At 55.2% G+C, this 71689-nt stretch overlaps 1 pseudogene; it reads right to left on the reverse strand.

Moving 5' to 3' along the window:
* Window positions 1-18613: 18613 nt before the first annotated feature.
* Window positions 18614-54330, reverse strand: LOC118625071 (annotated as a pseudogene).
* Between the last annotated feature and the right edge of the window lie 17359 nt (window positions 54331-71689).

Below are 71689 nucleotides of genomic sequence, written 5' to 3' on the forward strand. Positions count from 1 at the left end.
TTTCCCGGCCTTTACCCCCGAAGCCACTTCAATGAGGTGTCGCTGTTCAAACTGTGGTCACTACAGCACCGGTGCCGGCCGGGACCCCTCCCCAGACCCGCTGACTGAGAATCTGAGATAACGGGGTTTCTGCGCGACGCGTATTCACTTTTGAGAACGGTTTTCAAGGATTTCAAACCAGTGACCTGGGTGGGCTGTGAAACCAAATTAGACCGGAGGCCTCCCTGCCCATCTGGAAATGCGTCTTCATCTTTGAGCACCCTGCTCAGACGCTCGTGGGGGAAACCGCCCAGATGTCACCCCCTTTGGCCGTCAGGGATGATTATTCCCTCTGCCCACCTGCCCCCGGGTCTCCGTCCCGTCGCGACATTTATCACACGGCAGCTCATCGGGTCACTTGCCCGTCTCACCCACCAGATGGGTCGGCCAGACTGACGCCTTTGAGACGAGAGAGGGAGGCTTATTTATCTTTGCTCCCCAATCTGTTCACACACTGAACGGGCACGTGGTGTACGCGGTGAGCCCCCGTGTATCCCAAACTTCTCAAGGCAAGTCCCCCCCTCCCCTCCACGTTTCTTCCTCCCCTCCCTCTCTCCTCCCCACCACCTCCCTCCCTTCTCCCCCCTCCTTCCTTCTAATGAAAATGTAGAAACCCAAGAAATATTTCCTTATGTGGCCGAGCTGCCAACATGACTTTGGTGCCACCATGATGACGTAGCAAATACGTTCAGAATGGACAAGAAGATTCCCCAGGTGGCGTGGGAAGGGAGGGCAGTGGAGAGGCCATGAGTGTCCGTGGCCAGCGGGGTTTCCTGACCTCTCCCAGATGATGAGGAGGGTGGCCACTCCCATCCACTCTTTTATTTTTATTTTTTTTCTTTATTGATTTTGGAGAGAGAGGAAGGGAGAGGGAGAGAGAGATAGAAACGTCGATGAGAGAACATCGATTGGCCGCCCCCTGCACGCCCCCCCACAGGGGATCTGGCTCACAACCTGGGCATGTGCCCTGACCGGGAATCAAACCGGTGACCTCTTGGTGCAGGGTCGATGCTCAACCACTGAGCCACATCGGCCGGGCCTCTGCTCACACTGTGGCCCCTAAGTAGATCGGGCATGAGCTTCCTGAGGACACGGCCTCTGCCTCAGACACCGGTATATTCTTGGCACGTGACCTAGCGCCCAGCTCGGAAGACACGCACGGAGAGGCCGTCGGCGTGAGACACTGGTCACATGGTCCAGCTCCAGTCCATTCTCCGTGTGCCCTCGAGCAACCCCCGGACCTGCCATACAGATGCAATGTCTGGGACATGGGGGGTGAGGTCAAAGGGGCTCCTGCGTACCTCTGGGCCCACACATCACAGGCAGCACCACGGATCGGGTCCGCATTGTGACGTCGTCGATTCATCAGCCAGGTCGCCTGCTGGATTCACAGAACCGGTAGGATGTTGACGTTCTGCGAACTGAAGAGTGAGGACGGTGACGGACCACTGTGGTCCTTGCGGCTCGGGTTTGTCACGGTGGCTCCATACCTGCAAAAGGACGATTTCACTGCTCGGTGGACTCCAATGTGCAGAACGAACTAACACGCTCATCAGAGACAGACTCACACACAGAGCAGGCTGGCAGCTGTGGGGAGGGGGCTGAGGGGGTGGACGGATTGGACGAAAACGAAATAAATAAAGATCTCATTAACCACATCATTCAACAGTGCAGGGGAGATACATGTTTTCAGCTCTTTTTTTTTTTTTTTTATCCTCACCCAAGGACACCTTTCCATCCTCTGTTCAGGTAGAGTGGGGGGGGGGAGAGGAAGAGAGAGAGAGAGAAACATCGATGTGAAAGGGACACATCGAGTGGCCGCCACCCGCACAACCAACCAGGGTCGGGGACAAACTGCAACCGAGGCACACGCCCCTAGCGGGAACCGAACCCGGGTCTCTCAGGACTGCAGGCCGACGCTCCAACCGCTGAGCCAAACCGGCCAGGGCATGTTTTCAGCTCTTAAAAATGTCCCCCCCAAAGCCTTTTCTAATGAATCCAATTCATCATATAACAACCTGCTTTCTAGTCTGGCAGGTGTGGCTCAGTGGTCGAGAGTTGACCCATGCACTTAGGGGTCACCAGTTTGATTCCTGGTCAGGGCACATGCCCAGGTTGTGGGCCTGATCCCCAGTTGGGGTCATGCAGGAGGCGGCCAATCGATGTTCTCGCTCATCGATGTTTCTCTCTCTCTTCCTCTCCTTTCCTCTCTCTCTAAAATCAATAAAGGGAAAAAAAAAAAAAATGAGCACGAACAACCTGCTTTCTAGCCCAAAAGGTGCCCAAACCTGGGGATGCCACAAAATTAGCTCGGGAGGTTTTTTCCTCTTTTCTTCTTTAAATACAGTGCTGTGCGAGGTGTCAGTGAGCATGTACATCTGTGTGTGTCACGAATCCCAAAGCATGTCCCTTTCTGGTTGGCTCATCCCTGAGCCAGGGCGCGTGGTGGAGAGTGGACCGCGCCAGACGCCAGCCCCTGTCGGTCTCCGGGGCGGGCCCTCGTGCGGTGTGCGGACGTAGCTGTCCGTGACCCCTGTTCGCCAACACATCCTGCCTCGGGGGGTTGGAGGAGCGGTGAGGGATCGTGTTAGCCAGGTCCCCGGGTGAGTCCAGAGTCCAGACCATCGCGGTATCGCATTTACTCAGCAGTCCTGTCGACGGTGTAGCTGCTGGACCGTTGTGACCGCCCCTAGCTGCTCCGGCACATGGGAGAACACGGGGGTGGCTTTCGGTTGCAGGTGTCACAGCAAAACTCACTCCTATGCTGTACCAAGTACCTGCCGAGTCACCGCTGGCCCGAGAGGCTCCAGGGCGGCTCCCCCTGGACCCAGACTGTGACAGGGACTAGCCGGGCTCGGTGGGCAGCTGTCTCAGCGCGGTGCCCCGGGCAGCAGCCCCCTCGGCCCGGCCAGCATGGCTCCGGCAGTGCCCAGCTTTGCCCCGTCTCGGCGCCTGGCGATGGGCGAGGTGCGGCCTCGGGAGCAGAGACCCTCCCTACACAGGACCCTGTACGGGCTCTCTGCCGTCATGGGTGTTGCCTTTACAAGAAAGTTCCATGAACACCCCACCCGAGGCCTGCTCTCTGGCAGCAGAATGCCGGCGAGCTGAGCCCCGCGCCCCGCCCATCCCCCCAGCTCCGGCTGCGTGGACCGCGGACCGCAAAGGCTCCGGCGGAGTCAGCAGGAGCGAGCACCGGGGCCTGTCTGCAGCAGGAGGAAATGGAGGGGAGAGGCCTGCGTGCGCTTCGCTGCCCTTTGGGAGAGAGCCAGCTGCTGTGGGTCCATGGCTAGGAACAGGCGCCCGGCCGCAGGGACCGCAGGTGCGGCCCGGCCCCCTCCCAGCCTCCTCCTGCCGGCTCCGTCCCCTCATCTCCATTCCACCCGGGAGAGCGTCTGCAAGTTGCCATGATTAATGTTTTCAGATCTAAGGGTCTCGCATCACTTCCCTACGAAGGATGCTTCCAACACGCTTTGGGAAGGGATTTTTACTGCGTGGATAGTTTTTGCAGGTCCATTTACATTCATTTGCTTCAAAAGGTGCAGCAACATTTACTAAATACTGGCTGCTCTTTAGCCCCGTGTTGGTGTCCCTGACCCCCTCCCTCCTCAGGTACCTGAGCTGGTGACACCGCTTCCGGACCCGGTCCCCGGCCTCCTCCTCCCTGCTCTATGCAGTCGGCTCAGGAGTTCTCAGCGGACCCCCCCCCCCCAGCTCACCCCTTTGCCCTTCTCGCTTGTCATCCGGTCACCTCGTCACAACATCTCCCTGCTGCTCCTTCTGCCACCACGCTGCCTCCTGGGGGCAGCTTTCTGTTGGTCTCTCTCCAGAGTCAAAGCAAACACGCTGGTCTCGGGCAGCCAGTGCCCAGAAACCGGGCATGGGGACAACACGGCCATCACACCCTCTCCTCCAGAGACAACCGGGTTGTCTGCCTCCCCCCCCGCCCATCAGCTCCTTCGCCCTGGCAGCACGTTTAAGAGCTTACCCCGCCCTGGCCGGTGTGGCTCAGCGGTTAGAGCATCAGCCCCGGGTTCGGTTCCCGCTAAGGGCACGTACCTTGGTTGTGGTTTGTCCCCGGCCCCAGTTGGGGTCGTGTGGGTGGCAGCCAGGATGTGTCTCTCTCTCTCTCTTCCCCCTTCTCTCCCTCCCGCTCTACCTGAAGATAAATGCAAAAGTGTCCTTGGGTGAGGATAAAAAAAATTAATTAATAATTTATAAAAAGAGCTTATGCCAAAGGGCTTCTCCAGGTGTGTCTTTGGGTGTGCCCTCAGTTTACCCGATGTCCCCCTGCACCCCAGCTGCCCTCGGTTCTCTCCGCCACTGCTCCGTCCAGCCCCCTGGGCTGCCACCTCCTTCCGCCTCTTCCAGCGACGTCCTCTGACTGGACTGTCCTCTCCACGGAATGTCACAGGAAGGGTCCCCTGGACCCTGCGCCGAGTCGCATGTCCCTCAGGAGCCCTGTCCCCAGTTCCCTGTCCGCCCAGCTCGCCACCTCTCCAGGGAGCACGCTCGTCACCTCTCAGGGCAAGGACGATGATGAGACGCTGTGACTGTGGACGGTGTGGTCACGCGGTTCTTAGCAGAACCGTCTTTCTCGCACAAATACATCTTACGCTATTGCAACACAAGGAACACGGAGTAGCCACCAGGTCCGGTGGGAAAGCCTCGCGTGCCTCCCAGCGGGGAGTGGCCGCTGTTTAATGTCACCACAAGGACGAAAGAAGCACCAGTCCCTTAGCCCTAAAGCTACATGCAGAGTTATGCTGGGACGCCCTTAGCGTCCGTCATTCATCCCAGGGAGGCCGTGAAACCGGAGAACGACCCCTGTAGCCCCCAGAACCCGGTTCCATATCACCCCTCGATACCAACAGAAGGACCCGGGGCTCCTTGAAAGATGACTAAGTCCACATCCGGGGCAGGAAACGTAGGTGACGAGCCCCGGGCATTCTGTAGGTGCACAGAGGAAGGAGGTACACAAACCCCAAACCCACTCCAAGGGCTCAGGAGCCAACTGGAAAGCCCCCCGCAGGGCTGGGACAGTTCAGGCAGCCCCACGGGTCCACCCGGGGCCCCCCGCGCCGTGGCTTCCTCGTTCGAACAGCGTTGGTAACAGCAACGAAGAGCACGCTCTCCCGCGAGCTGGGGTGTCCCACGAGCTGGGGAGTCCCGCACACTTGCCGAGCCCTCCACAGCACAGGGAAGGGCCATCCTTACCCTCTGAGACGACATGGAGGGACCTGGAGAGGATTATGCTGAGCGAAATCAGAGAAAGACAAGTATCACATGATCTCACTCATTGAGAACAAAATGAACATAATGAACAAAATAAGCTGATGATCAAAATAGGTCCAGAGACATGGAAGCAGGAACAGACTGACTACCCTCAGAGGGAGGGGGCTGGGGTGGGGGCCAGGAAGAGATAAACCAAAGAACTTATATGCATATTTGCAGAACCAGTAGTCACACACAAGTGTGGGGTAAGCAGGAGGGGGGTCAGGTCAGGGAGGAGGGGTCAATGGAGGAAAAGCGGGGGACATCTGTAACACTTTCAACAATAAAAAAATAGAGAGAGAATGCAATATGCACCGCGCCCTGCCCGACTGGCCCCAGGTAAGTGTCCGCATCCATCTCGCCACCACTGACTGTTATTTCAAAGGCAAAATCATGTTAAACCAGCGGTTCTCAACCTGTGGGTCGCGACCCCTTTGGGGGTCGAATGACCCTTTCATAGGGGTCACGTAAGACCATCGGAAAACACATATTTCCTTTTTTTTATTATTATTATCCTCACCCGAGGACAATTTTCCATTTTTGTTCAGGTAGAGTGGGAGAGAGAGAGAGGAACAGAGAGACAGAGAGAGAGAGAAACATCGATGTGAAAGGGACACATCAAGTGGCTGCCACCCGCACGACCAACCAGGGCCGGGGACAAACTGCAACCGAGGTACGTGCCCTTAGCAGGAACCGAACCCGGGTCTCTCTGGACCGCAGGCCGACACTCTAACTGCTGAGCCACACCGGCCAGGGCAGAAAACACATATTTCTTAGGAACCGAGACACGGCTCCTCTATCGTCTGCAGGCGGGTCCGCCCACGTACCCCACGTACAGATGCACCCACACGTAGATGCGCCCACATACAGCACGAGGACCTGCATTAAAGGGTCGCGGCATGAGGAAGGTTGAGAACCGCTAAACCCACTGCAAGGAACCTTCACTTCCAGGAGGATGGTGGGGAGCGGGAGCGGGGACAGAGCCGGACAGCCTGTCCCCAGCAAGGGGCTGGGAAGCCTTCTTCACTCCAGGGTGAATTGGCAGGACCACGGGGAACCGCGTGGAAAGTTCTGCCCCCTGAGAGACGACCTCTCTGCGGAAGCCAGAGGCCGGGGCAGACACCGGTCAGGAAGAATCTGCGTTTGGCTCTCTGGTCGGCCTGACACCAAAAGTCAAGACACTCACCCGGAAATGGGGATTTTCGGCTTCTGTCAACAAGTCGATGACCAGAACTGAGTGTTCTCCAGCCCAGTGGCTCCGGTCACTCTGCCCGGCCCTGAGCACTGGGGTTCCGACCCCCCAGCCCAGCTCCCTGGCCTCAGGAGGGAGCATCTCCCGGACCCAGGCACCCTGCGCAAGCACAGGATCTTTCTGGAAACACCTTCTCGGTGTTCTCCCAGAAGACATGGCTCCTGCCTACTTCTCGGCGGCGAGGTGATAGCAGCGAACAGGCCTGGGACACGTTTCTAGCACACGGAGCGGAGGCAGATATTAAATTCACACCGGGAGGAAAAATCAAGTTCGTTATTGAAGGAAATCAAATCAGTAAACCTGACATGAACTTGAACAGCCTTATACGCTCACAGAGGAAATGAACAGAGATTTAAAAGATGAGAAAAATAAGATAACAGAGGCACAGGATGAATAAAGGGCATCCAACCCGTGAATGAAACCCACTCTCGATAAGGACACCCTGGAAATGAGTATGACGCCATTGTCAAAGGAATCAGACAGAACTTTCCTGACCCGGACCCGGCCTGGTCCGCAGGGGGAGGGAGGACTCGTGGTTCCTGGGCAACATGAACAAAAGACATGGGTGCCGAGACGATGCTGCTTTTTTTTTTTTAAATTTATTTCAGAAACAACCGAGGTTCTTCGAACTTACCTGCAAAGAAATGAATGTCACCTGGCCAGTGTGGCTCAGCGGTTGAGCGTCGACCCTGTACCAAGAGGTGGCCGGTTTGATTCCCGGTCAGGGCACATGCCCAGGTTGTGGGCCAAATTCCCAGTGGGGGGCGTGCAGGAGGCGGCCAGTCGATGTTCTCGCTCATCGATGTTTCTCTCTCTCTCTTTCCTTCTCCCTTCCTCTCTCTTTAAAAGAGAAAAAGAAGTAAATGTCAGGCAGGCTGCCCTAAGATTTCTCCTCTGCTTCCTTGACCGCCGAGGGCCAATGGAGACCTGTGGGTAGAGCTGAAGCTAAGAGAGCGTGGGCCGGGACCAAGGCCATGAGCAGACACGCCCACGTTAGATGGTCAGCGTGCCAGGGGTGGGGGCAGGGGTGGCAGCTCATTAACATGCCACTACCTTGTCCTCATGTCCTGCACCCGGGATGCAGTTCCAAAGGCAAGATTCAGGAGCCTTGAGAGAGGCCCGGCTTCCCCACCGATGGCCTGACCTCCACCTTTGACTGGTGTCAGATCTAAGGACACCTGTCCACAGGCTCGGCACAGTCCTTGGGATAGAAACACACCCGCCAGACCTGTGTCCCTGAGCAGACACCAGTTCCTAGGAGCGCCGTGGGGGTGAGCTTGCTGGTACGTTATACGAACCAGACACTGGGTGGGGGAGGGTTCTGGGGACACCCCACTGGCCATGACGGAACGCCAACCTCTGCAAACACCAGGGAACAGGCTCAGTGGAGACCTACACTTACACCCATCCAGGCCCCACCAACCCAAAGTGTTCTGCCCACCAGAGCCCCTTTCCAGGGTCTAAAGCACTGCTTTTGAACCCCAGCTCCATCCGGGGGCCCCAGTGTCTTTTGGCCGCTATTGTACAGGATCCTGGGGACCAGCAAGTCTGCAGAGCACCTGCTGGGTATCCCATCCCTGTGCCCACCCGTGGACAGCCCGCCTTCCACCTGCCCTTCCCAACCCCAGGAACAGGTCATCCCTGGGCACGGGAGGAGGCTCAGGACCTTCGGACCTGTCCATGAGGCGACGTTTAACCGCCAGACCCTGAAACTGGGCCATCACCAAAACCCCACCAGTGCAGTGAGACTTCCGGAGTCTGCCCTGTTGGACTCTGCCTGGCGGTCACCTCGGTGTCTGCGGGACTCCCCTGACTCAGCACCACCTGCCCGCGTGCACCCCCCCTGCTTTCGGGGGCACTCTGTGATGCTGTTTCCTGCCCCGAGACGTCCAGGTCCTGGTTGTGTTTCGGAGGTAGAGAAAGCCGTTTGGGGTTTGATATCATCCCGCACAGCCGGTCTGTTTCCACCACCGGCTTCCCGAGTGTACCCTTCACTGGGAATTGATCGACGTCCCGGCAGCAACAATGTTAAAGAACCAAGAGGCCCGTCAAACGTGAGCCAGACTGAGCTGAGTTCTTTCTCGTCTGACGTCACCTGGACGGTGTGTTTCCCGCTTTCTTTGCGAAAAGAACTGGAATTCGGGGCAAGAGCCAGGCTTTCGGTGTCTTTGTTAGAAAGGTCGCTTCTAACGGACTCGGGTCTATCCTGACAGTGGACGCTCAGGGCCAACACACTGTGTGTCATTTAATAAGGGAACTTCTGCTCTTTAATGAAGCCAAAACCATGACAGACACCATCTGAAGCACAGTTCTGTCCCCAGAAATGCTAATGACAAAACAGTCTGCATGGCAACCACTTGAGAAAAACAGCCTGTGCCTCTGGCCCATCCTTTGTCTCTGTTAAAGGAAAGAGATGTGTCTCCCGGCCGGTGTGGCTCAGTGGTTGCGCGTCGTCCCTTGGACGGAGAGGGACTGGCCATGGACTGAGAGGTCCTAGTTCGAGTCCCCATTAGGGCACATGCCAGGGTTCCAGGCTCGATGCCCAGTGTGGGCCATGCGGGAGGCAGCTGATCGAGGTGTCTCTCTCACATGGGTGTTCCTATCTCTCTCCCTTCCTCTCTTTCTAATGAATAATAAATAAATAAATATATTGCTCTCCAAGAGAAGTGCAGCCTCTGAGCAAAATTTGGCACCCCCTTCTCCCCAAACCAGCACGATCTGTGTTCTGTGGGTGTGTGAAGGGCCCTTGCACACATGTCTGCGTCCTAAGCAGAGCAGGGCTGCCACGTCCCCCACCGTCTTCCCAGCCGCACCCGCTCCTGAGTCAGCAGCTCTCCCGTGGCCTCCTACAGCAGCCTGCCTGAGCTTGAGGGTCTGTTTTCCTGTAGTGACGGGGCTGCCGTAGCCGGTGGCTCCATCTCTGCCGTCCCAGAGGCACGACCTGACCGGCCGTCTCCCATCTCCGAGGGTATGAGGCCCGTCCACTGGATTCCACATGATGTCAGGGCCAGGACATGTTTAGAAATGCCATGCTTGCCTGCCTTCCTGGCTGTCGTGAGATACCGTGTAGCTTCCAGTTGGATTAGCGAAGCACTCCAGTTCTCTTCTTCCGAAAGATTTCTGTTTAAATTTAAATTTTATCTTCCTGCCCTGGCCGGTGTGGCACAGCAGTTAGAGCCTCGGCCTGAGGTCCAGAGAGACTTGGGTTCGGTTCCCGCTAAGGGCACGTACCTCGGTTGCAGTTTGTCCCCGGCCCTGGTTGGGTCATGTGGATGGCAGCCACTCGATGTGTCCCTTTCATGTCGATGTTTCTCTCTCTCTCTTCCTCCCTCCCTCCCACTCTGTCTGAACAAAAAATGGAAAAATGTCCTCGGGCGAGGATTAAAAATAAATAAATAAATAAATAAATAAATTTTATCTTCCTGAAAAAGAAAGCTGTAAAAGAAGAAAATGTATGCAGTATGCTATCAACCATTTGTCTTTTAAATATCTACACTAGAAGTGATTTTAAAATTTTAAGAATTAAAAAAATGTTTTTTCCTTTATTGATTTTTAGAGAGCGAGAAGGGAGAGAGAGATAGAAACATCAGTGAGAGAGAACATCAATTGGCCGCCTCCTACATGTGCCTGGGCATGTGCCCTGACCAGGAATCAAACCGGCGACCTCTTAGTGCATGGGGCGACACTCAACCACTGAGCCACACCCGCTGGACAAATTATAAGAATTTTAAAATGAAATTGCATAAAGCTATCATGGACATATTTCATATCGGTACATCTCAGACTAAGTTCTCCAAGTTTTCTCAAGCAGCCTGTGACTGGTTGCAGTCCTACGGATTAGACGTGCAGTCAGCCAATCAGTCGGGACAGCGGTCTGCACGGGTGTGGGGCGGTGGTAGGAGGAGATGGTAGGCGGTCGTCCTCATTATTACTCTTGAAACCTCGGTCCTGTTCAAACTTGTGAGCATGCTCTGATTTTGTTATAATAATGAATGAGAAAAAGAAAAAAAAATGAATGGATACACATGTATAAATAAGAATAATTTAAAGTATATCTAGCTCGCCCGGCCGGTGTGGCTCAGTGGTTGAGCATTGACCCATGCACCAAGAGGTCGCCAGTTCGATTCCCGGTCAGGGCACATGCCCAGGTTGTGGGCCCGATCCCCAGTGGGGGGCGTGCTGGAGATGGCCAATCGGTGTTCTCTCTCATCTATGTTTCCATCTCCCTCTCCCCCTTCCTTCCTCTCTCACTGCAATATTAATAAAGAAAAACAAAGTATAGCTAGCTCAAAGTGCTCAGAAACATGATACTAGAATTAAACAGCAGCCACTACACACCCTCATCCTCTGCTCTTGCAGAATTCTCTTCCTCTGTGTGGTGCCTGCTCACTCCCTAAAAACACCTGGGACTCGCCCACTAAGTCCCCGTCTGTCCGGGGTCCAAGCAGTGGCTCAGGCGGGCACAGTTGGCGGGGGCACAAATGGGCCTTCGGGTGCTTTCAAAATCTGAGACTCTGGATCCGATTTTCACTCTACTGACAAATTCAGACCTGCCCTCCGGGCCCCGAACATAACAGATCAATGTCAAGACAAATTAAACACACAAGGCCTTTTATAAACACTGTCTCTGCGTAAGACGAGCCTGGATTTGAGCTCTGCTATGCCAATTCCATTAAGGAGATCCTCTGAGGACAGACGTCGTGGTGGGGATGGTTAACGATGAACAATATTTTTACAGGCGTGTCAAAGAGATACAAATACAATGTGTACATTAAAATCAGGGACATCTTAACTTTGCCCATATTGATACGCCGTCACCATCATCTTTCCTTGAATTGCTTCTTTTAGATCCTGACAATGATGGTGTCCCTTCGGACCAGTTCTGACCTGAAAAATGCCTTAGTTCAGTGGGGCGGGTGTGTTTCAGCAGCTGACAAACACTCACACAAACACCCCGGAACACGCTGTTACTGTCCAGAGGTCCCGTTCAGCCTCGTGCTGAGGAAGGAGCTCCTTGGGGTTCTGAATCGTTGCGTGTATCATGTGGAATTCAGGTTGTCTGTCGGCCAGCTTTGCTAGAGTTTCAGGGGATGTAGGGTTTGAAAGTCAATCTAAATATTTTAAAGTGAATTGTGTAATGGAGGCGGGGGGGAGGAAGCTCAACACAATAAAATGTTCAGGGTGGGCATGGTGCGTGCTCTCTTTCCAAAAGTCAAAGGATACTTGCAGGAGCCTGGCTCCCGGGAAACCTGAGCGCACCTGCCGCCCGCAGGTGTGTGATGAAGTCACGGCTACCCCACAGGTGGCGCGGTCCCGCCCACGACAGGTGTTTTCATATTATTTAGGAACTTAAGAGAGTTTCTGTGATGCAGCCGCCCTAAGGCAATAGATGTACTTTATGGTTTTCATAAAACAACAGCTCATGAATAAACAATGGGTCTCATGCAAAACCCCTCAGCCTAGAGAAGCACGTGCAGAAAAAGCAACTCCCTCCAACGTTCAGTCTGTCAGCCAGGAGCTTGAAATGCTGCCTTCTGTTGTTTTAGAAGCAACTCAACTATAAAACCCCAAGAAGAGTGAAAACCAGGGTCCTTAAGACTTTATTACATTTAGCTTTATATCCTAGCTCTAGAAATCATTTTTTTTCTCTCTCTCTCCACACACACGTACATGCACACACACATGCACACACGCACACACGCAGAGACCTAGCCTCTCCCGCATAACCAGCAACCCCGAGGCCGCAGGAGACAGCAGCCCGGACCTGACTGATGGTCCCAGGTCAGGACCTCCGCAGGCCAAGGATCACGTCTGGACCTCGGTGCAGTTTCAGCGCCTGTGCCCTCAGGCGGACGACACCCTGGCTACTTTCCCACGAAACCAGACAGAGGAGCCCGGGGTCAGACCTCAGAGCTGCCCTCCGACCTGAGGAAGGATCCACCACCCACCTGGCCTCCGGCAGTCAGCTCCCTGCTCCACCCCGAACCCCTAACTCCGGTGCCTGTGATCCTGCCCTGGACACGCGGTGCCCTGCTCGCCACGGGGGCTCGGCCTTCAGAGCACCAGCGTCCCGGCTCCTGGGCGGCCCCAGGCCCGAGAACGCGGCCGGCGTCTCTCCGCTGCCCGGGGCCAGTGCTCGGCCTGCAGCGCCGGGGGCGGCCCTCTCTGTCTATAACCAGGGAAGGAAAACAATTAGTAGGTGGTAAAGTAATAACTGAGACGAAATGATGATAAACGGGGGTTTTCCAGGCTCGTCCTTCATTCTGGTTTCCCACGTGGACCTACAGCCAGTGGCTCCGCGGGTCTGTGGGCTGGACAAGGCCCCACCTGCACGGTCTGTTGGCTCCCGTCCTGAGAGTCCAGAGGCTCCTGGACGGGCCTCGCCCTCAGCTGCGGACAGCTGTTCCGAAGCCCTTCGGAGCCTGTGGTCAGAAGGCCACGGGGCCGGGCCCAGAACCCCACGTGGGCCTACACTCGAGCCCTACCTTTGTCTCCGGGCAGCTGCTTCTGCCGTGTCCTCCCGCGGATAAGCAGGGGCACGGTTCTTCTCGCGAGACCTCTGCAGCCTTCGGAACGTACAACTAGGATGCCCGGTAAGGTTGTGTGCGTTATTATTATTGTTTAAAGCTAGGATGAAAATGGTTCGTTTCACGATTTGAGATCAACTTTCTACCACACATTTCTTAAGAAGCAGAAACACGTTACCCTAGATCCACCCTCGTGCTGAAGCGTACCTGTTGGCTCAGAACCCTGAAGACCTCACACTTCCCAGTCCAGGGGATCTAAGTGTCTTGAGGGAGAGGTCACGTCCCAGCAACATTCCATCAGGGGTGTCCTGGAGCCCGAGTTCGGAGAGCGCACTGTGAAACTCTCCGGGATTTGGGGGGCCCATTGTTAAATATAGCCATTATTATACGTGAGATGCTATCAACTTACAATTAAATACGTTCTATTAAGGGCAAAGGTTACAAATATTCGAACTCATCCGAGCCTAGCTATTTCACTGCAGGTGAATTATCTCTGCTTGCCGGTTGGTTTGGCCTCTTGTACCGAAGATGGAAATGTACTGTAGAACAATGTGCTACTCGCCGTGTGGTCGCTCACGGTGACTGACGAGCAGGCAGACGGACGGCTTTGAGCCCCATCTCGTCCATCGAACGTCCAGGGCTGACAGTCCCCACGGCTGGACCGGCCAGGAATGAAGCCATACACACAGCCGGGCCCCGAGGCACAGTGTCGTTTCCAGCCCTGCATTCGATGACGTCGGGTTGGTAGGGTTAAATCAACCTCGTTGGGAATATTTACACCACAGTCATCAGCAAAGGCTACAAACCAGAGCTTTCTGTTTTTCTTCTAAAGATCCAGTGTTAAATGTTTACACACCACTGTTCCCCAACCACAGCGTAAGAGCTACAATGTAACGGACAAGTGCATGTTCCGAGGCCAGATTTCCAGGCGGGCGGGGGCTGGCCCTCAGCTTCCAGGGCTGACTGACGAGCAGGCACACGGACGGCTTTGAGCCCCATCTCGTCCATCGAACGTCCAGGGCTGACAGTCCGCACGGCTGGACCAGCCAGGAATGAAGCCAGACACACAGCCGGGCCCCGAGACCCAGTGCACTGTTCTGCACAACTGCTTATTCAAAGCCCAGGTTGGCAAACACTTAACAGCCTCTGAAACTTAACAAGTAAAAGGTTTTTTTGCAGAGGTCCGATGCATTAAGCAGAGGCCCCTGACAAAGTGGGGAGGGGGCGAGCCCACCAGCACCGGCTTCACACCTCCCTTCTCAGGACCACAAGGGCAACTCCCTGGCTTCGGGGTGCATAGCTGGGAGCCTTCCTCACAAAGAGTCACAGCCAAGAACAGATGCTTGTGGGTGTGAAAGCCCACAGGGCAGCCTCGCTTCCACCCACACCGGCAGTGTTCCCCAGACACTGTTGACCAAGGCGGCTGGTTTCACGCGATAACCCAAGTGAGGATCCAAGTGAGGATCCGTGGCTAACAGAAAGAAGGATTTTCTTTCATGACTTCTAGGCCCAGCGAGCAGCCTGCTCCCCACACTGACAGCAGGGCAGAAGCTCCCAGAGGTCCACTCTGACCCTGAGCACAGCTTCTTCCGGTGCAACAACCCCGGAGAGAACATGGAGGTGGCTAAGTCTTGGCGATTTCTTGGTCAGTGTGTAGCCAGCACCTTGTGAGAAAGTCCCAGCCTCACCAGTCACCCCAGTAGATACGTGAGGTCACAGGAAGCTTTCCTTGGGGCTTCTCGGAAAGGGCCCTGGATTCTCAGGTGAGCCCGCAGGTCTGCCGCTGCCGTGAGGCCGACCGCAGGTGTCTGCGGGGGGAATCACCGCGTACGTGTGTGGACATGTCCACGCTCCTGGCCGTCCCCACTAACGGCACGTGCTTGGCTACTCTGTGTGCTTCGTGGGTTTTCTCAGCACTGTAGGAGTCTCATTCTGTACCCTTAAAGCTACAGAGTCACAGTGTACCCTGCCCTCATAGTTGACATGTGTGCACAGATTAGAGGGACATACTTTCCCTCTAATCCGCATGCATTCCAGCACGCGGAGTTGACGGCAGCCACACGCTTCGCAGATGTGTTCATCCCCTTCGGAAAGCCTGGCCTCCTTGGGCCACATCTGTGTTTCTCAGTGAGCAGTGTGTGTTCCGCGGCTGCTTGAGGCTCTGGTCCCGCCTCTTCATAAACATGTCCCCAGCCCGGCCAGTGGGCTCAGTGGTTGAGCATCGACCCTGCACCAGGAGGTCGTAGGATTGATTCACAGTCAGGGCATATGCCCAGGTTGTAGGCCCAGTCCCCAGTGGGGGGCGTGCAGGAGGCGGCCAATCGATGTTCTCTCTCATCAACGTTTCTCTCTCTCTCTTCCTCTCCCTTCCTCTCTCTCTAAAATCAGTAAAGAAAAAAATTAAAAATAAAAAAACCCAGAGGAATTCTTTCTGAATTCATAATGGGGAAGTTGGTGACACATGACTGAGCCTTCACCCACACTGTCTCTCTCACCCCACCAGTTCATCTTAGTCCCAGTCCCGGCTGGCACAGCGAGATGGGAGAATAGGAATTAGGGGTGAACAGGTTGTTGGTGAGAGAGGGGACCCAGCCTCCATGGATGGGGACATCTTCTGTTTTTTTCTAATTTTTTTTCTTTATTGATTTTAGAGAGAGAGGAAGAGAGAGAGATAGAAATGTTGATGACAGAGAACACTGATTGGCTGCCTCCTGCGTGCCCCCCACTGGGGATCATGCCTACAACCTGGGCATGTGTCCTGACCGGCCATCAAACCGGCGACCTCTTGGTGCAGGGTCGATGCTCAACCACTGAGCCACACCAGCCAGGCAAATTTCTCTGGTTTTATACATTGATCTCTCATGAGTTGAGATAACATGTGTCACTTTACCCTATAGGCTCACTTTTGAGAGTTTGTTGAGGCAAACTCGGCATTTATTTCTTCCTCTCTTTACAGGCAGAGTAGTTGTCTGAAAATGTAGACTTTTGGGAGAGGAGAAAGCACCACGTAGACCTAGAATCCCAATCTGAGTTCTCTATTGCAGTAATACCAGAAAACCCTGAACTGAGCCACTGAGCCAGGCACAGACACGGCCACCAGCAGCATGGGCCAGTGTCCCTCGGGGATTGGCCCCCGGGTAGGTGGGGAAGTGCCCCCGAATCAAACCGTCCCCCTCATTCCCTTCACAGACACATCTAGTTCCAGCAGAAACTGAACCATGAAAACATCTCATCCCCGAGGACAGGACCATGCAAACAAGGCAAATCCAAACAAAGAGAACCTGTTCGCCTTGCCTTCAACACCCAGGACTGTTTATGGAGCCCTCATCGTTCATGACATCTCTGCGTGAGCATTTCCCCGGAGGCTGCTGTGCTGACTCACAAACCCCCACTGAGGAGCAGAGAGGTCGCCTCCTGTTTCCCATCCCGGTTCCGCCTCCTGCCGGGGGACGGCCCATGGGCGACCCCGGCGCTGAGAACTCTGCCCAGTTTCCCCTGGAAAATCCAAGCCGACTTCACGGGACGCCGACGAGAGAGCGGGGCGTCATCGCGTCCGGGCGTTCTGACTGCTGCGGGTCACGTCTGCGGCGAGGGGCCCATGAGCCCTCGTTGTCTTGGAGACGCCGCCCCTCTCCTTGCCTCTGTCACTGCATGCCTGGGACATACCGGTCTCGGATAAATTCGCGGGAATGTGCTGTTGGAAATTACTTTAAATCCTCTCAAAATAACGCGCCGATTTGACACGTTTACCAGTTCTGAGCAGTAACTCTGGTCGCTGGTTCAGAAATGCCAAGTTGTGGGACATGGCCACTTACAGACGGGGTGGGGCTGGGTGAATCATCGACTGAAGAAGGAAAACAGGTGGACGATATAAGATGGGTCGTAGGATGGACAGTGCGACATTTGTCACCACAAGTCCACAGACGCTGTCTCCTTGTTACAGCTCTCTCAGTAAAGGGTCCACACTCCTCTTCCCCCTCCTCTCCTGCTATTGCCTCTGCTCACGCTTATTACCGATACAGTCTCCTGGTTCAGCTGAACCCAATTTAGAAGAAACAATAACAACAGTTGTTATTTATTGAGTATACAGACAACTGCACCACTATGACTTCGTTCATTCCTCAAAGCAACTCTGCGGGGATAGAGAACCCAGGCACGGCGGCGGTGGCTCCCAGCCCTTGGGTGATGGAGTCCCCCACGTGTCCATCACAGCCAGAGGGCACGTTCACGCCCCGGCCACGCCCGGACGGCTTCGGTGTGGAGCTCAGAGGAAGGGCTCAGGGAGTTTTACTTTTTCCTGGATGTCTAGTCTTTAAGGAAAAACGGGAGGTCCTACTCAGCTGAGAATAAGGGAAGACACAGCACTGAGTGGATGAGCAGTTTGAACGAGTTCATCTACTCCAGTCCTGGAGAGACACGGGGCATGTGCTCAGTGAGGAACTGCGGACGGCTCCCGCGAAAGCTGGAGGGGTCGGGCGGTGGAGCGGGCAGAATCGGTGGAAGGAGACAGGGGGTCTCAGTGGCGGCATGAGGGCTAAATTCCAGTGTTACTCGTCTGTAAAGTGGGACCGTAACCACAGACCTGGTTACTGCTCCCCGAGTGTGGCCGTCTGAATGCCTTGGCTGCTTTGACGAAAGCGACCCTCCGGCGGTCATTCATTCCACGCTCTCAGATGTCCTTATGTCCACTGAGGACCCACCGGGCCGGGCGTCATGGACACAGTGAGTTTGTCAGAATGGTCTCCTGAGAGACGACCTCAGTGAGCTAGAAACAGTTGCGTCGTTCGTTTTAGACCCTTCGGGCAATTCCCCGCTGGTAAGCGTCCCATGTCACACTCTGTTTCAATGTGAGGTATGTATGTGTGTATGTATGTGACAAATAGGTCTGCGTACCGACTGTGTGTTAGGCATCAGCACGTAGAGTCGCCACGGGCTCCTGCTCCCGCCGACCTTACCGGCATTTGTCCCCAACGTGCGACTGCCCTCACCTCTGGAACTGAGCCTCTGCCCCGTGCCAGGGCAAACAGGGAAGTTACCGAAGTCCGGTAACCTAGGAAACAGGGCGAGGACAAGCTTAGGGGAAGAGAATGCTCTGGAGGCGGACTCCAGGCGTGGCCTCAGAAGGCAGGGTCTCCTTCCCCGGGGGTGAGGAGGCGGCTGGCCGCAGACAGGCTGGGGACCGGGAGCGCTTTGAAGCCATGCTTCCCGAGCTGGGTGACTGTGTCTGCTGAGACACCAGCTGACATGCGCAGCTCGTCCAATACGAGGGGTGAGGGGTGGGTCCCTGTCTCACCCACCACCTCTGGTCAATGCAGGCTGGCCACTACCCCGGGGCCAGAAGGCTCAGACCGGTTGTGCGCTGGAGGTGGGGGTGGGGTGTCTGCAGGTGCAGGCTTCTGGGGGTGGGAGTCAGAAGGGCAGGGAGGGGTGCAGCATCAGCCTGGCAGGCGGGGGGGCCGGGTCTAAGGCTCTGCTGTCGTCATCTTGAAATTCTTCGTATTTGGGGGAGGGCAGTTTTATAACTTTATTCGACAATGAGCAGTGAGTTCTCATCCACACGAACTGTTTGTAGATTTTTTTAAAGTGGCGACAGGTACGTAGGTGACCCCCATATACAGCTCGTTTGGCGACTCTTCACTCTCGTCATGTTTCCTGGACAACCGCACCCGGATACGGCGAGGGGCGGTCCTCGTTCCTTTGGCCCAGACGGCTTCGTGGAGCCTGGTGTCAGTGGGCACATCCGAGGGCCCACTCCTCCGTGGCAAGTTCCTGATCTCTCTGAGTGCCCGAGGGGCGCGCTCCTTGAGACCCACTCCGTGGGCGTGCTTGTGAACGCTGATGGCCACGACCTCGTGGATGGCAGGGCGGCCCCGCTGCTTCTCGCCACCCTTGGTGGGAGCCACGAACCGTGGGAGAGGGAAATGAGCTTCTTCACATTTGCGACGAGGGACCCAGATTGTCAGTACGCAGCCCTTCTGGAATAGGCATCACAGTGAGCGTGCGAGGGGTCTGGACCTGGGCTCGTCAAGGTTGATGAAGAAGGGGCACCCCTCACCCCGCTGGCACACGCACCAGGAACTGCACGAGCCGTTGGGGGTGAGGGGGCGGGGCGGGGCAGCCCCCGGGGCTCCGAGCTGAGCTGGGCAGCGGGAACCGGGAAACCTTGATTCAACACTCACATCGGACATCAGAGCCCTGTGTCTGTTGGAGTCTGTCCCAAGCCAATTCTTGGATGCTTGTTACTCAGAACAGAATTTCCTGTTGTTCGTGTTTTAAAAATGAATCTGAAACAAATCATGAAATGAAAGGAATTTATTTTGGCCTGGAAAGTGGGCAGAATCCCAACAGGAAGAGGGGGTTCGGGGCGGATCAAATGTGCAATCAAGGGCACAGGAGCCAATGGCTCGAATCAACGAGCGAGGACCAAAAAATATCCACATTTGGCTGGAGAGAGGTCCAGGGGGGAGGAAAATAGTCACGTCAGAGAGGCAGCTTGCGGCCAGCCTGGGGAGGTCTGGCAGGTGGAGCTGAGGAGCTTGAATCCCTTCCTTCAAGGAGCAAGACAGAGGCTGCTGCCCACCTCTGCGCCGTCTCTCCCTTCGGCCTTAGCAGGGCGATGCAGACCCTTTGGGTAGCTTCGCATCTCACGCAAACACCCCACTCCCAGCTCCGACGGGGCTGCGGCCTGAGCAGTAAGCGGGAGGCAGGTGTCGGGTGGGGTTACTGAGGGGACAGTTCTTCCCTGAGGGGGCACCTCCCACCCTCCTGCCTGTCCTCTTCCTATTGCTCGTATTCAGATGTGACGCCTGCAGCTGTGCCGTAAGGTAACCCTGAGACTGGAAGCCATACGGGGAAAGTGGCGGACGGGAGACTCTTGAAAGGTCCTTTTAGCATCGAGAATGACTGTGGAACACGTTACGGGCAACGCTACTGTGAGCCGTGGGAAGCCGTTGAGCATTTCAGAACAGAGAGAATCCCTGATTTGAGTTCTAGGGGACGCACAGGTGTTTGAGGGAACTGGGAAGCAGGACGGCGAGGTAGGCAGGTTGGAGGGGAGGTCAAAGTTGGGGTGGTTTGAGTCAGAAAAGAGGAGAAACATTTGTAAGACAAAGTGAGCAGACGAACAGTTGTATGGGTTGGATAAGGAGGGAGGTGATCGAGCCCTGTTGGCAGGAGGTGGAGGCAGGGAAAGACCTCACTGGAAAGTGGGTTTGGGGAGGCTCCAGAGCTCTGTGTTAATGAGTGTGTGTCCATGGGAGACCAAGCAGAACTCTCCAGAAGAGAACCAGAGACACAGAGCTAGAGGGTGGGGAAATATTAGCTTTGGATTTGAGGTCACCTATTTAGAGGTGATTTTTGTAGACTGAGTGGGACTTAGAAAAATATGCTGACTCCGCATTATGAAAGGACTGTTGTCGCGTGGAGCCCTATTGTCTCTCGGGGTCAAACTCACCGTATTTCACCCAGCCTTGTGATGCTGGGGTTGGACCCTATCAACATGTCCCCTTCCAGCTGCTGGGATTTAACCTCCATCAGAAGAGGATGCTGGAGGGACCCTTGGGCCACAGCAGCAGAAAATCCGTCCCTTCTGGTTCCTGTTCTGGTTCTCATTACGCATCTGGGACCCCAGCAGCCTGTGCAGAGCTACTCCAGGTGTGGAGCTACTCCTGCAGGCCAGGCCTTCCCTCCCAGGGCCACTTCCAAAGAGCAGCAGCAGGGTGACCTCGGGCCAGTTCCCTGCAGGTGGCGAGCTCTGTGTTCCGGTGGTAGCCACGCCCCATCCAGGAGGTCTGATGCAGGCGGGAGCTACTCCTGCCCACCTGCTTCCTCGGAACCCCTGAGAATCCTCCATCATGCCTTCCAGCAGTTAACCACCTTCTGTTGATGAAAAATTCATTGCATTTTTCCTGTTCACTTGAAGAGTGTGGTTTCTGTCTCCGGGCTGGACTGTAACTGCTGCCCACATGGTAAACAGATTAACCTGTTTCTGACTGACTGTTCACTGTTTAGCTACACCTGTAAGTAAAGAATAAGAATGAAAATACTGAGAACGTTGAACGGTTCGAGCCACAGAGGTTAGAACAGACTGAATTACAATGATTGTCCTGCCCCTGACAGCCACCGGGTTGGAAGGCTAGAGAGCAGGTCAAGCACCACCTGGATGCTTGGACAAAAGGAAGGTCACGCCTCACCTGGACAGTCTGCTTTCATGGTGCATTCTGATCTTCTTCTTGCCTCCACTAATAATTGCCTCTCGATGTTACCACTAGCCTCTCCAAGGTGTGATTATAATCTGTGGTTATAAAGCCCTGGACGCAATGTCAGAAGGACATACTCACTTAGTGTTGACCGAAGGGGTTCTCCTAGGGACATTTCAAATGGCCTGGTGACATTCCACCTCACAAAGATTCTACACAAGTAGAATCTGGGTGAGTGACGCAGTGTCAGTCTGGGAAGAATTCTTCCATGTCGGATAGGTCGTCAGTGAGGAGCTCACACCAGCCTAGTCCTTCCTGGGCACGGAAGTGTCCACAACGCAGACAGAACGTGCCACTCCTGAAATCCTGCCTGCTGGTGTGCCAGGGCCTCTGCATTTCCTTCCCAGCTGCTGCCTTGCAGGGTTCCACCATTCGACCATTCGACATTCCACCATTCGACCATTCGACATTCCACTATTCCACCATTCTACATTCCACCATTCCACCATTCGACATTCCACCATTCCACCATTCGACATTCCACCATTCCACCATTCGACATTCCACCATTCCACCATACCACCATTCGACATTCCACCATTCGACATTCCACCATTTCACCATTCGACATTCCACCATTCAACATTCCACCATTCCACCATTCGACATTCCACCATTCCACCATTCGACATTCCACCATTCCACCATTCGACATTCCACCATTCAACATTCCACCATTCCACCATTCCACCATTCCACCATTTGACATTCGACCATTTGACATTCTACCATTCCACCATTCGACATTCCACCATTTGACATTCCACCATTTGACATTTCACCATTCCACCATTCCACCATTCGACATTCCACCATTCCACCATTTGACATTCGACCATTTGACATTCTACCATTCCACCATTCGACATTCCACCATTCCACCATTCGACATTCCATCATTCCACCATTCGACATTCCACCATTCCACCATTCCACCATTTCACCATTTGACATTCCACCATTCCACCATTCGACATTCCACCATTCGACATTCCACCATTCCACCATTTGACATTCGACCATTTGACATTCTACCATTCCACCATTCGACATTCCACCATTTGACATTCCACCATTTGACATTTCACCATTCCACCATTCCACCATTCGACATTCCACCATTCCACCATTTGACATTCGACCATTTGACATTCTACCATTCCACCATTCGACATTCCACCATTCCACCATTCGACATTCCACCATTCGACATTCCATCATTCCACCATTCGACATTCCACCATTCCACCATTCCACCATTTCACCATTTGACATTCCACCATTCCACCATTCGACATTCCACCATTCGACATTCCACCATTCCACCATTTCACCATTTGACATTCCACCATTCCACCATTCGACATTCCACCATTCGACATTCCACCATTCCACCATTCGACATTCCACCATTCCACCATTCGACATTCCACCATTCCACCATTCCACCATTTCACCATTTGACATTCCACCATTCCACCATTCGACATTCCACCATTCGACATTCCACCATTCCACCATTCGACATTCCACCATTTGACATTCCACCATTTGACATTTCACCATTCCACCATTCCACCATTCGACATTCCACCATTCCACCATTTGACATTCGACCATTTGACATTCTACCATTCCACCATTCGACATTCCACCATTCCACCATTCGACATTCCACCATTCGACATTCCACCATTCCACCATTCGACATTCCACCATTTGACATTCCACCATTTGACATTTCACCATTCCACCATTCCACCATTCGACATTCCACCATTCCACCATTTGACATTCGACCATTTGACATTCTACCATTCCACCATTCGACATTCCACCATTCCACCATTCGACATTCCACCATTCGACATTCCATCATTCCACCATTCGACATTCCACCATTCCACCATTCCACCATTTCACCATTTGACATTCCACCATTCCACCATTCGACATTCCACCATTCGACATTCCACCATTCCACCATTCCACCATTCGACATTCCACCATTCCACCATTTGTACTGTTCAGGGACAGATGATTCATATAGTCGGCCCTTGTGTATCGCGGTCAATCCGTTCCAGCCTCGACCGCAGTAAATGAATTTCCGCGAAGTCGGGTTCTTTATTTATACACAGTCGTCCCTGCCACTTTGCGCTTCGATTTTCAAGGCTTCACTCTGTCGTGGGTTTTTCAAGGTCGACTGAACTGTGTCCCCTTCAGTTCCCACCTTGAAGCCCTAACCTCCAGAGTGACTGTATTTGGAAACAGGACCTTTTCGGGAGGCGGGTAAGGTTCCACGAGGTCATGAGGGTGGGACCCTAATCTGATAGAACTAGTGTCCTTATGAGAGGAGGACGAGACCCCAGGGACGGCCCCTCTCTCTTATTCTTTCTCTCTCCGTCTACAAGCCGGGAAGAGGCTTCCAAGGACCCGAGTGCTTTGTCCCACCCTGACCTGGGACTCAGCCTCCAGAACCCTGGGAAATGCACTTCTGCTGTTTAAGACAGCGACGTTCAATCCTTCTCATCTCTGACGCCCACCAACTAACTACGAAAATTACGTGGCACACCAGAAAATCTATCTTTGACTATCTAACGAAGCAAATAGGTACAGTTTTGACTCATTCACACTGGACAGTTGTGTTGGTTGTAGTCAATTTTATTTGACAGCCTACGGGAAAAGGGGTCAGAGCCCTTCACGGCACCCTGGTTGAAAATTGCTGGGTTAAGACAGTCAGTCTGTGGTCTTTTGTGATGGCCGCCCAAGCCGACTCATACACGTAGCCTCTTAAATATATACGCAGATTGATTCTGGTTCATGATCAGTTTACGGATTCTCGGAAGGGGTGTCAAACGTACTTGTGTTCCATTCCCCTTGGCACTGCTCTGCTGAACACGTTCCTTCCCCCTGCCTTTCCTGTGACCCCAGTCTCGTTTGTTTTCCTCCTGGCTGCTCTCTGCCACACATTTCACATGAATCTGGCAGTTAAGACACTGGAGATGTCTCTAAGTCACTGAGATAGGAGTGATCACCGAACGTACGGGAATCTTCCATTTTCTGAGCAAGTGTAGAAGAAGAAAAACAAAAGCAGAGGCCTGGGGTCCATCCTTGGGGACCAGGTTTACCAGCCAGAGGGTGGAGCTGTAACAGGTGTTGTGGGAGCCCGGCGGACATGAAGCCACACATGCAAAGGGGAGAGAGGGCTCCCAGAAGGCAAGCCGTTGACTGTCTGCAGGCTTCGGTGGGGCAAGCAAGATTTAATTAAGAAAAGATCACTGTGTTTGGTAACTAAGACATCACTAGGGATCCTTGAGAAGCATCTTGGCTAAGTGGTAAAGGCAAAGACCCAGGTGAATTGAGTGCTGAAAAGTCATCGTAAGCGGACTAGGCGCCGAGCAGGAGAGGCGAGACAAAGGCTTACAGCTCCAGGCACAGCGGTCCTGGGCCGCGGAAGACACCAGGCACGGGTGTTAACATCGGAGCCAACACTAACAGGGCGACGTGGAGAAGGTATCCCTGACGGAGCACCATCTCCAGCTCCAGCAAGGGCTGCATCATCCTGAGAAACGTTTTCCTTTTTGAGATATTGTGAAAAGCTTTATTTCTGTGGAATTAAGCCCCTGAGTTTCCACGGTCCCGACAGCAAGCGTGAAGCCTGGGATCCGCAACAAGCCAGACCCCACGGAGCGTCGCTGCGGAGGTCAAGGGCGCCTGGCCGGGCCAGAGCAACCTCAGAGAAAAGCAGTGATCAACACAGGAGGGGATGGGGGTCATGTTCGAGGCAGTGGCTTCTGGCCAACGTCCCTTAACTCGGTGAGCGTACTCTGCGGGTGGATGCCCGCGGCATCCGGGGTGGCATTCTTCACGGGCCACCTCCGCTGTGCCTCGCAGTCGCTCTGGGAGATGCTTAGTTGAACCAGCTGAGGAGAGCGGGCTCAGAAGGCGAGTGACCCGCCGAGGAGACAGAGCTGGGAGGTGACGGGAACACCGCTCCATCCTGACCTCTCAGCTCTGACTTCAGTGACCTCTTCACAACATGACGCTCTCCTTTTCAGCGTCCATCCCATCCACAGGTCACAGGGTGAGAGTGTCAACACGACAGCCCGTACAAGGGACGTAGTTGGAGAGGATTCACCCTTGGCACACCATCTCCCATCCACAGGCGACAGGGTGAGAGTGTCAACACGACAGCCCATACAAGGGACATAGTTGGAGAGGATTCGCCCTTGGCACACCATCCCCCAAATGCATTGCCTTTATTCGCGGAGACAGGGCTCTTACCCGAACCCGGCTCCCTTGTCTGCCAGTGGAGAACCATATAAGAAACTCCGACGCCCAGGTGCCCCTCTCCTGGAGGTTAAAGGCAGCCCTCAAACCCTACCCTCCACCGCTCTCCTCCTGTCCAGGGCTCCTCCACGGGAAGCTTTCGATCGGGGGCCATCCCAAGTCCAAGGAGGAAAGGAGTGGGAAGAGGGTCCCCTAAAACGCAATGACCCCCAACTCCGTCGGAGCCGTGTGGGAAGCTCAGGTTTAGCTGGCAGCTTTTAAGATGTTCACAAGAGTTACATCGTCCTAAGAAACACTTGATTTTATTTTTTGAGATACTGTAAAGAGCTTATTTCTGTGGAATGACACCCCTGAGTTTCCACGGTCCCATTTCCCTCTGTCCCACAGAGCAGAAGGGCAGCTGGGACTTCAGCAGAGCTCGGATCAAAGCCGACGCCCAGAGTCCAGGCCAGCGTCAGGCTGTCGTGTTTCCACTGCAGTCTGTGGCGCATGGCGCGTGGCGCGTGGCTCGTGGCTCGTGGCGGGTGGCTCAGACATCCTTTGACTCTTCTGTCCTTCCAGGACATTGGTGCACACGTCCTGGGGGCTCAGATATTGTGATTTGGTTCCAGATCACCACAATCAAGTGAGTCATGATCTTTCCAGTTCGCTTTCAATGTGTAAACCTTTCGACACAGGTTCTGGGTCACAGAAGGTATTTCAGCAGCTGTACGCACGGCTGCAGGAGGGGTGGCACCCAGGGCCTGGGATTCCGCTTTACTTGGGGTCGTCCCGGGGGTCAGGTTTCCAAGGGCTTACTCCTTATTGGTGAATTTAAAACACAAGTCTTAGAAACAGTCTGAAAGGTAATATTGCATCAAATTCAAGTGTCTTAAAATTCAAATAGGAAACACATAAACATAAGTTAGACTCCCACAAAGTCCAACTTAATTGAAAATGTATTTATTTATTTTAAATAACATTTTTCTTTTTATTTTTTTCTTCTTTTATTGACTTTAGAGAGAGAGGAAGGGAGAAGCAGAGAGATAGAAGCATTGATCAACTGCCTCCTGCACGCCCCCCACTGGGGATCTGGCCCACAACCTGGGCATGTGCCCTGACTGGGAATCGAACCAGCGACCTCTTGGCGCCTGGGTCAACGTTCAACCACTGAGCCACACCGGCCGGGCTGAAAATGTGTTTAAGTATCTTAAAAACTGAAGAGAAACACACAATCCGAACAAGGACCTCCTGGAGCAGAGCCGCTGACACCTGACACTGAATGAGGGAGGAGCCACGGGTGTGTCTTTACTGCGGAGCAAGGACACGTGACCAGCCTCTTCCTGGGTTCACAGCTCATGGCCCAGTGACTCAGATGCTCACGGGCCCAATGACTGTGTGCCTGAAGCAGTAGATTTCTTACCCAGACGAAATCTAAACTACCTCAGTTAACTGAGAGGGTCAGTGGACCAAGCTTCTTTAGTGCTTGTTGTACGTTGTCAACTCCAGGAATTCTAACTATTAAACAACCTCCGTAACATGGATCTTGAGCCCTGGCTGGTTTGGCTCAGTGGTTAGCATGTCGGCCTGTAGACTGAAGGGTCACGGGTTCAATTCCCAGTCAAGGACGCATCTCTGGGTTGCAGGTTTGACCCCTGGCCCCAGCTGTGAGGGAGGCAACCGATCGAGGTCTCTCTCTCACATGGTGTTTCTCTCCCTCTGTCCCTCCCACTCTGTTTAGAAAAATTAATGGAAAAATATCCTCGGGTGAGGATTCACAAAAACAAAACACATGGATCTTGACTGTCTTCTTTAGCGGACAGACATCTTTCAACTCCAGAAAGATTTAGACTTGGATATAAAAAGGTTTAAGAAAGTCAAAATCAAAGCTGTGCGTCATCGGTAACTTCGTATTGTCATGCGAAACCTAAGACATGTATCCCCGGATTTAGAACACGTCACAGAACAGGATGGAGCGCAATTTCAGACACCGGCTGGGTGTCCTACAACTCAACTCCATCTCGACACTCAACCCCAAATAGCATCGGATCCTACACAGTAAGGTCTCAGTCCCACAAGACTGCCCCTCGCCCCACTTCAGAAGCCGGTCTCAAGTCCAGGTTGGCACCTGGGCTTCTGGCCTATGGATTGGAAGTTCCAGTGACCTCCTCCTCGGTTTGGATCGCTGGAGCTCAGAAACACTTCACTGTCGAGGCTACTGGTTTATTATAGAAGGACCAGGCCTGCGGGAGGAGCGAGGGGCTCCCAGCCGCTCCCCAAGGCTGCCGTTCCTTGCACAGCTCCTCGTGGTCACCACGGAAGCTCCCCAAACCCATCCTGCTGGGTTTTTATGGAGGCCCCACTTCAAAGACATAATTGATTAAATCACTGGCCATTGGCGATGGATCCAACCTCTGGCAGGTCAGGGGGTAGGACTGAACCGTCCAACCCTCTAAACACATGGTTTGTTCCCCTGGCAACCAACTTCATCCTTAGGTGCTTTCAAAAGTCACCTCACTGATAACAAAAGACAACTTGATCGCGCTCATCACTTAGGAAATGCCAAGGGGTTTAGGAGCTCTGTGCCCAAACGGGACAAAGACCAAATACATATTTGTTACTATAAATCACAATAGCACAGTTCAATTTAAGCCAAGAAGCATCCATGGGGGCCATGGACAGGCGCACTTAGCCCTGGCGAAGAGGGGGTGGTGGGAAGGAAATGCCCGTGAGGATCTTCTCAGAAGCTGAGCAAACTTTATTCTTACCCTTCACGGTTCAGCCTTCAGTCCCCTCATTTCTCAGCCGCCGCTGGAGCAACGCGCAAAATGCCAACCAGAATGAATCACTCGGATGCCTCGAAATTAGCATTTCCAAGTCAATTCCAAAGTCTCCTAATGGATCTCAAGCTGTTTTTCGGGCACATTGAAACACACTTTGTCACCGCACTGTCTATCCAGTCAGGGACACTGGCTGTGGTCATTCTTGACCTGAAAGTGTCCGGGAAAGTGGTCCCAGCATGGACGCCGGCAGCCCTCCACTCAAGGTCCTTCCTGGACCCTCGGTGGCCTTGAGCTCCTCAGTGTTAACTCTATATTCTTATGTCCTCTTACAGACCTTGGCTTCTGTGGCACAGAATGAAGGGCCCCAAGGCACAGACGTGATAGAGCAACCAAAAACATGTCAGAGGGTGTGAAGCCAATTTTGAGCTGGGTTAGGTTTACGTGCTGGTTCCCACGGGGTCAGTCCATATCCGGTGGGGTCGGTGGGTTGGGTTTCTATGTGCAGGGAAAAGGATGATGCAAGACCTGTGTTCAGGAGAACCTGGTGAGTAACATCCACGTGTACTTCTCAGCATGAGCACTTGGGGGTGTCCCTCTGTAAAGAGGGTGGTCCGAGACCCGTCTGGTTCTCTTGATAAAGACACCCCACTGTGAGCCACCCAGGCCGAGTGGGTCATGAGGCTGATTCCACTCTTGGTCCTAAAAGTAACATGACCCCAGCCTGACCCATCAGAGTAGCTCATTTTCCTGGCCACGGTGATCAAGAAAGAGAATGTGACCACAGCTGGGCCAATCAAAACCTTTTCTAAATGTGAGCCTAGAGTGACCACTGCCCGCTGCTCCTGCTGACGGAGCCTCCTGAGGACGAGGGAGGGACTGGTGTCCTGTGGCCCCGGGGGTGGGTGAGCTCCCAGAGAATTCCTTACGTTCCTCTGCTACTGAGACGTACTGTGCTCAGGGAGCCGATAAGGAGCGGGAGCGAAAGTGAGCGTGTTAGAAACAGCCCAAGTCTCCATGTCTCCCAGCTCTTCCTGGGTACGAACGGATTCATTTCGGAGTTACTCTGGGCGACTATCAAAAATAGAGCAGTCCTCCGAGCCAAGGCGGTCCGAGCGTTGATTCCCGAAAGCCTTCGCCTCCTGAGCCTGAAGCCCGATGGGACCTGAGACTGCGCATTGCTTTGCCTCCGGCCCAGCCCGACCCCTGGGCACCAGCCCGACCCCTGGGCACCAGCTCGACCCCTGGGGAGCAGCCTGACCCCTGGGCAGCAGCCTGGCCCTTGGGCAGCAGCCCGACCCCTGGGGAGCAGCCTGACCCCTGGGCAGCAGCCTGACCCTTGGGCAGCAGCTCGACCCCTGGGCAGCAGCCCGACCCCTGGGCAGCAGCCCGACCCCTGGGCAGCAGCCCGACCCCTGGGCACCAGCCCGACCCCTGGGCAGCAGCCCGACCCCTGGGCACCAGCCCGACCCCTGGGCAGAAGCTGCCAGAATCTGCGTGCGCCCGGCGGAAACCCCGGCTCCAGGCACATCCAAATTCTCCCCAGGTTGACCCCTGGGGTCCCTTGCTGCCCAGCACTGCAAGGTTCTGTTGACTCCATGAGGCAAGTTCCTTCAAGAAAGGTGAGAAACGGGAAATGTTATAGAGACAACAGACACAGAAGGTTCTGCAGTTTCGTGTCCGAGAGGTAGACTGGTCACTCCCAGGAGCTCCCCGGGCATACAGAAAGTAAGAGCCAGGGTTAGTGACCTCGGGCCCTGCTCTGGGAAAGAACTGGCTGGGTGTTGGGCATAAGATCTCCAAGTTCGTCTTATGTAAAACGAGCCGGTTCCACCTAAGGCTGGCCACGAGGTTTCAGTTCTGGACGGCCGGTGGGGCCGCTTTGTGAAGAAAGAGGGAGCGAGGGCCTGGGCAGGACAGGTGATGGTGCCCGCAAACAGTCAGGCGTAGAGTCGTGCACCTGTGATGTATACAGTAGGGAGCATAGCCATGCACCTGTGGCCTGATTCCCGCCAATGTCTCCTCAAACCCGGTTGGCTTTTCTGGTTCCATCTGACTGCAGATAAGAACTGAGTTTATTTCACGCACACTGAGGTGTTGGTGCTGCGTGAGCCCCTCCTCCCCTCAGGAGCGAGAGTCACCAGTCCTTCCTGAGGCTCTGTCAGGACCGGCGCCCACACCTCCAGCATCACCGCTTTACTTCATTTGGGACAGAATTGCTTTGGGGGTTTTGGCTCGGTAGACATAATGGAAACTGTTGGGAGGTTTGGGTGCTACTTCGTCACCATTCTGGCTCTCCACGTCGCAACCAACTGAGCCGGACCCCAGCATAGCCTGGCACCTGCAGAGCGGGGCGTGCTGAGGGCCAAACCCACGCCCCCGATCCTCGTGCGGGTGGAGGGTCTTGCGCCTCTCCCTTGCACTGAGCCAGCCTTCCTGACCCACCTGGGTTGCAGGTGATAAACCGGACCAAGGGCAGCGAGGCTGGCATCTCCCGGGCAGGCCTTTGTGGTCCGCTCACTGGTGAGGGCACTCCGGGCGGGCACCCCTGGGGCCTGGTCCCCACCAGGCTTGAGGAACAGGAACTGGGAAGGACACACCCCAGAGGAACATGGACCCATCCCTTTGGGGAAGACTGGAGACTGCACTGCGGAGCTGAGCCGGCCGTGGGGGTCTCGTTTATGGGCGGAGACAGCAGGCCCCCCCACAGGAATCACAGCAGGTTGGGCGGTGGGTCCGGGCTCCCTGTGTGCTCAGTCAGGAGCTGCCCACGCAGGTAGGGTGGAGGCTTCTGGAAGCCTGTGCCCGCAAGAATCAGACCGGCGATTCCAGGCTTAGGACGCCCCGCTGAGCTCCAACGGAAAGCAGAGATTCCTGCGGGGTCCCCGGGGTCCCCACACCAGAGCCTCTTGAAATACGAACAGAAGGAGCCACAACCTCTTCGCCCACATCAGGCCTGCAGAGGGTCTGGGATTCACCCCGAGAGAGTTCACCTGCAGGCAGCCTTCTAGATGGTTCTATTCCAGTCCCAGCCCTATTGTGTACCATTACATCATATTCAGATACTCAGGGGAAGTTTTCAAAGCTCAGAAGTAAGGTGTGAAAAGATGTGTTCATCACCTTTTGGGATTAGGCTAATGGTTTTCTAACGGCCCAGTCCGAAGGTCACGGGACTCTCGGGGATGACCTGTTCGATGAAAGCTGCTTAGGGCTGGGTTAGCCTGAGGGGAACTGAGGGGGCCAGTGGCCGGCCCACTGCCCAGGACTGCCCCTGGGTCACAGCCGGATTGCTCGGGTGACTATTGACCAGTTTTGTACCTGGGCCACCGAGCGTTCTACGTACTCCCTCCCCATGGAGAAGCGTCTCAGGACTCCCCATGGAGTCTGCCCCTTCACGGTGCTTCACCCCGAGTCAAGGACCACCCTCCCCTGGGTCGCTATGCGTCTGTACTGGCATTGGGGTTTCAACAGCTTCAGAATTCTCCTCGATCAAGGATTTGTAATTTGTGCAACTGTTTTAAAATAATGTTAATGTATAAATGTATTCATAGAACGAGGTATAATCTCTCTTCCGCTGAGACCTATTCGTCCACCACGCATTCGTTCTAGCCACCTGCCGTCCACAGCCGCGGGTGAGGAGGCGGCGGGCTGGGGCTCCACGCCAGCCCTGCGGGGACCAGCCCACGGCTCTGGAAAGTCACACACGCTAAACGTGTGCTTCCTCCTCTGCGAAGTGGGGTGTCCGGGGCGCGGGGACACGTGCATGAACTCCCTGGGTGCTGCCGGACCCGTGTCCTCTCTCAGTATGGGTCAGGCTTCACGTCCACGAGTCCAGATGAGAACGTAGAAAGAACGGGAAGGAAATTCGACGAAACGTCATCGAGGGCTGGCTTGAGACTTGTGGTGCCGGCTCTGGACCCGGGCTTGGGAATCATCACTTCTGTGCTTGAACAAGGGGCAGCTGGACACACTGAAAGGGAATGACTGTTCTTGGACCCCGAAGAGAAGTGGGGCGCAGGGCACACCGCCACCCCATAACCTGGAGGGACGGGAGCGCTCAGAGGGTTGCAGCTGAGACCCGCTGCCCCGGAGCAGAAGCCGCTGAAGCCGCAGGCTGTCGGGACCCCACGTGGGAGCTGAGTCCCAGCACGTGCCACCACGAGGGTGGGAACCCCAAGGCTGCAGCCTGAGGGGTTCTCGTGGGGGAGAGCTGAGAAAGGTCCCCCTTGGCTCTGTCAGGGGGACCGAAGAGTGGTCATTGTGAAATGCGTGCAGACACTTCAAAACCAAGTCAGACCACGCCCCCCAAAGACTTCGCAAGGTTTCTGGAACATTCTCCCAGTTTGCGGGAAATAGATTCCTCCCACCGCTCACACCCAAGGGGGAAAGAACACACAGGTGACTGGGTCAGGGCCTCAAGAACGGAGACTGAGACGTCACCAGCCAGGGACCGGAGCAGGGGTGGGGGGAAGGCCAGGCCTCGGGAGAGACACCCGTGAACGCCACAGACACGAAGAGATCGAGATTTAATCCTGAAGTTATAGACGGCTCCTGCTCCCCACCCGGAGGCCTCCAGTTCATGACCGTGGGTCACAGAGGACAGCGCCCCAAGGCACATCCTGTCTCGGGTGAGGGGCGCGTGGGGAAGCCCAAGGTCCAGGGGGAGAAGGGATGGACGCCGGTCACAGCGTGGTGGATACGACCTAACGCCGTCACAGTCCTGTCCGTGGGAAGGGTCTAAGCAGAGCAATGACAGGAATGACGTCAGAATGGGTAATAAAACAACACTCTCCTCCACGCTGTCTGTACCCAGCCCCCTTCCAATATAACAACTCGGGTTCGAAGTGAAGGGACGGAGGAGGACACACCATGCGCACAGCACCACAGAGGGCGGAGTAGCTTCACCAATTCCAGAGAAAGCTGACTCTGGGCCGGGGGGTTACCGGGAGCAGAGAGTGACATTCGTACTGCAAAGGGGTGAATTCTCCGAGAAGACGGCCCAACAGTGCCTGCACCTAGCAACGGAGGGTCCCAGCAGGTGGGGCCCTTCTCTGGTGGCTGCGCTTGTGAGTCATGTACCCTATTTTGCAGGCGTCAGTTACTTAAAAAGCAAACTACTTCCCCTGCGGCTTGCGCGTCCCTTCCTGTGATGGGAACGGGAGGAAGGCCGGGGTAGCCGTGGCCCAGGAGCCCGGGGGGCAGGCGTCCATTCAAAGATACTTGCATAGCCAGGCTTTGATCTTGGAAGGTCACCTTGTCTCGGAGAAAAACGAGCAGGAGCTAAGCCTGAACAGATGGTCTCGCAGAGGGTGCTGACTGCCGCAGGAATCTCAGGACATCCATCACCGCTTGAAAACCAAGTCCCCGTCCCAAGTTTTTCTGTCACTTTACGACCCAGGGCCTCACGGACAAGTTTTGGGGGAGAATTTGCGCACACAGGCCACTGAAGGCCTGAAAACATGTTCACCTGCACCCGTCTGACCTTCAGAAGGATTTCAAGGGAGAAGGGGAGAGAGATGGAAACATCGAAGAGAGAGAACATGGATTGGCCGCCTCCTGCACGCCCCCCACTGGGGATCAGGCCCCCAACCTGGGCATGTGCCCTGACCGGGAATCGAACCAGTGACCTCTTGGTGCAGGGTCGACGCTCAACCACTGAGCCACCCCGGCCGGGCTACATACACATTTTTCATCAGACACCTCGGTCAACGAGAATGAGGGAGAACTGTACGAATGTGTCCGAATCCCAGGATTCACCAAGAATTTCAGAAATTCCTGGCATGGATGGATTCAGTTATGATTCCTCTTTATCCCACCAGCAGGTTGCAAATATTTCCAGATGAGTCACAGCCTTCGCTCTTCGTAGCCAGTGGAGTCTTGTCACCTCAGGTGCCCCCGGCCTCAGGCCTCCGCTGCATCATCGCCAGCCTCTCGTGGGTCAGCCCAGGCCCGGGCAAGCCCGGGGCTTGGGGACCAGAAGCCGGAGCTCCCGCCCTCTCTCCACTCACACAGGTGCGCACACCTCCCAGAGCGGCCCCTCCTGGGCGCACCTGCCGGCAGGTAAAATCGTCATCCCTCTGGCTGGGAGCCCTGGTCCTCAGGGCATTCAACCCCTCCCTTAGCAAACACCTGTGGCCACTTGTTCTCCACACCACCTCAGTGCCCCCAGAGGGGAGCCACGGCGAGGGAAAGGGGTTCTGGGCCTCTGACCCCAAAGTTTGGGGCACACATGAAGGTAGACAGTGGAGCCAGGCTCACGTCTGAAGATTCCCGAAGGAGAGAGAGTCCACCCACCAGGGCGGGAGCGGCCTGTAGTGACCGTGCCTGTGGAGAGGGGTCAGGGTCTTGGTGCCTGTGTCTCAGGGAGCACCAAGGGGACCCAGAGGGTGGGGAAGTTGTTCAGCTGAGCCATGGGAACCCACCCGGGAGAAGAGCTCAGAGCCCGGGGCGGCCATGGGGGTCCTGGGGGGGGGGGGGGGGGCGGGGAGAGGCCGGTTAGACAGAGAAGAGCTTGGCCTGTAAACCGCCCACCAGCACTGCCGGGTGCAGGAAGGTAAGCTGCTGGGGTGGAAGGCCCAGCCATGGGTCTCGGAGAGAAACGTCTCGGGGGAAAGGACAGTCACTTCCGGGGTCCACGTCAGTGGACGTCAGTCGGTGAGTCACACGTGTCAGGCAGTTCTCCCTGGTACCCACAGAGGGCCCCGCCTTCTCACCGGACCCCTCCACCTTAGCCCGGCTCGCCCCACGAGTCTGGGCGCATCTCTGCACATGGCTGAGGTTATTTCTCAGGTCTGTGTTCTTTCTTTTCATCTGAGTTTGGGGGAGTGTCTGTTTTGATAGTACAAACCCACAATTTGACAAGGTCATCTTTGTTTTTTAAAGCCACGTCCTGTTGACCGTGCTGATTCGCAGAGCTTGGGGGGGCCTCCCCAGACGCAGTCCAGGTCCCCAGGAGGGCCACAGCCGCCGCCGACCCCTCTGCCTTTTCCTTTTGCAACGTTTTAATTGATTGACTCACCCCGTCTGCTGTCTGCTTCTGGTTTGGACACGCGACTTTGTTCGTACGCAACTGTTGACAGCATTTTCAAGTTTCTCATTTAGCTCACAGATTTCTAGTTGGATCTCTAGCTTCCTGCCTGATGTGTCGGCTGTCACCCTCACATCGTGGAGAGGCGTCCGGTGCTCCTTGGCCTGGGGCTCCCCTTTCCACCCACCTCTTCTCCCCAAGGGGCTCCTGCCTGGCCACGCCTCCCAGCGGACCCCAGGGCTCCAGCGGTCTCTTCACCCTTCACCTCCTCCTGTTACTGTTCAGTTGTTCGACGGACATTTTGTGCTTGAGTTTAGGAATTCCAGTCATGGATGGCTGGCGGCAGGGCGACAGAGAGGGACTGTCACCTGGCCCTGAACAATGACATGCCTGTTTTTTTTCCCCCCAGGAAACTGCATAAACATGGAAGGAACAGACACGAGTCACATTCTCCCAGGATCTCAGGAATGGGCCCCCTGATAGCAACTCAGCGACATTTGTTCCCATGATGACCAGACACACAGGAGAATCCAAAGAGTTTGGCTTGAGAACCCGGTCTTTTGGAAATGCCATGAAGACTCAGGAAGAAATGGAGCCGGGTTCGGATCTGCTATCTCCATGCCCCGTGGGTTGCCCTGAAGAAGACACCAGTCTTCGTCTCTTCATTGTAGGACTCGGGTCATCCTCTGGACAGAAGAGGGTGAGAGAGATTTTAGGAGCTGTTTCCAGAGGGGGGCAACCGCTCACGTCTGAAGCCACGAGGACGGTGTCCCCCCAGTCAGACGTCGAGTGGGACAAGTCCTGCCTGCGGTCAAAGGCACAGCGGGCCACTACAACTGCTCGTGACCCCCCAGACCAAGCCAGACTCGCCTGTCCATGAAGCTCGGGATTCGGGAGGTCTTGGCCGAGGCAGGAGTCGGACCGCTCCATTGCTGTCACCGGGCATCCCTCCTCAGACGGCTGACCCCTCCGTGAGGCTGCGTTTTAGCGAGTGGGAGGGCAGGGCCTCGGCAATCCCCGAGCCGCGCGGTGGGAGCCCGCGGTTTCCAGCCTGCAGCTGGCGTGCGCGGACCGGTGCGGGGTTCCACCCAGGCCGGGGAGTGCGGCGTGGCGGCTGGGGAGCCGGCCGTCGGTGCGAAGGTGGAGGGTATCGAAGTGCGGCGCGCTCAGCAGAGAGACCGTGGAAGAATAAATGGGTCGGATCTCACTTTGGCAGTTCGAGGGGCCATTTTCCAAAGTCATGAAGGGAACGCAAGTGACATAGGAAGAGAGATAGGCTCGTGGATTGAAAAGCATCAGCCCGTGTCCTGAGTGATATGAAACTGCAGACGTCGGGAACTCACGTTGCCCCCGTCATCTCAATAGAGTCTTCAAAGCTTTATTACCTGGAGATTTCGTGGGCAGCACATAGAGAGGGAGCACTGGGTTACAACAAGAACGGTCGCTGGCAACTGCACGGAATCCAGCACTGCCCGGTCTCATGCCGACGAGTTCATCCCTCCGCTGCTGTGTTCCAAACAAGGACGATGCGGCTCAAGAGTCAGGCTCCTTGTTCAAGATCACACAGCTAGGCCCCCGCCGGGTGGCTCCGTTGGTTGGAGCATCGTCCTGTGCACCAAAAGGTTGCAGGTTCGATCCCCAGTGGGGGGCCTACAGGAGGCAGCTGATCGATGTTTCTCTCACATTAATATTTCTCTCTCTCTCACTTCCTTCCTCTCACTATAAAATCAACAAACATATCTTTGGGTGAGGATTTAAAAAACAAATAAATGAGATCACACGGCTAGCAGTTGGCAAAACCGGGTTCCAAAGCCAAGCTTGCCCACTTGTCTCTGCCTTCCTGGCCACGTGAGCCCCCTTCCGGTCTCGGTTCACACACAGCCGGAGGTGGGACGAGGGCTGGACAGACTGCTCCTGTCTCATGGAGCCGCGTGGCACTAAAAGCATGCAGCAAAATCAACTGTGAAGCTTTAAAGAAGGGTACGACCCGGGTCCCACTCCAAATTGAAGGAACCCAGCAGACGTGGGTTGGGGCCGGAGAGATGTAATTTGGAAACTCTTCCTGGGACGATTTGAAGGCAAACCTGTGTTTAAAGAACCACCAGAAATGCTGACTCCAAATTCCTTCGCGACGCTCACGTTCTGGTTTTATCTTTAGAAGGTCTTTAAGTACCTCTCCGTTATCCAGCATCCGCATGTGCACGCTGGCAGAAAACGCCCACCGGCCTAGTGCAGCCAGGGACTGGGGTACTTCTGAAATGCGGAGGGTTGGCATCTGCAGGCTGGTGGGCATGTTGAGACTCCCCAGGGAGCAGTAACATAGTGAATGACGGCCTTCCGCGTCAGGCAGGGCAACGAGAGCCTCGGAGGCCTCACCTCGTTGTCAGGACGGTCTAGCCCGGCCGGTGTGGCTCGGTGGACTGAGCATCATCCCATGGACTGAAAGGTCCCGGTTCGATTCCCGATCAGGACACATGCCTGTGTTGCAAGCTCGATCCCCCAGTAGGGGGCGTGCAGGAGGAGCAGATCGATGTTTCTCATGACAATGTTTCCACCTCTCTCTCTTCCTCTCTCTCTTCAAAAGAAAATCAGTGAGCACGTATTTTTTTAAAAGGCAGCCATGGCCCTGGCCAGTTTGGCTCAGCGGTTAGAGCATCGGCCTGCGGTCCTGAGAGACCCGGGTTCGGTTCCCGCTAAGGGCACGTACCTCGGTTGCAGTTTGTCTCCGGCCCTGGTTGGTCATGCGGGTGGCAGCCACTCGATGTGTCCCTTTCATGTCGATGTTTCTCTCTCTCTCTCTTCCTCTCTCTCCCTCCCACTCTATCTGTGCAAAAAATGGAAAAAAAAAATGTCCTCGGGTGAGGATAAAAAAACAAAAAAGGCAGCCATGCCTCGTCCCCCAGCACCACTGCAGGCACCGAGCCAGCCACTAACCCAAGGAGACCCTGCTGCAAGGTGGCCCATCCGAAGAAATGTCCGTTCCGAAGACATTGCTGGCGGGTGGGTTTCTCCCGAGAAGAGGAAGCACTTTGCCCAGGATGAGAGAGGGAAGCCAGAGTAGGAACTGAAAGAAATCACCAGACAGGAAGTAGACTGCCTCAGACCGAGCCGTTAGGGCTCTGGGTCAAGCCGTCCTGGCTCCTGGAGAGGCAGAGAAGCTGCTAATGCCACCCAGACTGAAGGCACAAATCAGGCTGATTTAGAAAGTGCTTGCAAGCGGAGGTAGCTTCACACCAAGGTCTCTCTCCCCAGCGTTCGACATATCCGTGGGATTTGTAGTGAAGAAGGAAACCAAATTCAGCGAACACAGAATCTCACCTACACACAAAAATGCATAGAAAATATACTTCAAAATAAGAGATTTATAATACAATCGCGCCCTGGTTGGTTTGGCTCGGCGGTTGGAGCGTCGGTCCGTGGACCCGAGAGTCCTGGGTTCGGTTCCCGCTAAGGGCACGCACCTCGGTTGCAGTTTGTCTCTGGCCCTGGTTGCGTGTGGGTGGCAGCCACTCGATGTGTCCCTTTCACGTCGATGTATCTCCCTCTCTCTCTCTTCTTCCTTCTTTCTCTACTGCTCTATCTCAAGATAAATGAAAAAAAAAAAAAAGAAATACAATCGCATGTTATGATTCTAATTAGCATCAGATCAGTTCTATTCTATAAGTTTTTCCCTTCTCTGCTTCCATAGCGGAGTCTGTAGTAATAGGGTCCCCTGTCTATTGTTACCTGTGTCAAGTCTGGCACCCGGCATAGTCCCAAGGTCACCTGGGTGGGGGAAATTAATGAACGTTTGTAGAAATCCATCCACCATTTCACCCTGGTTTCCACACCGCCCCTGCCTCATCCAGGAGCCGAACCAGCAGGCAGCTTCTCGGGGGGCCTCGCTTCATGCGAGTAAGACACAGCCTTGTCCCAGGGCTTGGCCAACCGGCAGCTCAGGGAGTCCACCCCGGAATCAGGTAAACGCCACCTCACGCACGGGACACACTCACAGGAGGCCTTCAGTAACGGCATTGCAGACGGCCCGCCATCCCCAGGGATACACGCACGGGACACGCTCACAGGAGGTCTTCAGTAAGGGCATTGCAGACGGTCCGCCGTCCCCAGGGATACACGCACGGGACACGCTCATAGGAGGCCTTCAGTAAGGGCATTGCAGACGGTCCGCCGTCCCCAGGGATACACACACGGGACACGCTCACAGGAGGCCTTCAGTAAGGGCATTGCAGACGGCCCACGTCCCCACGGATACACGCATGGGACACGCTCACAGGAGGCCTTCAGTAAGGGCATTGCAGACGGCCCACGTCCCCACGGATACACGCATGGGACACGCTCACAGGAGGCCTTCAGTAACGGCATTGCAGACGGCCCGCCGTCCCCACGGATACACGCACGGGACACGCTCACAGGAGGCCTTCAGTAACGACATTGCAGACGGCCCGCCGTCCCCACAGATACACGCACGGGACACGCTCACAGGAGGCCTTCAGTAAGGGTATTGCAGACGGCCCGCCGTCCCCACGGATTCACGCATGGGACACGCTCACAGAAGGCCTTCAGTAAGGGCATTGCAGACGGCCCGCTGTCCCCACAGATACACGCACGGGACACACTCACAGGAGGCCTTCAGTAACGGCATTGCAGACAGCCCGCCGTCCCCACGGATACACGCATCAGCAGCTGCCTGCCTGGGCCCAGCCCTGCCCCTGAGTCCTGAGTTTTAGAATCCAAGGGAGTCTGTCCCCTTGATATCTTGCGTTTGGTGTTTGCAGGGAACCGACTTTCTCACACTTTGTCACAAGCTGCAAGGACAGCGCCGTCTGAGGAGGTGACAGACGGCCCAGGTGATGAGCTGACGTCCACATCCCCAAATAGCATCCCCTGGCTCCAAGGCCAGGGCTAGGGTGTGGGGGGGGGAGGAAGGGGGGGTCTGTGACGTCTCAGCTCTGGGGAGCGACAAGCAGAAGCAGGAGCAGGAACCCAGGGGTCCCAGCCAACCATGAACACTCCCGTAGGAGCCTCCCCACGGAGGACCCCTTCCCCTCGCCTTCAGCTAGGGCGGCGCAATCGCTCTTGAACGTTAGGCGAGTTCTGAGTGGAGCACGCGTTACGTGAAGCAGGCGTGTTCTCACCTGCACTTGTTTTACTGTTAGCACGTGTACTTTGATGGGCGGCAGAGGATTTCCAACACTGCCCCCGAGCCCTCAGGGCCTGCTCTTGGGGAGGGAGCCCCGGCAGCCCCGGCCGCAGCACCCTGACCCGGGGCCTCTCCTGGACTGAGCCTCTGCTGCTGAGCTTTCTGACAAGATGCCCCGTGCACGGGGGCTCCCACTGAAGGGCTGAAGACCCTGGTGGACACAACAAAGCCCGGGTTAGTGATCTGCAGGGGACATGCCACTGTCCCTCGGTGACAAGGCTGCTCACCAGGCTGGCCTCTGTCACCAGGACTTTTCTCTGCCAGCTCTCATCTGGGGACCTGAGAAACTGCAGGTTCCGCGACTCCGTGAGGAGGCTGGTGGTCCTGACGGTTGTCTCGAAGGTTCCGGGCAAACCAGAGACCCAGCTTCCAGGCCACCTCCTGTGGGAGCAGCACGACCAAACCCGCCCCGTGCAGACCCCGCACCCGGCGGGGAGGGCGCCTCGGCCTCCACCCAGAAGCTCCGTGGAAGGCTCGTGACGTCGTTTTCATCAGAGCTTCAGGGCTGACGATTTGGGAAACCAGCTTGTCCCCTGGCTGCGGCCATCTGTGGCGGGTGCCCCCAGCGGCCCCCAGAGCCCTGAGGCAAAGGGACCGCGACATGAGTGAGACCCCTCGCTGGGCCGTCCCGTTCCCAGACGCCAGCCATCGTTGCGCGCGGGGCGAGGCCTGGCTGTCCTCCGTCGAGTCCCATGTGGCACAGGTGACAAACCCAACCCTAGGGGTGGGACCCAGGGTGCCCGCTGATCCCTCTCAGGTCTCGGGCACTGAAGTGGCAACAGTGAGGGGCAAGCCTGTGACGGGGCGGGGAAGGCTCCCCTCCCTGCCGGCTGCCATGCTCGCTCCGGGTTGCAGACCAAGGACCTTTGACAACTCTGCCACCGGAAGGCCCGCCCAGGAAGCCGGCGTGGGGAAGGGGGTCTCCTGTCTGGGGACGGAGGCTGCCGGCTGGGGCGTCACAGGCTTTCGGTCCTGCCTGAGGCCGGATCCTTGAGGCAGACAGCTGCTGGGGCCGGGAGACGGTCAGAGTGTCGGTTTGTGACAGAACCGCGGGCTGCTGGCCGCCAAGGGCACAGTCCCCTCTCACGTGGGAACCCAGCGCAGAGGGCACCCAGCAACTCCTAGGACCAGTGTTTGTAAGAAAGCGAGACCGAGCACCGGATGTGCCCAGGAGCCAAGGAGAAGCGTTGGTTCTGGTTATGGGGCATAACTGGGTCCTGTAAGATAGGACCTGCAGAACCCGTGAAGATTCTTGGTCACAGTTACCAAGAATTCAGTTCATAGAGTCAGACAAAAGGGACTCTGAGAAGGAAACAGGTGTCTCGTGATGAAATCGCCTTTGGGTGGCCTGGCACGAGCTTCAAGTGCAGCTGCAACCAGGCGGTTGACCCCACTCCCCGTCTCCTGCGTGACGGTGCGCAGGTGTCGCCTACACTCCCCGCAGCACAGACACGCTTTCTCCACGCGGTGGGGACAGGCTGCCATCCGGAGCTTGGATTCCTAGCTCTGGCTTCCACCATTTCAAACCGCTCCTGGAGACCCCCCGTTGGCCAAGCGCGGGTCAGGCTCATCTGGACCCCACGGTCTGGGCCGCGAGTGAGGGCCTCATGCGGGATGGCGCGTGGGCAGACCAAACGGGGGGGGGTCCCGCCCCAGGCGCGTCCTGTTTGTGCTGAAGCAGGGGTTGGCACAGGGCAGCCCCTGCCAATCTGGCTGGCCACCTGCTTTCGTACATAAGGTTTAATCAGAACGAAGCCACGCATCACTGCTTTCTTGGCAGAGCTGGTCCTCGTGCTAAAGGTCAAGCTACCCTGGGAGGGAGCCCAGTGGGATCGCCCTCCGGCCGGAGCAGGCTCATCAGCCAACGCAGTAAAGGTCAGGCGGACGGTATGGGTTTTCACGGGGAGGCTGTCGTGTTGGAAGCTGGGCTGGATGCCCAGACCACTTCTCAGCTCCTCTGACCCCCTTTGTCTTCCTCTCCTCTTGTAGCCGAGGTTACAAGTGCACGTGTGAGTGTCCCTGACCTCCGGATGGCCCGGGATGGACACCCAGGGCCAACCAGGTCTCAGCCCAGGATGGCATGGGTCTCTGGCCTCATCTTTTGGGCCAAAGTTGGTTCATCATGTAGTCCAACCTTCTCAGCTCCGAAGACCACGTTGGAACTTCAGAGAGTGACTCACCGAGACTCTGAGCGTGTCCTTGTCCTGCCTCAGAGACCTCACACTGTGGGGACACCAGCTGAGGTGGAATTGGGGAATTCTGGGCCCCACTTACCCAATGTTATTTTATTAAAAATTTTTTAGTGATTATTTGGAGAGAGAGATAGAAACATCAATGTGAGTGAGATATATCTATCGGCCGCCTCCTGCATGCCCCCCACCAGGGATCGAGCACACAACCCGGGCATGTGCCCTGACCGGAATCGAACCGGGACCTCTCAGCCCAGGGGTGATGCTCCATCCACTGAGACACACCAGCTGGGCCAATATTATTTCATAATCTCACCTCCCTCCCTGCAAATGCCAACCCCGATCCCTCCCCCCAGAGGAGGGCACCCATTCTCACAGAGTAGAGGCAACCGGTGACCCGACGGCCAGTCCACTTCTCTCTAAGCCCACGCCCATCGCAGGAGGCCCTGTGCTGAAGCTGAGATGGGGTCTCTCCTGCACCTCAAAGATGTCATCCCAGCCCAGCCGGGGTGGCTTCGTTGGCTGAGCGTCATCCTGCGCACCAAAAGGCTGCAGGTTCGATTCCTGGTCAGGGCATAAACCTGGGTTGCAGGGTCGATCCGTTTGTACCAAAGGCAACCGATTGATGTTTCTCTCTCTCTCTCTCTCTCTCTCAGTATGTCCTTGGATGAAGTTATTTTTTAAGTTTTCATCTTAAAAAGAGATGCGGAATTAAAGCTGTCCCTGGGGCGAGGCCAACACACATTTCAAGCTCGTTTTCTGAGACCATGAGACCCTGTTGGAGAAGCCGAGTAGACTCTCCTTGCCCTTGACCTGACCTAGTCCAGCCACTAGGCTGTCTCCTGTTCACTCATCATTCAGAGGTGCTCACGAGGACAAAACAAAAACAAAACCCCAAAATGAGCCAGATAAACTCTGCTGGGGGCGAACACACACCCCACACCATGGCCCAAGGCAGCCCCCCTCCCAGCGCACGGAGCGGGGGTGACAGAGACATCAACTACTGGTTCCCTGAGAGTCGCCAGCCCCCACAGGACACCTCCAGCTATTAACAGAACACAGTGGGGCCAGCCCCGGCCGCTGTGGCTCAGAGGACTGAACATCGCCCCAGGGCCTGGGAGGTCCTGGTTCGATTCCTGGTCAGGGCACATGCCTGGGTTGCGGGCTCAATCCCTGGTGGGGGCCCCTGGTGTGTGGCGTGCAGGAGGCAGCCAATCAATGTTTCTCTCTCACTTCGATGTTTTTCTCTCTCTCTCTCCCTTCCTCTCTCTAAAAAGAATCAATAAAAACATATTTAAAAAGAAAAAGAATGTAGCAGGGCCACACTGATGCCTCAGGGAGACCCCCCTGGGAGAGCAAGGTGTGCTCACGAACACCCAAGTCCTTACAGGTGAGGCTCCCCACATCTGGACACCTCGGGAGGAGGGAGTGGTGCCGGCTCCCCAGAACTCCCTGCGTGGGCCTCTATCATTTCATCGTGAAGTCGGGTTACAGGTGAGCCCCTCACGGTCTGTCTATCCTCCATAACAAGGAGGGCCAGGGCTAACGTTTCTTCCATTAACCAAGCGGGTAGGAAACCACTTTGCCTTCAGGGAGAAATAGCTTCGGGACCACGAGGCAGAGATGGACTTCCATTCCCCAGGCGGGGTGACCCCTGAGCCTCTGCCCTCATCTCACACCGGGGGCAAGTGACACCTGTGACTTTTCCGACAGAGTTTGGATGTGTGTCCTCACGGGAGAACATGGGGGAATCACTGGGAACACTGCCTTCCAGCCCCCTAAAGGACTAAGACTCAATGGCAAGGTTCGACCTCCTGCAGGACGGGCCAGAGATGGAGCTGTCGGTGGGAACCGGCTGTGTTACTTTGTAGATGCGTCTACTTCTTGCAGCGGTTACCGTGTTACCATGTCAGAGGGTCTTGGATTTGCTCTCCCTGGGATGAAGTCTGGATGCAAGCTGGGGGAGGGGGTGCGGGAACTCCACAAGCAGCTTGTTTTCTACGGCTATTTGCTGTGTTTTCTTCCCGGGGCCACGTGCAAAGACACCTGTGTCTGAGAAGAGTCAGACGTGCCGCCGGCAGAACAAGCAGGTTTTCCTCCTGCGGCTCCCAAGGGGTGGCTTGTCTTTGCACGTAGAGGCTTGCTCCCCAGCCTGCTTCGTCAACCAAGGCCACCCACTTGTTCTACCACCTGGCAGCCCCCGGGAAACAGCTGGGGGGCTCACTCCAAATACCAGTCCCAGGCTCCGTCCCTGAGACTCCACTCCAGCCGGTCTGCCGGGGGCCCAGGAATCTGAGTGTTGACCCAGCTCAAGGTGCTGCTCCAGGCACAGCGCGGTCACCCTGCAGTCTCGGGTCCGCGTCAGGGTTTCGGAGCAGAGAACAGGAGCCGGGAGATCAGCTAACTCAGTGCAGAGACATAGCACTGAATCCGCACCGTGAAATCTGGTCTGATCGGGCAACTCCGGGGCTGCGGCGCTGTCCCTGCCCAGTGTCTCTGCGGAGCCTGTGGCCTCCCGGCTGAACGTGGATTTAGGAATATGTTTCGGTAAAGGGTTAGAAACAAATATCCTTGCAGCAGAAAGGTTATTAGGAGTCATCCATGTGAAAAGAAGCCTTTGTGCGGGGAAGGTGGCTCTGGACAAGCAAATGTTAGTGAAAGATGCCCTGTGGGGGAAGGCGGGCAAACCCCCCCCCCCCCCGGGGCACCAGGGCCGGCTTTGTCCGGCCATCTGCAGCCTGTGCCTGAATGTCCCTTGAAGGAGCAAGAGCTCCGATGGCTAATGGGTTTGGACTCCACACAGAAGAGAAACAAAGCGCTCTGAACAAAAGGCCTGCAGTCTGAAGGCAGATCTGGACGAGAAAGAGCCCCATTGATGAGTCTCCCTCCCAAACGGGCCATAATGAGGCCACACACACACTAATGCACTTAGAGAAACCCCACATTTACTGCTGTCTTTATTGCTAGACGGAGGAGGAAGCGTGGGTCACCGAGCGCTGCCTCAGTAGCTCCACGTGGAAAATAACGATGGTGGTAGTTTAGAGCTCTCGTGCGTAAAGCCAACGCGTCTCGAAGGCCCGCGCGGGGGACGGGGAGACTGGGTCTGACATGCTCTCTATCCCGGGTCAGCGTTGTCCCTGAGACCTGACTCTCCGCATAGGTGCCGCCCCTCGCCGTCTGCACCTGCCCCTTCTCAGTCGTCCTCAAGCCCAGCCTGCCCGCAGGGCCCCCCACCCCGCTGCAAATCTTCTAAGTGTTAGGAGAAAGCAGCGTGGGTGGGACACAGATGTTTCTGTGGCACAGGACGGCGATAAATGAAGGGAACAAGGCCACCTTTATGAAAAAGGAGGAAGGATCTAATTGTCCACGCGCAATGAGCTGGGTCTCCCCATCCCCAGGGCGGAGATGCCCTAGCTATGTGCCTGTGTTGCTAGGTTAATCCTCGTCTGGTCCGGTGCAGCAGAACCGGAGGCGAGTGAGCAGTCCATTTCATGAAGCACTCCCTGCATCTTGGCACAGGCTTTCTAAATAGCCTCAAAAAATACCGGACACGGACTCCAGTATACTTGCAGAATCCAGGGACGGTCAAATGAAGCCATGATTTTCCCTTCTTTTAAGCATCTGCATAAAATATATAGTTTTCTTCTTCAGTTGATGTCCCGAGAGTTTCGTATCAGTGGTGATTGATTTTCTTTTTTGTTCTTTTTTTTTTTTTATCATTATCAACTGATGCTACGTTCTCAGATCACTGAGCATTAGCGATGTTCCCATCCCATTTACAGACAGCTGTATAAAATTAAATTTGGAGAATGGGGACAACACATAAAAAGCATTCTAATGCGTGTTACCACTTTCCCCTGAAAAATAATGAAGATGACTGTAGTCATTTATAACATAATTCTGCTTATGATGTTATTCTGCGAGACTTTGAGCTCTCCCTGTTCAGAATGTTATGACTGAAATGAATCTGAAAACAGTAAAGGGCACCAGAGAACAAAAGCAGAAGACAGCCCTTGACAGAATTATATCCATCGATCCATGGGATCCTCCAGGGGCAGACACACCCGCACACTCTCAGCCTGCTCACTGACTCATCCGCCTGACTTCCGGATCCTCACCCATGCGTGATAGGCCACCGGGCTCCCTGCTCCAGAATCCTGCTCCTCAACTTGGCCAAGTGACTCACTTAGTTCTCATTTCACTTCTCCATCCTAGACTTCTCCTCATGACCACTTTCCAAACTCACGTGAGGAATGATCGCACGATGTCATTCTAAAAGTCACCCGCTCCGCCATGGACATCGAAGGGGACAACGTGCCTTCTCCAGGCTACTTCATTAGTATTCTTACTTACACTGCACTTTCCCAACAAGCGTTTGCGACACCTCACTGTCACATAGAGTGAAATACGATGGTGTTCAAATAAGAGCAGGAAACTGAGAATAATGGGGAAGGACAGAAAGCCCGAGTCGGCGTGCCTGCACCAGCCCACCAGCGTCACAGGCGGTGTGTGCTGAACGGCGCTGAAGCCTCGGGGGCATCCCCGCGGAAACGGCGTCCTCGCTCGGTCCAGGAGCCGGGTTCTGGTGGCTCTGCTCCGTGTTTCTCGTCCTCCTGGGGCCCAGGGCCAGGTGGGGCACGTTCCTCTTGCTGTGATGAGAAAAGCACAGGAAGCAAATGGAAACACACGCTACCTCTCGAGGCATCAGAGCTGCCACCTGTGCTGTCCAAACTGCATAAGGAAAGGGATTCTGGGAAATGTAGTTCCCAGTCTCAGACGCTTATGGCCGTGGTGGTGATGGTGGTGGTAATGGTTGTGGTTGTGGTGATGGTGGTAACAGTGGTGGTGATAATAGTGGTGGTTGGTGGTGGTGATGGTGGTGGTGGTAATAGTGATGATGGTGGTGATGGTGGTGGTGGTAATAGTGGTGGTTTGGTAATAGTGATGGTGGTGGTGATGGTAATAGTGATGGTGGTGGTGGTGGTAATAGTGGTGATGACGATAATAGTGGTTGTGGTGGTGATGGTAGTGGTAATGGTTGTGGTGGTGGTGGTAATAATGGTAGTGGTGATGGTGGTAGTAATAGTGGTGGTGGTGGTGGTGGTGGTGGTAATAGTGGTGGTGGTGGTGGTGGTAATAGTGGTGGTGGTGGTGGTGGTGGTAATGGTGGTAGTGGTGATGGTGGTGGTGATGGTAGTGATGGTGGTGGTGGTGGTAATAGTGGTGGTGGTGGTGATAATAGTGGTGGTAGTGGTGATGGTGGTGGTGGTGGTGGTGGTGGTAATAGTGGTGGTGGTAGTAATAGTGGTGGTGGTGGTGGTGGTGGTAATAGTGGTGGTGATGGTGGTAGTAATAGTGGTGGTGGTGATGATGGTGGTGGTGGTGGTGGTGGTAGTGGTGGTAGTGGTGATGGTGGTGGTGATGGTGATGGTGGTAATAGTGGTGGTAGTGGTGGTGGTGGTGGTGGTAATAGTGGTGGTGATGGTGGTAGTAATAGTGGTGGTGGTGGTGATGGTGGTGGTGGTGGTGGTAATAGTGGTGGTAGTGGTGATGGTGGTGGTGGTGGTGGTAATAGTGGTAGTGATGGTGGTAGTAATAGTGGTGGTGGTGGTGATGGTGGTGGTGGTGGTGATGGTAGTGGTGGTAGTGGTGATAGTGGTGGTGATGGTGATGGTGGTAGTGGTGGTGGTGGTAGTGGTGGTAGTGGTAATAGTGGTGGTGGTGGTGGTGGTGGTGGTAATAGTGGTGGTAGTGGTGGTGGTGGTGGTGGTAATAGTGGTGGTGATGGTGGTAGTAATAGTGGTGGTGGTGGTGATGGTGGTGGTGGTGGTAATAGTGGTGGTAGTGGTGATGGTGGTGGTGGTGGTGGTAATAGTGGTAGTGATGGTGGTAGTAATAGTTAGTGGTGGTGGTGGTGATGGTGGTGGTGGTGGTGATGGTAGTGGTGGTAGTGGTGATAGTGGTGGTGATGGTGATGGTGGTAGTGGTGGTGATGATGGTGGTGGTAGTGGTGATGGTAATAATAATTGTGATGGTGGTGGTGAAGGTGGTGGTGGTAATAAGTTAACAATAGATCATCTGGTATAATATGAAAAATGTTTAATTCCTGACCACTTTTGTAAAGATGAGATGAAAACTGACCTGTGCAATTCTTAGAAATAAACACAAAAGGAAAAACATGAATTATGTGATCAAGGAGGCCATTCGATTCGCCCTAGGGTGGAGTTGTTTATAAGTCACTATGGAGAGAGTCCTTTCATCCAATGTTTCGTACCCTTCAGTTTTGAGTCACTCCTATATTTTATCTGATAATTCCATTGTTTTTTTCCTGTTCTTTCTTTCTATGACCCTTATGTCTCATTATTTCACTCATATTTTCCACTTCTATCTCTGGGGGAGATTTTTCTGACTTTCCTATTTTTTTTAATCTCTAAAAGGTGTTCTTGTTTTATAACTATTTTTCATATCATCTTCTTCTTGGTTTATGGACTCAAAATCTTAAGTCTCTGTATCAATTGCAGTATTGTTCGTAGCTACCCCGTTTCTTCTGGTGTCTGCTTTGTCTGTTCCTTTGTCCAGGCTTTTCTCATGGGCCGCACTAGACCTCATCTGCTCGGTCATCCCTGGTTTCCGCTTGGTTTTTGAGGAAATATATATATATATATATACTTTTCATGGTGCTGGTTCTCTCTGCTGTCGACTCTATATGGTTATGGTATGCTCGATTCTTTCAGAAAACAGGTCACAGGGTTTCACCTGGTCTACAGGCCGCCTAGGCTGCGGATGGGGCTGTGTGCGTGTTGAGTCCCTGTTACCTCTCCCAACTCCGACAACCCACCACATCCCATTCAGGAGGTGGCTTCCCCACAAGGTCCGTCAGTCAACACGGTCCCAGCGCACCAGCAGTGTCCGAACTTTCCACTGGAGGATTCATAGCTTCTCCACATGCCTTTGTCAACTTCACTGTGTTCAAACTCCTCTCATAACAGGGCTAATGGACTACAAGTGAACCTATCGTCTAGTATTTTTAATATTTGGAAAAACCACTTCCCCTCATAGTATTTCCTTTTCTAAATAATTAAAATCTATTGTTATCATTTTATTCTTCCAATATTCTTTGGAATTGTCTTGGCAAGTTTCTCCGAAAAATATTATTAAAAAAATAATTTTGGAATTATTTTCCTCATGTAAGTTGGGAAATGTTGTCATACAAAATAGTTTTATCACCCAGGACATACTATATAACATTGTTATTGCACATTTATTGCTGTGTAATAATAATAATATTTATGTTAGTAATTATTATGTTTTCTAAGTAGTTACAGGGAATATAAAGACTTGATTTTTATTTATTACTTTCATATTCAACCACTGAATTCTATCAACAATCCACATATTATTTTGATTGATAATCTAGGGGTGTGAACATATAATCATGTTGGCCGGGAATTACAACCCTTTCATCTTCTTCATATCAAGTGGATATTCCCTATTTCTGTCCTCCAAAATGACATTATACCACAATGGTGCTCATTTCTCATTTCTAACTTTGTTTCGCTGTGGTTTCTCTGTTTATTCTTTGATTACACTTGGCAGAGGTATTCATCCTTTTTGCAAATGAATTGCTTCTTGTTTGACTTATTAGTATTTTTGTAATTTATTAAATTCTGCTTTCATCTGTGTTATACTCTTTCTAATTCCCTGCATTGAAAAATTATTTATAGATTTCTTTTCTAAATTTGGTAATGAAAGAAGCTGAAGATTAAAAATCCACCTCTCCTGCCTTGGCCAGGGGTGGCTTAGCTGGTTGGGGCATGGTCATACACCAAAAGGTGGCGGGTTCAATTCCCGGACAAGGCACATACCCAGGTTGCGGGTTCGATCCCTGGTCGGGGCTTGTATGTGAGGCAACCGATGGATGTTTCTCACATTGATGTCTCTCTCTCTCTCTTTCTTTTTCTCTCCCTAATATCGATAAATACATCCTCCAGTGATGATTTAGTTATTTATTTTTAATGTTTTCGTTGCTTTTTAGAGAGAAAGGAAGGGAGAGGGAAAGACAGACAGAAACACTAATGTGAGAGAGCAGCATCCATCGACTGCCTCCTGCACGCCCCCTACTGGGGATGGAGCCCGAAACCCCACATGTGCCCTGACCGGGAATCGAACCAGTGACCTCTTAGTCACTGAGCCATACTGGCCAGGTTCCTCGGGTGAGGATTAAAACAAAAAAAAAAAATACAACCTTTCCAGATACCTCTGACAGCCTTAGACAAGTAGTGTCCTTATTTTTATGATTTAAAATAATATTCGGTGGCTAAGCCAAGTGCGTGCAACTTTGGTCATTGTTCCCGGGCACTTGATAACCAGTAGTCCATCCGTGTGCGCGTGACCTTTACTAAGTCTTCCTGTCATCCTCACTATAGGTTGGCCAATGGCTCCCGACATCTCCAGGTCCCGATCACTGGAACCCGAGAATATTACTTTCCACAGAGAAATGTTCCCACAAGGGCTGCTGAAGGGCCAGTGCGGCACCCTCAGCCTCGCCACAGGAAGAGGGCTGGCCTGTGGCCGCCACAGTGCGACGAGAGCCCCCCCCCCCTCGCTGGACGCTCTCGCAGGCCCACAGGCCGTGAAGCTCGGCGTGGGCAGGGGCGGTGTTGTCAGGAAGGGCGAGGAAGCCTTCCCCCATCAGGCGTCTTTGGGAATCCTCCGCCTCTCGGCCTCCAGGTAGCAGACGGCCAGGAACGAGCTGCGACATCTTCGCTGTCCCTTGCGGTCACGCCGACAGTGGTGTCAGTGCAGACATGTGCCTCGACCTGCCCCAGTTTCTGCCTCCAGAAAGTTGAGACAACTGGGCCTCTGTCACGGGGTCACAGGAGGGTTAAATAAGACAGTGAACCTGACGCAGAGAGTGTTCCAGAAAGGGGTCAGCTCCCGGTGGGGGGCCCGGGCCCAAGCCAAGGTCACAGCGAGGGCCGACGACCTTCGGCAGATCAAACAGGTCAGCCGCGGCCACACTGCACACGGCGACCTTCGACCAGGAAGCCTGAGACGAGAGCGTGTTTGAATTGGCTCAGGCAGAAAAACAATATTTGCTCGAGGTTGGCTCCCACCTTATGAATGTCTAAGCTCACATAAATCAAACTGTAAAAATGGACAAAGGCTGAATTTCCTGCGCCAGGACCGAAATAGAAGCCGCCTGTGTCCCTTAAACAATTGCGATTATGTTTTCAGGACGGAGGAATGCCGAGCTGCAACGCGGGCCAGCTGCTCCCTGGTCCTAAAGTATCGGGTGACACAAACGGGCAGCCTGTCTTCCCAGCGGTCACTGTGCCTCTGTCCGGCTCACTGCGAAGCCCAGGCCGTGCGAAGGCTACGCAGCGCCTGGGGGGACTCCCCCTCGCGGTCCTCACCAGGTCCCCAGCAGTGACGGTCCATGGAGAGCCCCAGGGCAATTCGTCCAGGGTGCGGAGGGAGCCCCGGGCAGCTTCCCACTGAAGATACACCCGCTGCAGAAGGTCCCGAGACAGCCCCGCGAGGGCAGATCGCGATGTTTTCCTTGCACAGGGCTCCCCGTATCCCAACCAGCGTAGCTTTAGCAACACTCATGAGCCACCAACTTCAAAGAACACGAAACAGCTAAGAGAAGTGTCTCCTTCCCGTCTAGCGGGGGAGGGAGACAGGACGGCACCTGCTTTGCAAGGAGACTCCTTGCGAGCCAACGTCAGGACTTCTGACGGCAGGAAAGACGTCACCGCGGACGGGGGATCTGGAGCCGATCTTTAGGAAATGATGAAGGCTGTCAGGAAAGACGGAGCGGCCGAGTCCAAGAGATTGCGGCTGGCTGAGTGAAAGTGGCGGCGGGGGGCGGGGGGGCTGTCACACGAGGCTGGGAAGGCAGGTATGAAAGCAGCTGGGATTCCAGACTCAGGTCAGAGCCTGTGGGAAGCTGGAGGCTGTTGGGCACTTAACAAAGGGCTGATACGGTGTCAGCGCGGTGAAGGTTCATTCATTCATCCATTCATCCATTCATTCATTCATTCATCCATTCATTCATTCATCCATTCATTCATTCATCCATTCATTCATTCATCCATTCATCCATTCATCCATTCATTCATTCATTCATCCATTCATTCATTCATCCATCCATTCATCCATTCATTCATTCATTCATCCATTCATTCATTCATCCATTCATTCATCCATTCATTCATTCATCCATTCATTCATTCATTCATCCATCCATTCATTTATTCATTCATTCATTCATCCATCCATTCATTCATTCATCCATTCATTCATTCATTCATTCATTCATTCATTCATCCATCCATTCATTCATTCATCCATTCATCCATTCATCCATTCATTCATTCATTCATCCATTCATTCATCCATTCATTCATTCATCCATTCATTCATGCATCCATTCATTCATTCATCCATTCATTCATTCATCCATCCATTCATTCATTCATCCATTCATCCATTCATCCATTCATTCATCCATTCATTCATCCATTCATTCATTCATCCATTCATTCATTCATCCATTCATCCATTCATCCATTCATTCATTCATTCATCCATTCATTCATTCATCCATTCATCCATTCATTCATTCATTCATCCATTCATCCATTCATCCATTCATCCATTCATCCATTCATCCATTCATTCATTCATCCATTCATTCATTCATCCATTCATCCATTCATCCATTCATTCATCCATTCATTCATTCATCCATTCATCCATTCATCCATTCATTCATCCATTCATTCATTCATCCATTCATTCATTCATCCATTCATTCATTCATCCATTCATTCATTCATCCATTCATTCATTCATGCATTCATTCACATAGCACATAATTACTGAGATCCTCCATGAGGGACAGGTGGTGGGTCACAAACCCACAGGACCCTAGCCCCATGCACCTTGCAGTCCTGAGGCGGGGGAGCATCTACAAACACACCCGTATAAGCCAGCGTCCTTCCAAGCAGACGTGAGCACCAGGTGAGAAGGCACAGGGGTGTCCAGGGACAGCAGGCAGCCCTGATTGTCCTAGGGTGGGCCAGGGAGGGACGGCCTCGGGAGGGACTGTCACTCACGCTGGGTTCTTAGGGATAGAAGGAAACTGGAGAACAGGGTGTTCGGTGTGGGCTGAGCTCTAGTTGGGAGATTCAGGTACAGAGGGACTGAAGACCCTCAGGTGGATGAAGAGGTTGGACATTTAAAAACAAAATAAAAGAGAGTAGCAGGTGGAGACCCTGAAGGGGCAGAGGTGTCCTCAGGCCCTGCAGCAATTTACATGAGAAGTGCAAGGGTGGCCCACGGGGGAGCAGTGGGGTCCGGGCCAGGGTGTCCGGGACAGCAGGGTCCAGGGCAGCAGGGTCAGGGACAGCAGGGTCCGGGACAGCAGGGTCCGGGACAGCAGGGTCCGGGGCAGCAGGGTCCGGGACAGCAGGGTCTGGGGCAGCAGGGTCTGGGGCAGCGGGTCTGGCATGTTCTATAGGAATCTGGGCTGCGTGTGCAGAGTGGATCCCAAGGGGACATTGGAAAGACATCGCCATGGTCCCAGAGACGTGTGGGTATTCCTGGTGGACCCAGAGAAAGGAGGATAATTTGGGACCTAAGTCAGAAGTAGAACTGAGGGAGGCCCCTAGTGCTCTGATTACTGGGCAGGGGTGGCCATTCCCAGAGGCCCCGAGAAAGAGCAGAGCATCAGGAGGAGGGGACCCAGTGCCTGCATCCCTGCTCTGCTCTGGAAACAGCTCCCACCTGCCCTGCCCCCACCTGCCCTGCCCCCACCTGCCCAGCTCCCCACCTGCCCAGCTCCCCACCTTCCCTGCCCCCACCTGCCCAGCTCCCCACCTGCCCAGCCCCCACCTGCCCAGCTCCCCACCTGCCCAGCCCCCACCTGCCCAGCTCCCCACCTGCCCAGCCCCCACATGCCCAGCTCCCCACCTGCCCTGCCCCCACCTGCCCAGCTCCCCACCTGCCCTGCCCCCACCTGCCCAGCTCCCCACCTTCCCTGCTCCCACCTGCCCAGCTCCCCACCTGCCCTGCCTCCACCTGCCCAGCTCCCCACCTGCCCAGCCTCCACCTGCCCAGCTCCGCCCCTGCCCAGCTCCCCACCTGCTTAGCTCTAAAAGGCAAAGTCAGATTGATCAGATTCCAAAGACCAGCTCCCCTGAGGTGGGTGGGATCCCCCGAGGGCTCATGTGGGTGGGCACCCTGCTTCAGGGAAGGGAACGTTGCCCCACCTGACAGGAGGGAAGGGGGAAGGGGGACGGGGCAGGAGAGGCAGGGGCGGACCAGGCGAGGACAGAGGTCCCAGGGCAGGTTTCCCAGGCCTTTAGCAAACACCCGCCTGGTCTTCAAGGCCAGTTTCTGCTCTGCTGCCACAGGGACCTCCCAGAACCGTCCGGGGGCCCAGCTGCCCTGGTCTTGGCGGGGGAGGGGAGGGAGAGTGGGAGCGACAAGGACGGGGCTGGGTTGCACCCTGGGCTGACGATAAGGAGTCCTGATTGCACAGGGCCGGCGGTCAGAGCGAACCTTTCCACTAGGTGAACAATAAGTAACGTCAGCTCGTCATCTCATGGAAATCCCCAATAATGTTTTCCTGGCAAATCTGATAAACCAGTTCCCAAAATAAACTCAACGCTAAGGCAAGTAAGCCCCAGAATGTGAAGTATTTCTAGCGTTCTTATTATTGTGCATGATTTTTCCTTTTACTCAAGATTCTCCAGTTCATGCTTGTGTTGACTTTCCAAGTGATGGGGCCCAGAGCCGGCCTCGTCCCGCCGGAAAGCTCCCCTGATCTCAGCCCTCCCGGCGAATGGGAAGCTCGGCAGTTTTCAAACCATCACGGGTCCCAGGCTTCCTCCCCGGGGGTTCGGGTCGCTCATGGGCCAGGGCAACCGTGCTTTTAGGAAGCTCCCAGACGCTTCGAATGTGCGCGGGGGTGACAGCTGGCCCAGGTGTCTAAACGACCAGAGCCACTGCCTCAGGTCCCCAGGGTGGCTGAAGACCCCAGATACAGCCGCCGAGAGCCAGCGCCCAGAAGACATGCACACCCCTCCACTTAGCTACAAAGGCAGACCCAACGTGTTGAGTTCATCTGCATCAATCTGTTTACGAACCACGTGTAACAGCCTCTAACGTGGACACCGTGGTAGCCGAGGGGCCGGGGTTTGGTTCATGAACTCAGACCAGAAGGGTGAGCACAGAGGCTCTGCTGAGGCGTGGGCCCATGCTCACGGTGATCACTTGTGAGTGTGTCTGTATCTTTCGAGCAGCTCCGGTTGTCTTCCTTGTTCCAATCAATCCAGCGAGACAAAAGCCACGGCGTCTTTCAAAGGTGGACTGTGCTCTTCACCTTCGAGCCGTGTGTCCACTTTTTCGATGTGAGCTGCGGGCACAGGCTTCGTGAACACCACCACATAACATTTATTTATAGTCCAGGAAAACCGAGCTCCCTTATGCGAGAACAGCCATGACACACTGAGTTTCTATAGAGGGGAAAAAAAAACGTCTTTCTCTTCATCTCAAATTGCTTTGGCCACGATGAGATTTCAGTGGGGAATTGGGGCAGCGTGCTCGGGTGGGACAGGAACGGGGAAATGCAGCACCACTGGGAACCGAGTAACTGTGAGACCTTCACATCTCCCCAAAGCCTGAGTCCCCAGGAGTAACAAGGGGGGGGGGGGGAGTAGGTGACTCCTGGGTGCTGACCCGACCTCCCCCACCTCTGTGTGCTCTGAGCACCCAGGGCACCTGGGGACCAGATAGGTGTGCCTGGGACGGGGCCCTGTCCTGCGTCTCATCCAGGTGGTCATGCTCGCTTGGCCTTAGGAGAACAGCAGGGGACACGTCCGCCATCGCTCCTCGCCCTCCCTTTTAGGACCTTAGTTCGTGCTCACTAATGCACGTGGTCACTGAACATTCGTTTGTGTGCTGCTTATGGCCTGTCCCCACTAGAGCGCAAACCCCACGGGGAGAAGCTGGGGCTGTCCTCTTCGTGGGTCTGTCCCCCAAACCTAACACAGCTCTGGGCCCACGGAGCGTTCATCTGCTGCCCGAATCCACCTTCACACCGGCACCGCCGTCTGCCACGATCCAGTGCACCTTTGCAGGTGGATGGCTGGACGCCCAGCCTCCTCGTGGGCCCTGTCCGTAAGAAAACACTGTTCAGGGTCCACTCAAGTCCCCACCTGGGAAGGACCCTGCCTTTTGACCCGCTGTGTGAGGCCGAGGGCATCAGGGACCCTCTCGGCTCTGTAGCCCCCCAGGAGGACAGCACCTCCCTCACCAGGGAGCCCCTAACACAGCCCAAAGCGCCAGGGGCCAAGTGGAACCCAGTGCTCCCCAGGCTGCACCCGGAGTTCGTATTCCCTGAGGGAAGAGAGAAACGCCCTCTCGCTCCATCTCCTTTGCACTTGGCCATCTGTCTTTGGGGAAAACAGCCCCATTCATGGTGGCCCACCCTCCCTCCCGCCTCCAGACTTCTTCCTCCTGGGCCTTGCCAATCACTCCGGCAAACAGACACAGCACAGGGGGGACAGGATATCACTGATGGCGGACGTGTCCCCTGCCGTTCTTCTAAGGCCAAGCGAGCATGACCACCTGGATGGGATGCGGGACAGGGCCCCGTCCCCAAGGCCAGTCTCAGTGTAGCTCAGAATCAAGGTGTGTGTGTGCGCACGCGTACATGTGTGTTTGCATGTGTTCCATAACTGTGATCGTGCAGTAAGCACGATTTTAGCTTATTTGCTGCTTCGTGTGATTTAAGATTTTATTATGAATTTTCCTGCATGTTCCCGGTTTCGAAACACATCTTTTTTACAGGCTGCATCTAAGCCAGAGCATTGCTATGCTGTTATTTGCTCCTCCTGCCCGGGCATGTGGGGTTCGCGTCGTTTTCCATTTTCAACCGTGAGGATTTCCCTTGGCGTGAATGCTGGGGCAGAGGGTTTACCTGTGGAGCCTAACAGAACAACACACGTAAACACAGTGGCTCCCAGCACAATGGGGGCAGTTGTTCTTCGGGGGTGGGGACGATGCCCGGAGTCCCGGCAGTGGGGGGTGGCGAGTGTACTTGTTCACGGTGTATGTGTATACACCCGTAGCTATACCTCTACCTCCGTCTCTGTCTGCATATACCTCAGAAACAACCCAGCAGCCTGAGCCGCCTGCTCCTGCCCCCCTGCCCAGGCCCCAGCTGACCCGAGAGGAGCCCTTCCCTCGGGGAGCCTGGGTCAGCTGTGCACGGGGTTCAGCCGGAGACCTCCACGCTGGACACATCGCGGTGCTCACTGTGAGATTCAAGAGCATAGAGTTCCTTCCGGAAATCAGGGAGCGGCTGTCCCTATACAACAGACGCGGGGTTCCGAGCCACTGGACAAGGCCCCCGCTGCTGGGTGACGGTCAGCTCTGCCTCCTCCCCGAGGTGTTCAGAGTACTCCGTGATCTCTACACGTGGAGACCCGCCGTGAGCGCCAGGGGCTCAAGGAATTTTACATCACGTTTAGGACACCCAGTTCTCCCAGGACACTGCCCTGGCCAGCACATGCGACAGAATTGCTGACCACGGGACGCAGTCCCCTGTTCCCTTCAGCGGATGTTCTCCGAGCACTGAGCCTGCAGGCCCGTGCAGACCCAGGACTTGCAGGGACGGACTTGCAGAGAGGAAGGGAGAGGGAGAGAGAGACAGAAACATCGATGAGAGAGAACATTGATTGGCCACCTCCTGCACGCCCCCCACTGGGGATCGGGCCCACAATCTGGGCCTGTGTGCTGACCGGGAATCGAACCGGCGACCTCTTGGTGCAGGGTCAATGCTCAGCCACTGAGCCACACCGGCCGGGCTGGGGCACTTTTCTAAAGGCAGGGCTACAGCCGGCCTGGGCCCTAAGCACCATGACCATGGCTAGTAGGTTTTAAAATAAAGCCCCCCAGGCCCACCTGCAGAGCATCCCAGGAGCCGGCCAGGCCGCAGGTGGAGAGGGCTGCTGCCTGCCGCCTGCCCCGGAGTGCCCTGGGGGGCCGGTCCCTCGCAGCGCTCATCTGGTCCTTGTCCTGAGCTGAGCTAACCGAGGCCTGGGACGTGCCTCGTTTATGCCGGCGCCTCCTGCCTGAATGAGCTCATGAGTAAATCCACGGAGCAAACCTCACGTGTACCCTCGTTAGCCACAGAAAGTCTCCCTGCACTGCCGGTTACAGGAAATGGGATTTGACTTGTTCACATGGGACACTTGCCCTGCCGTAGGGACAGGAGCATCAGCACATCAGAGGGCTGGGTGCAGAGACATGACCTGTGCCCACGACACGGAGGACCGAGGCCTGCAACAGGCTCGCAGCCGGAACCCTGGACCCCTCACCCCTGTCTGTTGACAAATGGGACCACTGACAGCGAAACAGAAATAGACTGACACCCGGACACCAGCTGGACGGGCTACCCCCGGGAGATCTGGTTGGACTTGACCCGAACACGATTTCAGCCTGTTCCCAAAGCCCCTGCGTCTCTCTGTGCCTGACCTCGTGGTGGGCGTGCCAGACGCTGAGACCCGGAATTCTGCCCCCGTAACGGTTCCCACGGGAAGTCCGTTCACATCGAGCGTTCGGTGACTTTTGTTCAACCGGTACCGAAGGTCTGCTTGCCAGAGATAGCTGCCCTGCACCTCACAGACCCAGACCGTGACGCTGCTCCGTTCCTCTCTGGGCCCCTGCTCCTGGGACAGCCAGAGGCCCCTCCTGACCTGGCCCCGAGTCTAGTCTGTGCTCCGTTCCTTTAAGGTGTAGCTTCTACCCACAGTGCATGTATATATACTTTTTCTATCCTCACCCGAGGATATATATTTTTTTCCATTTATCTCCAGATAGAGGGGGAGGGAGGGAGAGAAAGAGGGAATGTCGACATGAAAGGGACACATCGATTGGTTGCCTCCTGCACAACCCCCACTGGGACTGGGGACAAACTGCAACCGAGGTACGTGCCCTTCGCGGGAACCGAACCTGGGACTCCTCGGTCCGTGGGTTGATGCTCTAACTGCTGAGCCGAACCGGCCAGGGCCCAGTGGATGTATTTACACAGTTCTGTCTGGTCACGGACACTAGCAACTTTGACTCCACCTACGTACACAGTGGAGTTCAACTGTCCCCCTCGCCCACCCAGTCCCCAGGACTCTTCTTTAGAAATTGGTGTAAAGACAAATGGTCCGTGATTGTTGGAAAACAACACCATTTTCACGTGTCTTCATGATCAAGGCTTTCTGAGCAGAGAGGTGGCGACCGGGGTGAAGCGGTGTTTGGACGGCAGCTAACCTTGGACATTAAAGAGTGATCTGGCCCTGGCCGGTGTGGCTCAGTGGTTAGAGCATCGGCCTGTGGACCAGAGAGTCCCGGGTTCGGTTCCTGCTAAGGGCACGTATCTCGGTTGCAGTTTGTCCCCAGCCCTGGTTGGGGTCGTGTGGGTGGCAGCCACTCGATGTGTCTCTCTCACGTTGATGTTTTTCTCTCTCTCTTGTCCTCCTTTTCTCCCTCCCGCTCTACCTGAAGATAAATGCAAAAATGTCCTCAGGTGAGGATAAACAAATAAAAATAAAAAATAAAGACGGACCTCTGGAGAGAGGGGCAGCGGTCTCTTTCCTGGAGACAGGTGTCCACACTGCACAGGTAACGGACTCGCAGACCTTCCTGCTGTCCCCAGCGAGCATGGCTCACAGAGCAGAGTCGAAGCTCTTCTCTCTCTGGGTGGGGTGGGGGCACCTGTGCCATCAACTCCTGCACGAACCCCCAGACTCCCAACTCTGGGGTCCCTCTCCGTCGGTCCCAACCCCTGTGCCTGCCCTGTGCACCCCACCTCCCGGCTTCGCCCTATGGGGTTGGAGCACGGGGTGCTGGTCCTTGGTGGCCATGCCGGTGACTAAGCGTCTGTCTCTGGCCCGGAAACCTCATACTTCCTACCAGGACACACAAACACGTTGTAAGTGAGAACCAGGCAACATGGAGTGACGTCCACTACGCTTCGCAACGGGGCGGAGGCGGGCTCTCTCCGTTTGAACTGCATCATTTCTCAAACAGTCTAGAATGTGGTAGGGGGTGTGTGGAGGAAAACCCAGGGAAAACATCATCAGCATCTCTGGGAACGTATTTTACGGTGACGTATCATCTAGTTAATCACATCTGAGATATTGGTAACTCTCAGGTGAGCCATTAGCTCACGTACTACCACGAAGAAAAGGGTGACAAGCTGCAATGAGACAATGAGACTGCGGAGTGGTGCCCTCCAGGCCCTCGGCACCTGTGTGCTAGAGAGAGGATGCTTATGGCTCAGGGCAAGTGGACGTTTGTCCTCTAAGGAGCATGCTTGGTTAAGGTATTCCTAAGTTTTTTCACACTTCGGGTCTAATACATACGCATTTCTTCCCAGCTTAGGACGTTGATGTTCCTGTTGCTGACACAACATTTTGGTTTTCTTTTTTCTCTTTCATGCTTGGACTTTCCTTCCAATTCTGCAGGTTTTAATACTGGAACTTGGTTATCTCTCCAGAAAGTGTCGATGGCATTTTCAGGACTCGAGTCTCCTCTTCAGACGGTGCTCTGGTGGGCTGCGGAGGGAAAGGGGGCCACAGCGGCCCGGACAGCCCATCGGAAGGAAAGCAGGTACACCTCGCAGGTGTGCAGCCGGTGACAGACGTCCTGGCGCGGCCAGCAGAGACCGCAGCTGTGGGAACCCCGCGCCAGACGCAGTGAACGTGGAAAGGCCCATCTGGAGTCCAGTAAATACGGCAGACGAGCCCATCTTGTTGACTTTCAGAAAGAGGAGAGGGGAGGAGGGATAGCAGTGCCCACCCACTGAAATTATTCCATTAACAAGTTGGGAAAAAATCCATATCTAATCATCACAGTTATCACAGTGAAAAATGTTAAGGTGATTTGAGCCACTTTCTGAATTCTCCTCGCTCTCAAAACTCCCCGTCAATGACTCATGCCCCAGAGACGTATGAAAACTACATGGGCAGAAAGCAGCACGGAGCACGAGCGAGCCAGTGACTGAGGGCGCAGACGGAGAGGCAGTGTAGACAGAAGTGGGTGGGGGGACCCCAGACCCTCTGACCCCACACCTGGGAGGGTGGCGGTGCGTGGACACCACGTGGACATGATGCTCTCGTCTCCAAACGCAGGGCCGCAGGGTCCACCACAGGCCCAAGGTGCCTGTCGGTCAGCAGGTGACAGACGGGCAGAGCATGACAAGGACTCCGGGGTCCTCACCCCAAGCAGGCTCAGTGCTGGCTTCCAGCCAATCCCGAGGTAGAAGTGGGGCACCCCAGTGAGCAGCCCTGTCCCCACACCGAGAAGAGAGACTTCCCTGGGGGCCCGCACGACACTTCCCGGCCAAGAGCCCTGCTGCGCGGACCCCCCGTCCTGAGAGGAACCCCCAGGTCTCCTTGCTCAGCAGTCTCTCTCCAGAAGCCTCTAAGGGACAGGCACAGACGGGCACAGACGGGCACTCAGGGGCCTCACCCGGTGCCCACATGCTGACCGAGAGCCCAGGAAGGGCCGCGCCGTGGTCAAACCCCCAGGACAATCGGGGTGAACGGGTGTCAGAGCCCCCGTGACATGACGAGATGAAGATCAGGGCGCACCGGGGAGCAGGTAAGAGACGGAGCTTTCGGGGGTAAAGGGGGCGTGGTTGCGGCTTAAATAAAAGGGCAGGAATGGTGCCTGCAGGCGGTAACCCCCACATTCACCGACACTTGCCCCTCCGACGTCTGTGTAACCGACACTGGAGACCTGAACACGAGCTCACGTCATCACAACGAGCAGCCGCCCCAGTGTGGACGGGACGGGTCACCAGAGGCCCAAAGGGACGCACCAGGAGAGGGCACAACTCTGATGCCTAGAACCAAGGGTCCCTACAAGGTGGATTTGCTCCAAGGAGCAGAAGAGAATGATCTCCAATGTGGGTATATTTTTTTAATGCACAATTTTACTCTCCACGAGATTGGAGAGTCGGGCAATTCTGGAACGAGACCATCACCCAGAGGTCAGTGAAAACTGTTTTCGGTGGAAAAGCTATTACCGAATTTTAAAACACAATAAAAGAGTTTAATAAGTTGTCCAGTTTACCAGATAAATCTATAAAAAAGCAGTAGCTTTGTTTTACACCAATTACAACCTGGCAGAAAAAGCCATGAAACGGGAAATTCCACACATAATCCCAACAATAAATGTGAAATGCCCCGGAACCATTCTCACGAGGTACGTGGGAGCCCTAGACGGACACGGAAATGCACCTGCCGAGACCAGCAGACTGTGTTCTCAAGGGGAACGCTGGCTGCTGTCCTTTGAGTCTCCGTGTTGTAAGTCCTGCAGCCCTTGCACCCATCAGCTCTGGCGTCCGCGCTCCTCTACGCTGTAAACTCGGATGGCAGAGGCCCTCACGCCGGTCCCTGCCGTGTCCTGGTCCACAGTGAGCACCGCTGGAGGTGACCACAAGTCTAAAGGACCCTCGCAGAATCCAATACTCAGACCTAGCACCCAAACAACCGATTTCAAGCCACGGTGGGTCCAGGACAATTGGGAATTTAATGATCCCAAAATGGTACTCCTGGAGCCTAGACAATGAGGGTAATAATGAACTCTTAGGCAATGTTCCTGGCCTTGGGTAGAAGTATCAAAGGATGCTCCCCAGAAAAATGACCATTGCTGTAAAGCAGTAACAGCCAGAAGACCCCCTTGGACTTCTCAGCAGTGTTGGGGGCCCATGGAGCTCGTAGAGATGTCCCCACAGTGCCCTTGGAGAACAGGAAATGCCTGCAGGACTCTAGTGCCGGTTCCACTGAGACCAGTGCAGGAAGGAAACACCTGATGGAAACAACCCTCACCTGGTGACTGCAACCCTCACCCTCACCTGGTGACTGCAACCCTCACCTGGTGACTGCAACTTTTTCTGTCTTCTTAAGAGGGTGGGAATTGAGGGCCTAGTCCATATAGAGGTGGAATAAATTCCTACCACCTCTTCTTCTTGAAAACATTGGTGTGGCAGGGAGAAGAAGCCACCCTTGAAAAGGACGGCCCATTCTGTAGAAAGGATACTCATGAGTTTCTGGTCTTCAAAGGGAGGCCCAGAGCCTAGTTTGGGGGTGAAAAAACAGAGACCATCAGCATTCTGCCCATGAAAAGAGAGAAGTTCTGCTGGGTCTGCTGGGGCGGGGAGAGGATACGAGCAGAGGAGAAAGTGACAGCGCTAGCAGGGAGGAAGACACTGGAACCCACGTTTGTGACAATGAGCAGGAGTTGTTGGACCCAGAAATCCCAGCGCCGGATAAGCAGGCATCCTGACAGAGTTGTGCAGGTCGTGGAAAGAAGCTGAACGTGCGCCTAGATTTGCACAGAGGACAGGAAGCAGCTGTGCGGGGAAGCACCCGGGGCTTTGAGTTCTGCTAAAAGTCACGCGCACACACGCACACGCACACACACGTACGCACGCACACGCGCACACACGCACACGCACGCACACAGACAGGCGAGGGGACAAGGGCTCGAGACGACAATACGATTACCTGCTGAAATCTGACCCACAGCCTCCCAAATGCAGGTGACCGGCATTCTTGTCCCCCTCAGAGCTGAGGCCAGGCGGGGGCTCGCAGGAGCCCCGGGAGTGTCCGGCCCGGAGCCTGTCTATAAGCCACAACGAGACGGGCGGGAGTGGAAATGCTGCTGGGGGCTGGCGGACAGAATCTGGGGTGTTTGGGCTGAGGAGAGTGTCTGCGGCCGAGATGGCCGTCTCCTCCGGGCGGGAATGTGTCTGAGTGTGCCCCTCAGTCAGGTGGGAGGCTGCAGGGAGAAGGGACCTGGCCCGATGTGAGGGGCTGTCCTTGATCATCCGAGCAGCCTGTGCATCGAGGTGACCTCGGGGACAGCAACGCTCCTCTCTCTGCGGGGGGGGGGCGGGGAGCCCAGCTCCAGTGCTGTGGGAGGGAGTGGGGTGTGGTGCCCATGCTGACCCGAGGCGAGGTGCTCGATTCCATGATTCTGACCCCCAAGCATGCCAGCACCAACACCACCACCCCGTGCCCACCGTGGGAAGTGGGGCTACTCACGCAGCAGGAGGAAGCTCCCGGCCGTCGTCATGACCCCACACTTTGGGGATCATTTCTGGAGTAAGAACAGTGCCCTCAAACGAACTCGGGGACAGGCAGACAGAGACCCTCATCACGCGGGCTCCTGCGGAAGGGAGAGGTTTTCGGGTCACCTTCTTTCCTGTGTCATTGACTTGACGCGAGAGAATTGGGAGGACAAGGGGCTCCCTACTGCCAAGTAACTCTGGTGTCGTCAGCGTGCCTAGGGACATCTGTGCCCAGAGCCGGTGGGCCTGGAGGGACAGCTGCGGACACAGGAAGCCCGAGGGCACCGCCGGGGCGTCTTCCCGAGGCCACTGGGAAGGTGTTTCCTTGTCGTCTCCAGAGCAACAAGGGTCACGGGAAATGGCATCAGAATTGGTGACCTCAGACTGTGTCCACAGCGGTCACAATGAGCGCATTGGCACCTGCCACCACGCCGGGAGCTGCGACAGGCCAGGTCCCATCACCCAGGGGCCGTGGGGCCAGGAGAGGGACACCTGGAGTCTCAGATTCCGGGGCGCAGTTCTCATGGGCCTGGATGCTCTCAGGAAGCAGTGTCCCCGGGCGCAGATGTTCCTCGGTGGCCCGGAGACTCCCACTGAAAACGTGTGCTTTGACCTCACGCCCTTGGTGTTATTTTGCTTACCCCCCCCCCCCGCCCCCCCTACCTCCTGCCTCCCACACTGAGCCGTGTAACATTGGAACTTCGGGAATTGTCCAGGCTGCACTTTCGGGGTGAAACCAGGCTCCCACATGACCCAAGGCGAGCGAGAACCGGACGGCTAACTAGGATCCGGGGGCTCCAGGGACAGGCTGAGTGCACTAGCTGCCACGGCACAGGGGAACGGGGTCCCTGTGGCCAAGCACCTGACTTAAAGCTCGCGGTTTGAGTCAAACAGGATTGCGTTAACAGAGCCCGGAAGGAAGAACGCGAATAATGGAATTTACTCTCATTGCCCCAATTATCCCACGTAGAGGGACACGTTTATTTCTATTCTAATAAGAGTTAGAAGCTAAAGTTCTCTGAAGCACAAAACCGCTGCGTTTCGAGGGGCCTTGATTAATTAAGCTGGTAAACACGTCACAGAACCCTCCGCCCTTGGCTGCAAGGCAGTCACTGCTCGGGGTTGTTCTAGAAGCGGAGTGAGGACACGCCGCTTCTCTGACACAGCTGATGGGGACAGACCGAACCCCATCACCAGCTCCCTCGTTTGGAAGTTGGCTGGTTTCTCTCTCAACACGGACACTGACTGGCTGGAGGACAGCGCTGCACTGTGGTCCCGCGTCTGAACGTTCTCGGCCTTTCTCCAAGACCCCAGCTCGGGGAGGAAGGCAGGGCTTTGGAGAAGAGCGTTGTGCTCCCCAACATGTGGAACCCCAGGAAACGGAATCACAACCAGCCTCACCTTGTTGAACTTCTTAAAATGTTTTTCTTTATTGATTTTAGAGAGACAGAAACATCGATGAGAGAGAACATCAATCGGCCGCCTCCTGCACGCCCCCCTCTGGGCATCGGGCCCACAGCCTGGGCATGTGCCCTGACCGGGAATCGAACCGGCGACCTCTTGGTGCAGGGTTGACACTCAACCTTTGAGCCACACCGGCGGACTTGTTGAACTTTTTAAAGTAGTGTATGCACACCAGGATCTTGCAAGGGTCGGAGCCTCACACCTGCGGGCAGGTGCAGGGAGGAGGGCTGGGAAGTCTAAGGTAAGTGGCAAAGGAAAATGAACAACTCACAACTCGGGACAGTGAGGCCAGCATCAGCTCCGCTCCCTGCAGGTCCTCTCTCTGTCTCTGTCTCTCTGTCTCTGTCTCTCGCTTTCACACGCGCACACACCCCACACCCCGTGCCTCCCTCTGAGTTGCCCCATTCCCTCAGGCCGGTGGCCCCGGGGGTCCATCACCCCCTCTCAGCGCTCTGTCCCTGCAGCCTCACCCCATCCTGACCACACGAGACACGTTTCACCCCAGTTTCAGTTTTTTAAATCACAGGAAAGGACTCTGACTGGGCTGCTGAGGTCACCGCCCATCCCTGGACCAGTCACCGGGGCCAGGGCCGTGGGGACTGTCCGTGGCTGACCCTACCGGCACCACACGACCGGCCGGAGCCCTTACGGGCCTAAAGAAGAGGGGTGACCTTCCGAGGAGACAAATCATGGCAACTTTGTGCTGGCGGATTCTGATTCACACTTTCTTCTGGGAGCTCAGACACAAAAGGGCCAAGACAGTTGGGTCCCCAGTGGCAGCCACTGGCCCGAGCAGCTTTGACCCCTGGGATGTCCCGGGATGTTCTGTGAGTACAGAATATACACTGGATTTTAAGACATACTGGAAAATATCTCGCTAATAATGGTTTCTATTTGACCACATGTGAAAATGATAATCCTTTGGATATAATAGGTTAAATAAAATATATAGTACTGAAATTAATTTTACCTGTTTTTTTTTTACTCTTTTCATGTGGCTATTAGAAAATTTTAAATGTCCTAAGTGACCCGTGCTCCATTTCCATTGGGGATGGGTCCTCTCAGGCTGAGGGTTGCAGGCCTCACACCTGTGGGCAGGTGCAGGGAGGAGGGCCGGGAAGACCTCACACCTGTGGGCAGGTGCAGGGAGGAGGGCCGGGAAGGCCTCACACCTGTGGGCAGGTGCAGGGAGGAAGGCCAGGAAGACCTCACACCTGCGGGCAGGTGCAGGGAGGAATGCTGGGAAGGCCTCACATCTGCGGGCAGGTGCAGGGAGGAACACAGGAAGTGGCGGCAGACTGACGGAGCAACCCGCAGAGCTCGGGGGTGGCTCGGTGCTGCAGGTGCGGCCCTCGCCGTGGGGTCTCCAGGCCACGCCTCAGGAGCACCACACGGAAGAGCAGCAACCGTGTCTGCAGGAGACACAGACCACAGCCACCACACTGCGTCAGGACTGTCCTGTTTCCGAAGCCACAGAGGAGTCCTTAGGGCAGCACGTCTTCCCGTCCTCCCATAACACGGGCCGAGCAGCGGGAGGGGGATTCGGGGAAAATGTGCCTCTGTTGGCGTCACTGTCACCAACGTGTCACAGAGCAGCTGGGCCAGCCGTCTGGTGATGCAGAGCCACCTTTCCGGGGCTGCCAGCTCATCTTCTACGTGTGACCGTTCTTCCGAGAGAAGCCAAGGTAGGGTGGTGATGGGAGAGTCTGGGCTGGACAATGTATTGTCCACTTGGAACGCTTCGGGTGGGGACAGAGGTAGACACCGTCCCTTGCCTCTCTGTACACGGAAAGCATGCAGGACTGGGCACACATCACCGACCCCCTCCTGGCATCCCCGAGAGAGGAGGACGGCAGGGCCCTGCCCCAGCGGCCCGCAGGAGGGTCACAGAGGTCTGGTTTAGGCCCGGCCCGCCCCGAGAGCATGGCCTGGAAGAAGCCCTCCAGCCGCCTGCCTGCTGGCCTGTCTCGGTGACATGAGAAGGCACACGAGGACACCTCAGGAAACACTCCCACTGCAAACCGCCTGCCCAGGGCCCCCTCCACTGGAAATACGCGCCAACTTTGCCAGGCCTCTCGGGGCCTGAGAATCTGACCACGCCTGCGCCTTCAGCTTATTTCCTGCCACTCTCCTGTCTTCTCTCGCGCTCCAACCGTACACCTTCTGTTCCCTGCAGGGACGGAGCTGGCCCTGCCCCAGGGCCTTTGCCTGGCCAGTGCGCTCTGCCTGCTCGGAGGCCTTCCCAGGTGAAGCCCTACCAATTAGTACAGCACCACCCACCTCCGGCCCCACTCTGCTTCGTGACATCCCCCAATTTTCTTTTAGGCCACATAGATGCCTAGATAAAATCACCTTTCTTCTGCTCAGTAGCTGATTACATACCTTCCCAATACAATGTAAGCTCACCGAGGGTGGTGATCCTTTTGGAAAGTGGTCTATTTATTTATTTTATTTTTAGAGAGAGAGAGTGATATACAGAGAGAGAGACACAGAAAGAGAGAAACATCGATTTGTTGTTCCAGTTATTCATGCATTCGTTAGTTGATTCTTATATGTGCCCTGACCAGGGATTGAACCCACAACCTTGGCAGGATGGGACAACACTCTAACCACCTGAGCTACCAGGCCTGGGCAAGATTAATCTTTCTAGATTCCTCTTGTCCCCAGCTGTACGTAACAGGGAAATTCACACACACACACACACACACACACACACGGGGAGGATGGAAGAAATAGATTTAATAGCTAAAGAAATGTTACCTAAGTGTTATGGATTGAATTTTGCCGCCTTCCACTAAAAAAAGAAAAATCTACATGTTGAAATTCTAACCCCAGGATCTCAGAATGTGACCTTAGTAGGAAAAAAGGTCATTGCAGATGTGATTGGTTAAGAGGAGGTCACACTGGTCAGGTGGGGTCCTTGCAAAGGAGACATCGGAGATGGGCGCACACAGGAGGAAGACGGAGGTAGGATGGTTCCTCCACGTGCTGGGACGGCCAGGGTTTCAGCAGCCTCCAGAACTCAGCGCGAGGAGCAGATTCTCCCTCTCGGCCTCGCAGAGGACCAGCCTGCCGACTCCTCCATCGCGGGCGTCCAGCTCCCTCGCGGCCTCGGAGGGGACCAGCCTGCCGACTCCTCCATCGCGGGCGTCCAGCTCCCCTCGCGGCCTCGGAGGGGACCAGCCCTGCCGACTCCTCCATCACGGGCGTCCAGCTCCCTCGCGGCCTCGGAGGGGACCAGCCTGCCGACTCCTCCATCGCGGGCGTCCAGTTCCTTTGCGGCCTCGGAGGGGACCAGCCTGCCGACTCCTCCATCGCGGGCGTCCAGTTCCCTCGCGGCCTCGGAGGGGACCAGCCTGCCGACTCCTCCATCGCGGGCGTCCAGTTCCCTCGCGGCCTCGGAGGGGACCAGCCCTGCCGACTCCTCCATCGCGGGCGTCCAGTTCCCTCGCGGCCTCGGAGGGGACCAGCCTGCCGACTCCTCCATCGCGGGCGTCCAGTTCCCTCGCGGCCTCGGAGGGGACCAGCCTGCCGACTCCTCCATCGCGGGCGTCCAGTTCCCTCGCGGCCTCGGAGGGGACCAGCCTGCCGACTCCTCCATCGCGGGCGTCCAGTTCCCTCGCGGCCTCGGAGGGGACCAGCCCTGCCGACTCCTCCATCACGGGCGTCCAGCTCCCCTCGCGGCCTCGGAGGGGACCAGCCTGCCGACTCCTCCATCGCGGGCGTCCAGTTCCCTCGCGGCCTCGGAGGGGACCAGCCTGCCGACTCCTCCATCACGGGCGTCCAGCTCCCCTCGCGGCCTCGGAGGGGACCAGCCTGCCGACTCCTCCATCGCGGGCGTCCAGTTCCCTCGCGGCCTCGGAGGGGACCAGCCTGCCGACTCCTCCATCGCGGGCGTCCAGTTCCCTCGCGGCCTCGGAGGGGACCAGCCTGCCGACTCCTCCATCGCGGGCGTCCAGCTTCCGGACTGTGAGACAGCAGCTTGGTCGTCCAGCTTTGTCCTGGCTCCTACTGCACCAGTTCCAGCGGATTCCAGTACAAGTCTACGTGTGTCACGATGGTGCACGGACAGACCAGTCCTCTTTCTCTTTACCCCCAGTTTGCAGCCAGACAAGCACGTCACCGTGTCCTAAAGGGGCAGAGCGGGCAGCAGGCTGAAAGGCTACGATCGGGCTGCATTGCTGAGAATTTTACCCAGTGATTTGTCCCCTCGCTACAAGCCACCATGGCTGCCTCCTTCTCCAGCCCTAGGGCCTTCCAGCCTCTCTGATTAGCAGGTTGAATCCCAGCTCAGTCTGTGAGCCTGTCTTGAAAATGTTCTATCATGTCGTCAGTGTTCAATAAACTGAAAGTTCGCTCCTTCCCTCTCCTTGCAGCAAAACGAACCCATTCCTGAAACCGGTCTCACACAGCCAAGTCCTGTGAGCTATTATGTTCGTTTATCCAAATGTTCACCCGTTCGTGAAACATTTATTGAGGGTTTACCGCACACTAGGTTCTGTGCAGGGTCATAAGAATATGAGGACCAACAGCACACTCTGACACAGAAGATCCTGTGTTCTCCACATTTTATTTTTATCCTCACCCGAGGACATTTTTTCACTTTTTGTTCAGATAGAGTGGGAGGGGGAGAGAGAGAAAAAACATCGACGTGAAAGGGACACATTGAGTGGCTGCCACCCTCACTACCAACCAGGGCCGGGGACAAACTACAACCGAGGTACGTGCCCTTAGTGGGAACCGAACCCTGGTCTCTCTGGACTGCAGGCCGACGCTCCAACCCCTGAGCCAAACCAGCCAGGACCATTGTTTTGATACTCCGTCTAAAGCACGAAGAGAGTGCGTGAAGCACCCCTGGACGTGGAAATACAGGCAGACCTCGGTTTGCTGTGCTTCACAGATATTGCATTTATTTTCCACGAAGTGAAGGTTTGTGCAGCCCTGCATGGACAGGTCTGGGAGCCGTCTTTCCAGCAGGCTCCAGTGACGGTGGGCGTTTGTTGGCAATAAAGTGCTGTTTAGTTAAGGCAGGTCCGTTGTGTTTCAGACATCGTGCTATTGCACCCTTAACACACTACAGTGCGGTGCACACGCGACAGTGAGAACACAAGTGGCATGATTCACTTTATTGCGACATTCGCTTAACTGCGGAGGCCTGGATCCAACCCACCATGTATGTCTCCGAGGTCTGTCTCTGCAATGGTTGTCTTGAGAAAAAATAACTGTGTGGTGGTTGTTTTGTTTTTTGCCTTTTTTTTTTTAGTTG

The sequence above is a fragment of the Molossus molossus genome, unplaced genomic scaffold (assembly GCF_014108415.1).
Source record: "Molossus molossus isolate mMolMol1 unplaced genomic scaffold, mMolMol1.p scaffold_m16_p_11, whole genome shotgun sequence".
NCBI lineage: Eukaryota > Metazoa > Chordata > Mammalia > Chiroptera > Molossidae > Molossus > Molossus molossus.